Source organism: Sorex araneus, chromosome 4 (genome assembly GCF_027595985.1).
Source record: "Sorex araneus isolate mSorAra2 chromosome 4, mSorAra2.pri, whole genome shotgun sequence".
Classification (NCBI taxonomy): domain Eukaryota; kingdom Metazoa; phylum Chordata; class Mammalia; order Eulipotyphla; family Soricidae; genus Sorex; species Sorex araneus.
In genome coordinates this window covers 69727862-69799950 of record NC_073305.1, presented here as the reverse complement: position 1 = coordinate 69799950, position 72089 = coordinate 69727862, and the positions used below count along the sequence as shown (strand labels likewise).

General features: G+C 42.9%; 2 protein-coding genes across 2 annotated transcripts; one reads left to right on the top strand and one right to left on the bottom strand.

The window, feature by feature from the left end:
• Positions 1-37459: 37459 nt before the first annotated feature.
• On the top strand, positions 37460-51974 carry PROK2 (prokineticin 2). The gene is made up of 3 exons (XM_055136375.1): positions 37460-37603; positions 41166-41291; positions 50369-51974. The coding sequence occupies exons 1-3, from the start codon at positions 37514-37516 to the stop codon at positions 50471-50473; spliced, it is 321 nt and encodes a 106-aa protein (XP_054992350.1). The 5' UTR covers positions 37460-37513; the 3' UTR covers positions 50474-51974.
• Positions 51975-64180: 12206 nt separating this feature from the next.
• GPR27 (G protein-coupled receptor 27) lies at positions 64181-66685 on the bottom strand. The gene has a single exon (XM_055137070.1). It carries the CDS (start codon positions 66650-66652, stop codon positions 65522-65524), a length of 1131 nt encoding a protein of 376 aa, XP_054993045.1. The 5' UTR covers positions 66653-66685; the 3' UTR covers positions 64181-65521.
• Between the last annotated feature and the right edge of the window lie 5404 nt (positions 66686-72089).

The window sequence follows — 72089 nt, the reverse complement described above, 5'->3', positions numbered from 1 at the left end:
GTTCACGCCTGTTTAGTAATCACCACGCTGCCTGACAAAGGGAAAAAAAAAAAAGGAAAAAGATGGTTATTTCCCGTCATCAGCCGGCGTGGGGCTCTGGCTTAGTTGATAGTCTGGTAGAATGTCTGCCAGCAGTTTCTGGAACCAAAAGTAATACGCTGGTATCGGCCCCGGCTTGAGATTCCACCAGCGTCCCGCTGTTCCAAGTACATAATAATTTATTCCCTTGTATCCCATTCCCACGCCACCAGGTCCGTGTCAACTTAATGGACATCATACTATGGTTAACGCCATGCCGCGTTTCTTCCCGAGAAAGAAGGATATTTCTTCTCAGCCGGCGTGGGGATATGGCTTAGTTCAGTCTATAGAGATGGCTACCACTTTGGTAGCCTTCAATATTTCAACAAAAGACTTACTATTCTTGTTAGGATTTCCCACCAAAGTCCGACCAGTTAAAAAGGAACCATTTCATATTGGTTATGATTAAATGACATTAGGTCGCGCGGCCATGGCAGCGGCCTCACAGCTTTGAATTTCTGTATAAAGTCCAGGGAAAGTACAGCCAGAAATTACACGTCACTACAAACTTTAACCCTATTATGGTCCCCCCAAAGTCCAACCCATTACAAAGGAACCATTTCATATTGCTGATGATTAGATGACATTAGGCTGCCGTGGCCGCGCAATTTTGGGTTTCTATATAAAGTCCAGGGAAAATTCTGCCTAAAATTCTATCGCTACAATCTTTTACCCTTCAACAAAAAACTCAGTACTATTGTTTGGAGTTTCCCCCCACGGTAAGCCCTGCTAAAAAAGGAACATTTACACGTTGCTGACAATGAAGAGATATTAGGTCTATCGCAGCCACGCAGTTTTGGATTTCTATATGAAGTCCAGGGAAAATTCTTTTGGTAATTGCATCACTCACTGGCGGCGCCTGGGCCAGTAGCTCCGAGCACACAGTTTGGAGGCATTTTGGGGGCGCCGCTCATATCCAAAGTGGTTCAGTTGCCTCCGGGGTCGATCTCGCGTAGCGGCACAAAGGAGCGTCCCCACATGGCTCTGTGCTTAAATATCATCGGCACAGGGCGGATCCGGAAGTTCCGCCCCATCGGCTTTCCCGGGCTTCCTGCATAGTCTGAAAACCGGCTGTTGCCTCGCTGCGTTCAAAAAGAAAGAGTTGAGAGAGAAAAGACCATACCCCGCTGGCGCCGCCTGGGCCAGTAGCTCCGAGCACACAGTTTGGGGGCATTTTGGGGGCGCCGCTCGTGTCCAAAGTGGTTCAGTTGCCTCCGGGGTCGATCTCGCGTGGCAGCACAAAGGCTGGATCATGGCTATTAATGAGCTTGTATTAGCAGTTTTAGTTTTCATGACAATAAACTTTATATAAATTTAAAAATCATAATAAATCAGTTTGAAACTCTTCGACTTTTTAGATTTTGACTCAGGGAGGGGACAACATTTATGTTGAAGGGAAGTTTTTATTCAGGAGGAGGAAGTGGTGCTTAAAGGTAGTAAAGTGCTATGTCTTTAACCCTACCTTTGATGCATAGTCAATGACTAGAAGGCAGTCTTTTCTTTTTAATTTTTTAATTGAATCACCATGAATTACAGGTTAAAGTTATTCATGGTGGTTTCAGTCATACAGTGTTTCTACACCAGTGTCTTCTCCAGTATAAACGTGCCTCCATCAATATCCCCAGATTCCCTCTTGCAACCCCATCTCCCTGGCATTTCTATTTTTATTTTCCTTCCTCCACCCTTCCGGCACTCTGTGGATTATCCTACTGTTACTGTTAGGGTATTATACATGTGACTTTACCTCTGAGAAAGCAATCGTGTAAAGTTACAATCTAATAAGACCATGAAGGCAGCCCCTTGGCAGCACCAGATCCCCTGGGAAAAAGCCTTAAGAAACAGGTCTTGAAAACACAGATGTTCCAGACAGTCTGATGAGAAAGAATGCCATGGCTGCTGAGTTTTGAGAAGCCATTAAGAGTTCAGTTCTGAGAAAGTCATGCAATTTGTGACCTGGAGACTATCATGCTTAGTGGCTAGTCAGAGGGAGAAAGACCAACATAGAGTGATTTCTCTCATACGTGGGATATAAAGAAACATAGTGGGGGAAATAACGATTGCCCAAAGACAGTGGAAACAAAAATAAAAGAATGAGAACTGGTATTCAGCAGGAGACATGCCCCCTCAGGGGCTTCAGGATAGGACAGGGAGGGGACAATGATGGTACTGAAGGCAAATGTTCAACCAGAAGGAGAAGGTGGTGCTGAAAGGTGGTAAAATATTATGCATGAAACCTTATCAGCATCAGTACAGTAAACAACAGTGCAAAAACATATTTTAAAAAGTGTCCCTCATAGAGGCAGACTTGTGTATGGGAAGCAAATGGTGGGGTGGGGGAATTAATGGGCTGAAGTGAGCGCTGGTGAAGGGATTGGTGTTGAAACAATGTATGCCTGAAACCCAACCATAAATAACTTTGTAATCTCACAGTGACTAAATAAAATTTTTTTCTTTTTTTTTTTTGCAAAAACAAATTCTGTCTGAAATTTTTTTTTAATTATTTGTTTTATTGAATCACCATGTGGAAAGTTACAAAGTTCTCAGGCTTATGTCTCAGTTATACAATACTCAAACACCCGTCCCTTCACCAGTGCACATATTCTACCACCAAAAACCCCAGTATACCTCCCATCCCCCAGTTCCCCACCTGCATAGCTGATAAATTTCACTTCATTTTCTCTTTACCTTGATTACATTCCATATTTCAACACAAAATTCACTATTGTTGTTGGAATTTCCCCCCAAAAAACAAACAGCCCTACTGACAAGAAAGCATTTGATAATTAGTTTTCCATTGCTGAGAATGAAGAGATATGAAGTCGCATAGCCGTGATAGCCGGTTTAGGATTTAGGTTCAGGATTTCTGTATTTTACTATATTAGTAATTAAGTCCAGGGAGATTTATGTTAGAAATTGCATCTTTCCCTTCCTGGGGCAGCATGGGGCAATGGCTTAGTTCACAGTCTAGAGACATGGCTGCAAGCAGTTGCTGGGACCAAAAGTAGTCTAGCTGGCCTCCAGATCGTGGTCGATCTGTCTGAAATTTCTTTAAAAATCTAGTAAAACTACTTAAAAAGAATCCGCATAATTATCTCTGTTCTTGCTATGCTTATGCAAAATTGCTGGCCAAATTTATTTGAACTAAACTTAATTCCCAGACAAATTAATTTTATTGTAATTATTTGATAAAATCATGATGAAAGTGGAGAGAAAAAATGTTTTTGTGGTATATCTTTTTGTGGGGGATCTGAATTTAGCCCTCTTAATCATATTTTTGCTTTTAGCTGTGCACTGGAATAAATGCTTAATTTTTCTAATATCTGGCTCTAACTTAACAAACATCTTTCTTGCTAATTTGCATTGATTGAGAACACAGTCTTATTTTTTCTTTAAAAAATGTACCAGCAGAAGATGGAGAGCTTAATAGAGATTGCAGGATGATCACCATTGTGGTTATGTCTGGACAAAGATTGTGCTGTTTTTCCAAATACTAGGAGACATCAGAGTTCCTATGGCCTGGGAGAAACTGCAATGTAAGAATATTCTAGGGGCTGGAGAAATAGCACAGTGGGTAAGGTGTTTGCCTTGCATGCGGCCGACCCGGGTTCTATTCTCAGCATGCAATATGGTCCCCTGAGCACTGCCAGGAGTAATTCCTGAGTGCAGAGCCAGGAGTAACCCCTGTGCACCGCCAGGTGTGAACCAAAAGGCAAAAAAATATTAAAAAAATATAAAAAATAATATTCTAGAATATTCTCCACTGACAGTTTCCAGAGTTCCCAACTGGATTTTTGGATTTTCAGTTTGCTTAACTTCTCCCCTCCCCCACCCCGCTCCCGCCACTGTGAAACTGTCTCTTATTCTGCACCAGAGATTTAGACATGATTCTTTCCTTATTTGTTTGTTTTGGGGCCACACCCAGTGATGCTCAGGGTTTGCTTCTGGCTCTGCACTCAGGATTTAAACCTGGCAGTGTTTGGGGGAACCATAGAGAATGCCAGGAATGGAATCCAGGTTGGCTGCATACAAGGCATCCTACTACCAGTATTATTGCTCCAGCCCCTAATTCTTTAATTCAACTTATCTATTCAAAAGATTGAAAGATGTGTTCTATGAAAACGATTAGACACAGCAACTTGAATTGTTAAACTTCTCAAGAAATTCCTAAGGCAAACAATTTTCTTCCCTGAAGGCAGAAAGGAGATTATATTTAAAGAAATATTTTTTTATCAACAGGTCAATATGCTATTTCATCACCACCACACCCCACTATAATAACTCTTTTCAGGAGGAAGTAGTCAGCTCTGAGTGAACGCCCTGTTTTCCACAACATTGTAAAAATGAACAACTGACACAGGGGAAACAAGTGAAACCAGCCCAAAAGAACTGAAAGAACTGGACAAAAAAAAAAATCAAAAAACCTGCAAAGTCTCTGGGAAAAGCCTATTGAGAATGAAAGAAGGTTTCCCTTAGCTTCTCTTTCCCCAAAGTTTCCTCTTAAAGGGAACTTATTGATCAGCCTGGCACTCACCACTCTGCAACCTGCCCTGATTCTTCTCCTAAATAAATCCCTTCCGGGGAGTATACAGAGAAGTTCTTCCAATCTGCCTGTTGGTGCCCACAGGATTTCTCCTCCACCCACACCTAACCTCTGGATTGACTGACTCCCTCCAGCGGCAAAGGAGCCATGCTTGAGCGGTACACTGTCAATGTTTCTTTTATCTCAGAGTAGAATTTACATGAGAAGAGGAGCTCTAAATATTTCTGGGTATCTGATATACCTAATCCCTAAAGACATAAGATGTCTACTTGAAAGTAAGTGAATAGAGAGCACCTGATAATGTTTTTTTTTTTTTAAGTTAGACGTCATTTATTGGTAGTGATGTAAATAGTACCACCTCTCTGGAAAGCGATTTTTTTTTGATGTTTTAATGATTTATTTTGAAGGTCATTTTAGAAACAAGGTTAAAGGTAATCAGAGAAAATTGCACAGAATACACTCATTAAATAAGTATGACAAACAAATCAAAATAAGGGAGACAGGTTTTCTTCTGCAATTTCAGATGTAGATTCTCTGGTTGAAAGTTCTTTTTTTTTTAATTAATTTATTTATTTTTAATTCGTGAATCACCATGAGGGCACATATACAGATTTATACACTTTTGTGCTTATGCTTCCCTCATACAAAGTTCGGGAACCCATCCCTTCACCAGTGCCCATTCTCCACCACCAGTAAACCCAGCATCCCTCCCACCCTCCCCGATCCCATCTCCCCCCACCCCACCCTGCCACTGTGGCAGGGCATTCCCTTCTGTTCTCTCTCTCTAATTAGCTGTTGTGGTTTGCAATAAAGGTGTTGAGTGGCCACTGTGCTCAGTCTCTAGCCCTCATTCAGCCCGCAACTCCCTTCCCCCACATGGCCTTCAACTACATTATAGTTGGTGATCCCTTCTCTGAGTTGCCCTTTCCCCAGAATGTGAGGCCAGCCTCCAAGCCATGGAGTCAACCTCCTAGTACTTATTTCTACAATTCTTGGGTGTTAGTCTCCCACTCTGTTATTCTATATACCCTAGATGAGTGCAATCTTTGTATGTCTGTCTCTCTCTTTCTGACTCATTTCACTCAGCATGAAACTTTTCATGCCCATCCACTTAAATACAAAATTCATGACCTCCTTTTTTCTGACAGCTGCATAGTATTCCATTGTATAGATGTACCAAAGTTTCCTCAACCAGTCATCCGTTTTGGGGCATTCGGGTTTTTTCCAGATTCTGGCTATTGTAAATAGTGCTGCGATGAACATACATGTGCAGATGTTGTTTCGATTCTACTTTTTTGCCTCTCTGGGATATATTCCCAGCAGTGGTATTGCTGGGTCAAATGGGAGCTCATCTGGTTGAAAGTTCTTATACTTCCAAAAAGGGGGTGTGTAAGGGAATCACGGCAGGGAATCACAGCAATTAATACTGCCTCTTAATCATGTAAATCTACAGTAGAAACCAAGTATTTCTGTTCTTCCCTGTAAGTCAATTTCGATCTTCAAACTGTGCCTTGTTTTTTAAAAGGTATGATGCTAGAAATGCAATGGGGTTTGGTGGCCTCTCCTTGGCGAGCACAGCAAGGCCCTGTAACAAGATAGGTGCAACAGTCTGGTCCAGGTAGGCACGGGCAGGTAACACTGGAGATTCACCTTCTGTTTGGATGACTTTCCTGCATTAACCTTCTCGTTTTCTACTATCCTCTCGACGTTGTCGGTGAGGCCGTACTCGGAGTGCGGGCTCTCGGCGACCTGCGTCCGCCCCTCCAGCATCTGCTCGGGCTCCACTTTGGGCGCTGCGGTCCCAGTCCTCAGGCACCGGCCCCGCGCCCAGGCCGCGCCGCCTGTGAGCCCCGCAGTGCCGCCGAGTCCCGGCACGATCCGCGGCCTGGATAGCAATTTTATAGCTATTCAAAATGCTGAACATAGAGATACCATATGACTCAGAAATCTATCTCTATATGTAGACCTCAAAGAAATGAAATCTCAAATATACATAGAATCACGTACATACATGTTCATAACAGCACTATTTATGAAGATTAAAAAATGGAAATTGAGATGTCTATGAATTGGGCAGGAGAGAGAGGATAGCAGATAGGGTGCTTGCCTGCTTAGGCCCATCCCGGTTCCATCCTCTGCACCCTGTATGGCCCCTCAGGTCCCTCTAGGAGTGATCCCTGAGCACAGAGCCAGCTGTAAGCCCTGAGAACTTGCAGGTGTTGCACCAAAACAAAAATGTCCCCAAATTGGTGAGTCTGTAACCAAGCATGCCCAAGAGGTATTACTTGTTCACAAAAATGAAGTTTTGACACATACTCTAGCATATAAAAACAAGCTAAGTAAAAGAATGCAGTCACCAAAGACCATTTATACAAAAATCAAATTCATAGATACAGAAAATGTATTAGTAATTTCCATGTGCTGGAAAAAGCAAGGAAGGGAGTGACTGACTGATAATGGGTAAGAGGTGTTGTGGGAGAAAATAAACTGCTGCATCTTTTTTTTTTAATTTCACAAAAGAAGCACCAAAACTGATTTAGGAATGATTAGAGTTTTCTTTATGTGAATTTTTCTCTGTAAGTCTAGGTAATTGAGAGTTTACTGTACTCTAATACTTCCAAAAAATATTAAAGGGGTGGCTTGGAACTGGCTTTTGAAAGGTACATGCTGTGTCTGGCTATAGAAGTATATTCTCTGACTTATAAAAAACAGCCACCATTATAAGAAAGTAATAGTTATGTCAGCACACCCGTCAACTATAAAACTTGCTAGATGGTGTTTAAAACAGCAGGAGAGCCTTTGTCTATACATTTTGTATTAGTGTTTCAAATTGTATGAGATAAGATTATAGGGCATTTTTAAAAAATTATGTTTCAAAGCAAGACAGAAACTCCTAAAATATATGAGGTTCTAAACTTATATTTAGTACTTTACTATATAAAAAGACAAGTTGACAAAATGAAATTAATAGAGAGATGCTTATGCAATTTGGGGAAGTAAGTCAAAGTACAAAGACTATCTGATGTGGAGTTTCCCTCAGTACAAAGACATGAAGAGGGGCCGAAGTGACATGACAGCAGGTAGGGTGCTTACCTTGCATACAGACAACCAGGGTTCAATCCCCAGGATTCCATATGATCCCGCAAGCACCACCAGGAGTAATCCCTGAGTGCAGAGCCAGAAGTAAGTAACCCCTGAGGTGTGGCCCAAAAACAAAAACAAAACAAACAAAAAGACATGAAGATAAATTAGTCACTGAAAGAGGCACACACGTATATATAAAATATACACTGAATTACATTATTTCAGATTCTGTAAAGAAAGGCATGATGCTTTATGGTTTTATTTTTCCCTTCTGCCTTTTGATCCTGTTTCCTCTTTCCTACCTTTTTTTTCTCATTATGTTGTGAAAACTCCTCATTCTTTCATTTTTATTTTATTTAAATATCTCATTTAAATATAATTAATTGATATTTCATGAGGCATAATAATGTAAAGATGTGGAAAGTAAAGATCAGAGCAAATTCAGCAAAGAAAAGCATTTTCTTGAAATTGCCATTTTAGTGTTCACCTCCCTTCCTCAAAAGATTTCATAGAAAATATGTCATTCTTCATACAATATAACCTAAAAGTTCTTTTCTATTTTTTTTTTTTGGCTTTTTGGGGTCACAACTGGTGGTGCTCAGGGTTACTCCTGGCTCTGCACTCAGGAATTACTCCTAAGAGTACTCAGGGGACCATATGGGATGCCAGGGATCGAACCCAGGTTGGCCACATGCAAGGCAAGTGCCCTATCTGCTGTAAAATCACTCCAGCCCACCAAAAAAATTTTAGCACTGGTATTGCATATTGTGCATTACATGGCCTCTAATAAAAATGCAAAACTCTGAGTATGCAAGTTTTGCAAGGTAAATCTCTCTTAGTCATTAAAATTGTATGTATGAGAAATAGTATAGAGAAATAGTACAGCAGATAATGCATTTACCTTGTATGCTGCTGACTTGGGTTTGATTCCCAGCACCCTACACGGTCCTCCAAGCTCTGCCAGGAGTGATCCCTAAGGAAAGAGCCAGGAGTAAGACCTGAGCACTGCCAGGAGTGGCCCTCAAACCAAAAAATAAGTAAAAAAATGGACAATTTTATATGTATGTGTCACACACATCTATATTTTCCCTTAACTGATTGCTTTGCAGTCTAGTTGGGAACAAAACATCTTCTTGAAAATCCATAGGAGAGTTGTAGATTAGAAAACTCTCCTTGACAAGCATCACATTGTTTTACTATTGCCAATTTGCAGGTACATTACAGGCAAAGACTAGGAGTCTGTCCACAAAGGCTGTTGATAGTTTTTTTTCACAACTTACTGGAGCGATAGCACAGCGGGTAGGGCGTTTGCCTTGCACACTGCTGACCCTGGTTCAATTCCTCCGTCCCTCTCGGAGAGCCCGGCAAGCTACCGAGAGTATCCCGGAGAGCCTGGCAAGCTACCCGTGGCATATTCTATATGCCAAAAACAGTAACAACAAGTCTCACAATGGAGACATTACTGGTGCCCGCACGAGCAAATCAATGAACAATAGGATGACAGTGCTACAGTGCTACTGTTCCCCACTTGAATACTCATCTATAATTACTTATAAATAGTCTGGGTGCATTGCATGCACATGTAGTTCAACTTATCATTTCCCTATTTCAGTAACCAGGCATCAGAAATATAATAATGGCCCTCGAAAGACCAAGTTCCTGTAACTTATGCTTCTTATATTCTACAATAAATAGGAAACAGAGATCCAGAGTGCTTGAGTGAGATGCCAGAGACCACAGCGCTTGAATGTAGATAGATGGGATTTAAACTCGGGAAATCCAACTCTGAGGCCAAAAGTGAGCTTTTTTTTTTTTCACTAGACTTTGGGGAATTAGTATAAATGTGAGGAAAGATAAGAACCAACAGTTCTGTGAAACCCAGGCTGACAAGAGGCAGAGCACTGGCCAAGGGAGCCAGAGATATAACAAGCAGACTGTGAGTCTGTGGCCCAGGAGTGCTCTGCACAGGAGAAGGCTATCAGCAGGCGTTCCTCCCCCTCTTTCCAGATCTCTCGCTCTCATCTGAAGCAACTTCAGTTAACATGGCTTGTAGCTTTGTATCTCTGACGCCTCTATGATGCTACTTACCAGATGGGGTTTGGACATTTAGTAAGAAGAAACTTTTAGACTTCTGAACAGAAACCTGAACTGAAGAAGGATACACATCATTATTATTATCATTGTTATCCCTTCTCTTGTTTTCCCTTTGTTGCTGTTGTTGCTGCAATAACCAGGACTAACAACACACCTGGATGTATGCCCATACATCTTTTAGTTGCAGTGCTTGCTAGAAGTCTAACCTAACCAAAGTGCTGAAACAACCTGGCTATGGTACATGTGGGAGATCAAAACGCATCTGTGGAACTGGAATCCTGACCAGCAGAGCACCTCCTAAGGCACTGGAGATCAAACCTGCAGTCTTACACTTGCATGGCTGGTGCTTTCACCACAATGAGAAGTCCTGGGCCCTGAAAGATATTTTTGAAACTTAGTCCCTCTCCTGTTCTGTGAATTTGTGTCCTCGAATGTAGGTGAGGATTTAATATCAAACTTTGACTGGGTTATTCCAAATTTGAGTTCTGCTAGATAGAATCAAAACTATATAGGGATTTATAGTGATTTACTGTTTCTGAATTATGAGTTTTACTGAATTCAAACATGTCTTACCCTAGAACAGATTATTTGTTCAAGCTTAGTTTGTATTTTTGAAATTTTTTATTAGAGAATCACTGTGATGTACAGTTACAAACTTAGGAACTTTTGTGTTTGCATTTCCCTCATTTACCCATCCCTCCACCAGTGCCCATTCACCTCCACCAATGATCCCAGTATCCTTCTCACCACTCCCACCCCACCACCCACCACCCAACCCTGCCTCTGTGGCAGGGCATTTCCTTTTGTTCTCGCTCTTTTTGGGTGTTGTAGTTTGCAATAGAGGTATTGATGTTCAATCTGTAGTCTATTTTCAGCTTGCATCTTTCAACCCAAATAGGTCCTCCCAACATCCTCTACTTGGTGTTCCCTTCTCTATCTGAGCTGCCTTTTCCTCCAGCATGTGAGGCCAGTTTCCAAGCTGTGGGGCAGACTTCCTGGTCCTTATCTCTACTATTTTTGGGTGTTAGTCTCCCACTCTGTTATTTTATATTCCACAGATGAGTGTGATCTTTCTATGTCTGTCTTTCTCTTTCTGACTCATTTCACTTAACATGATACTTTCCATGTTGATCCACTTACATGCACAGTTCATGACTTCATCTTTTCTAACAGCTGCATAGTATTCCATTGTGTATATTTCATCCAGTCTTAAACAGAAATTTGTCAGCATCCAGCATGTATATTCTGCACAGTTCTAGGTGCTGGTGAATCTATAACATCACAGTTTAACTCCAGTAGACTATGAGACAAAGATTCTTGTGAAAATGATTTCTCTAAACAGTATTTATTTCCAGTAAGGAAGTGAGGGGTAAAGGATAGGCTTCCCAGTAAAGGCCCCATACAGGTCTTTCCTAGACATGCCACTTTGGTATACGGATTACTTCAAATGTGGTAAATCAAGGTCCTGTAGCCTCATGAGAAGCTTTTACCATGCCCTTGGCTACCTAGAAAAAATAAAAATTGGAGGATTTCCCCAGCATTAGGATTTTCATCAGACCCAATCTATCAAAGAAACCCATTTATATAGTGAGACAAACATCTGATCTTAGTCCCATGAGTCATCCTCTCCTTCTCAATGAGCTCCCCTCCTCTCTCTATTTTTTGAAGAGTTGGGGGTTCTTGAGTCATGCCCAGCAGTGCTCAGGTGGTATTCAGACTCTGTTCCTGGGAGTCCTTCCTGTGGTGCTGAGGAGGCGACATGCTAAGAGTGGAACTGGAGTTGGGTAAATGCAAGGCGGCTCCTTTTGATCCCAGTCCCTATTTCTCTGCTTAGCTAAAGATATACACCTGTGGGCCAGAGAGCTGTTATGGGCAGAGAGCACTTGTCTTGCACAAAACTGACTTTGGTTTAACCTCTGGTGCCACATATGGTCTCCCAGCACTGCCAGAAGTGATCCCTGAACACAGAGTCAGGAATAAACATGAGCACAGTTCGGTGTGGTCCACAAACAAACAAACAAGCAAAAATGTTATCTTGTTACATAAACATTAGAATTCACTTCCAGGTAGATGCACATGTACATCTCCAACGCATGTAACTAAGTGTTCTTTTCTCCTACTAGTCTGTAGCACTGTCATCCCATTGTTCATTGATTTGCTAGAGCAGGCACCAGTAATGTCTCCATTGTGAGACTTGTTGTTACTGCTTTTGACATATTGAATAGGCCATGGGTAGCTTTGCCAGGCTCTGCCCTGCGGGCGGGATACTCTCAGTAGCTTGCTGGGCTCTCTGAGAGGAATGGAGGAATCAAACCTGGGTCGACTACGTGCAAGGCAAATGCCCTACTTACTGTGCTATCACTCCAGTCCTACCTTAATAAAGGTTAAAGACATTAACCTTTATTAAGATATGTTAAGTATGTTAAGTATTTAAGTATTAAGACATTAAGATATGTTAAGTATTTGGTCAATACTTAATAAAGGTTAAAGACATTAACCTTTATTAAGTATTGACCAAAAAGTAATAACTCCCAAGAAAACTCCCTAGGTTCCAAAAACTCCTTAGCCCTCTCTGCATCCATTTTGTAGCAACAATTAATTTTCCCTTGGTAACTAGGATCAGTCACCTCTCTGAGTGAAGAACAACTCTGTATTGCTGCTGGAGGGAGACTAAGCCTAGTTCACCCAGAAGTCTGACTTGTACCTGGGAAGTTTTCTCTCCTCTATGAAAATGTTTATCTAAATTTAGTAAGCTATTTTGACACTGTAAAGAAGTGGGTATGGGAGGACAAAGCACAGGAAGGAATCTCTCAAAAAGAGGGGTGGATGCAGTAAAAATTTTTTCTGGTCTAAGGAAATCCTGGGGTATGTGGAGGGATGATGCAGTCATTATAAAAATAAGGGGGCTGCTAATTAGGCTAAAGAGACACTAAACTCATCAGTATATAAATCCTAGATAACTCTGCAATATTATGATAGCACTCTGCCCTTGTTCATGGGTCTTCTAGAAATATTTTGTGGGGATGAAAAGTCCCCTGGTGATAGCCACAATTTGGCTGAACTCCATGACTTATAACATCCAACTGGTCTGAATGAAGATGCTCCAATACAGGCAGCATATTCAGGTTTAAAAAATAATTAAGACCAAAGAAGTTGAGGCTAGATATAATACAGTGGATAGGTGCTTGACTTGCATGCAGCCAATACCCAGTATCCTATTTGGTCTCCTGAGTTCAGAGCCCAAGGAGTAACCCCCAACCATCACCAGGTGTAGCCACAAAACAAAATGACAGAAGAAGTCAGAGAGAGAAGTAACAGAGAGGGCAAAGAGCACCCAGAGATGCACTTTGGAGTACAGTTGCATCTTTAAGGGCCCAGCAGGGGAATGGATCCTTAGCTTTGTTTTTGTCGATGAAGAACTTAGGAGAACACTTAACCTGAAATGTGAATGAGATGACAGTCCTAAAACCAAAAACCCGGCCCCGATTTTGCTAAGCAGCTGTGGGTTTTTTTGGACAATAACATGAATAAGCAGCATAGTTTTGTACTTTCCTTCCTCTTCACATTCCTAGAATTGAATAATAAATCTGGTTATACAATCCCTTGTGTGTACCAGTGTGTGTATACTATGGAGGCATGAATTGTTTAGTAGGGCTCATTCAGGAGCACTAAATTCTGGAAATCATTTGGTAATTGTTGACCTCAATGATAGTTTTTTTGGTTTAGTTTTGATGGTGTTGGAGCCTCACACCCTGGTGCCTATGGGTTACTACTGCAGTGCATGGGGGAGGACTGTGTTTGTACCAGATCAAACTCGGGTACGTCATATTCAGGGCAAGCACTGTCACCCTGAAGACTGGCCCCTTAATGAGAGTTTGAAGACAGGAGGTTTTGTGCTTTTCAAGTTTATGTGAAGTCAGGAAATGGAAGTCATTGTTAGACATGTTCAGCAATTGCATCCTAGACTCTTCCCTACATTTGTCTCAGTTATGTAGTTGAAATCGTTCTCATAACTCGGTTCAATTTTAAACTGATATAGTGTAATTCTTCCTCCAGTTCCACAGCATATGAAAAAAGTCTAGAGGATTATTTAGGAAGAAGTAAAGAATAACTCTTTAATTCATAATAAGAACACATCTACTGTGAAAAGTTTTGAGGCTACATCTATGAATGTTGGGGATTGAACTCAGGACTTTGTCTCATGCCAGACATGTGCACTAACATTTGAGCTTTCCTCCCTGATGCTGGAAAGTAAAATTTCAAGCCTAGTCTAAACAGTTGTATCTCTCATACAAAATCTGTGTGGTGAATAATACCTGCTCTGAATATCAACTTTGGAGATGGAAGAATTAAAGCAATTGGTCTTTTATCTTACTGTAAATAGTGTAATACTTTAAAGTTGGGTGAAAAGTGAAAAAAAATGACATAACAGTGAAGTTACGGATTTGGGGAAATAATATATGTAGCTCATCCCATACCCACTCATGATATTCCCTGTCACTGTCACTCCGTTGCTCATCGATTTATTCGAGCGGGCACCAGTAACATATCTCATTGTGAGACTTATTGTTACTGTTTTTGGCATATCCAATATGCCACGGGTATCTTGCCAGGCTCTGCCCTGCGGGTGTGATACTCTCGGTAGCTTGCCAGGCTCTCCGAGAGGGGCAGAGGAATCGAACACAGGTCGGCCGCATGAAAGGTGAATGCCCTACTACTGTGCTATCACTCCAGCCCGATATTTCCTGATTAGAACAAATACTTACTCTCGAAATTCTTTGTGTGTGTGTGTGTGTGTTTTGTTTTTGCTTTTCTTTGGGTCACACCCGGCGATGAACACAGGTCACTCCTGGCTCTGCACTCAGGAATTACCCCTGGTGGTGCTCAGGGGATCATAAGGGATGCTGGGAACAGAACCCAGGTCGGCCACATGCAAGGCAAACACCCTACCCGCTGTGCTATTGCTCCAGCCCCCTCTCGAAATTCTTGTTGAGTGACAGGTTGATAGTCATCTTCAGTGTCTTCAGAGTAATACTTTTTCTCAAGCCTGTCTTCCCACTTTTCCATCCTCTCTGCCCTTTGAATCTCCTGTCAAATGAAAGAAAAAATACAGACCACAACCTTTCAACTTGTCTCTGTTTTAGGCTTTGGCACACAAGCATTCTAGGCCTGAGAATCTCCTACACTGTGCTCTATGCATCCTGCCTTTTTGCCCTATCTCAAATTTCAGTTTGTGTATCAGCAGAGCTACTTCATAGGTCTCCCAGTTAAAACTGCTTAGCAAAATAGGGCCCAGCCCCCAGCTCAGCCTGCTCCTGCAGCAGGGGAGAGTGAAGTCACCAATTCAAAATCGGGGAGCCAGGCTTCCTCTGCTGCTCTGGTGGCTACAGAGCTCTACAAGAGCTCGGGACCCTGCAGGCATGGCTGGGTCTACGCAAGAGCAAGGCACATGTCTTCCAGGGACCTGCAGGCACTTCTGGCAGCGGCTCTGCCTGGAGCAGCCCAGGAACCAGGTAGAGAAGAGAGCGCAGAAATGGTCAGAAGGCTGCAGGGGCCATGGACGGGCAGTGTGCCCACACAGGGCCGTCTACAGAGACAGAAGTCCGCAGGTGGGCTGGGGGTAAAGCTGGCATTACAGAGTCAGTGTTTCAGTCCTAAAGGACAGCTGTGGCTTTGTTTCATGGGGAACAAAATCTCTGGTGGGTGATGCCAGAGGAGGTTGAGAGGCTTTGTTCTGTGCTCTTAGTCCCCAGTAGCTCCCAAGGCTGGGAGGGAGATTGACCTTTGAAAGACCCTTGCTTGTTTCATTTTGTGCTAAGGAAAAGAAAATGTAGGTGGGAAAGCTTACCTAGCTTTTTCATCAGACCCAGGGTGTGAGATGCAGGAGCACTGGCGCATTGGAGAGCTCAGGAGAGGAAAAAGGTGAAGGTTTAATCTCACAGTTGGTCTCCACATGCAGCATATTTACCTCTGGGTTCCGGGGCCTCTGCACTTCCTCTGCTGTTCCAGACCTGGTCATCCTCCTAGTGGGAGTGGTCTAATGTTTGCCATCATGCCTGGCCTCCCCACAAGGGGTTAATAGCATCCCCAAGCTATTGCCAATTGTTCCCTGGGGTGGTAGGAAGTGTAAAAATCACTAATTTGACCTTTTTATTTTGGGAAAACAAAACTATTTAAATCCTGTACATTTTATTCTATCTTCAAGCTTTATAATTAATGACAAAAATGATATCCCAGATATGAGAGCTGTAAAAAAATGATTCTGAGATGGGGGTGCTAATCCTATTCTCTTTTAAAAAGTATAAGCAACTAAACAAAGAATATTTTTTTAAAATCACAGAGGAAATTTACAGTATGTTTACAGTATCTTACAATGTGCTACTCAGATGATCAGAGTTCCACAGATAAGTCATGTCTCCAGCAGGTTTCTCAGAACTCTGGTGCTCAACTTCTGCGTCTATAAACGAGAAACGAGAAAAAGAAGTTTTTTCTCCTGTTAGATTAAAATTATTTCATGATTCATAGAAAAAGTTTGAGTTTGTCTGGACCTTAAGTGATGAGTCAGTTTGCAGAAAGTGTGATTTACACATAAATCTGTGGGAAGCATTCTATAGAGTGAAGCAGCTTTTCTTTCCAAATGTCTTGCTATGAAATACAATTATTTTAATGTCTTGAAAACCATCATCGATATGTATTTTTAAAAATTTTACAAAGCAATTATGCCATTACTGATTTCAGGTCAGGTTTTACATTGTTCTCTTCTGAAAGCATTCATTACTCAGGTTCTTTGCATTCTTCTATCACATGGCATGGCCACCATCAAAGAGAAATTCTCTGCCAAGAAAAGGTCAGTAAATGCCGAGGTGAATCAATTTGCATAGGATAAAAAAGGAGGGGTTGTTTCCATGGCTTCTAATAGAATCAGAGAGATGAAATGTGAAGAGCGAAAACTAGTTTGCAGTAGAAAACAAAATGGTCTATAAATATTTCATAATTTTCGCCTCCTAAAGTCTCATTATTTGGTGGTTATCTTTATTATGAGTAATCATGGGTTGCTTTTTTGTTTGTTTCTGGCTTTTTTGTTGATCCCTATGCCATACGTCTCTAAAATTGCGCCCACTCATTTCTTTTTCATTTACTTCATTGTGGCATATAGAGAATATATGTAGTCATCAAGTAGGGAGTTAGATACATAACTATCCAATTTAAACATATAAAGCACATTTTTAGAGTCAAAGATTGTGGTGTCTAAAAATGAAAACCCAAAATCTTTGGTAATGCTTTCCTCATGAAACAGAACAGTTCATTTTCAAGAGTTCCTACTTCCCAAGAGATTGAGAAGGTCCTTCAGAGAGTAGTAGGGTTGTTCCTCAGTTCTTGAGAGAGTTATGGGCCCTATCAGGCACTAAGAGGTGTGCAGAGAAGCCCCTTATTTATAGAGAGGTTCTTATTGCTTGCTTTTGCCTCAGTCTTCATCTTTTCATCCTCTGTTAACAGAACCTTTATTTTTAGTAGAGTGCCAAAGTGGAACCATATTAGATTAGATCATTATATTCCCATCTGAAGGGCGGAAACAATAGTGCTTTCCATCCAAAGCTACAATGATGGGTCTAGAGATGAGCATTTAACCTCACATAGTTCAGTGAAACTTGATCCTAGGATTTCTGCTGGAATCATTGGGAATAGGGTTGAGAGAGCTCCCTCTCAGTAAATACAGATGTGTACTCCTGGAGTTGCTGGGGTGGCCTCATTCAAAAGAGCCTGACACAGGAAGAAATCAACCCAAACCAAAAAATCATTGAATACCAGCATGGTCCCACCTGCTTCTCTTAGCTTCTAGAATCCATAAACTATATATTTGTATATATGTAAGTCCCAGGGTAGAGTAGGCTATACAGCTAGGTTTTTGTAAGTAAATCTGTGATATTCCACAACCATGAAACTGCCTAATGAACCATTTCTCATAATGTAACCCCATCATTACAAGACTGAATTTGGGAGGGGACTGCAAAAACCACGATGTTCAAGTGATAAAGCTGCCAGTCACACCAGCAGTTATTTTATCATTTTCCACGTACAAATATAGTTTATACTAAAGGTGTCTTGACTAACCCAGCAGCACTCAAGGAATACTCATAATTCTGTGCTCAGGATCACTCCTGGAATGGCTTGAGGGACCATATGCAGAGCCAGGATCAAATGAGGGTTGGTATCCTACAGGGCAAGTGCTTTACTCATTGTACCATCTCTCTGGTAATTAATACTTCATGTATAGAGTTGTTACATAGTTTAATAGTACTGAGGTTAAAGAATTTACAGAAACTCATCAGGCTTATGTCTGGTGAATATTTCACTCACATGTGTGTAAGAAAAAAGGGATGTGAGGCTTTGGCTACCTGACTATCACATGGCAAATGCTCAGTAGGTGTCATGCTGGTCATAATTTATTGGTAATGCTGGGAGGACTATAGAAGAGAATGCTAGGACCAGAGATAATCAATATACTGCAGATAGGACATCTGCCTTGCTTGACATCAACTTGGATTTGATCCACTGTTAGCCATAGGGCCCTTGAGTCCTTTTGGGAGTGATTCCTGAGTGCAGTGCAGAAACATGATGTGGCCCAAAACCAGAGAAGATGATGCTGATGATGACTTCTGGCACCTAATACTTTTTTAAAAAAACTTTTGCTATCATCATTTTTATTTGAACTGGTAAGAACCATTTTCCTGGTCAACATTTTATGGATTGAATATTTGTAGAATCAACTTTTTACTTCCTGCCAATCAGGCTCTCATAAGGTATACTGTCCCCAAAAAGGATATGGGTAGAGATAGTGAGGTATCATTTGTTTTTCTTTCAGCCTTGTTTCTAGCATCTTCACAGTCCTGTAGAAATATTTTAAGTTGTACATGCACTGCATAGAATCCCAGGACATGGCCCAGCAACTAACAGTGCCTGACTTGCAAGACTGAAGCTCTAAGTCCAAACCAAATGCCACCCATGAATTTCGCCTAGACCCTGCGGCTCTGCTGCCTAGGACCCATGGCACCACAACAGTGTGTGATTTCTGGCACACTGCCATCCAGTGTGTCCAGGCACTGGTGATGAAGGGGAGTAAACCTGTGAGCATGTGTGCAAGTGCCACACAAGTGTGTGATTCCTGGTGTGATTTCTGGTGTATACTGGTGTGAGATTCCCAGTGAACACTGCAGCCAAGTATGCAAGTACCACAGCCAAACACATGTGACTATTAGTGCCCCCCCAACAGCAATGAAGGGGAGGAGAAAGAAATATAACTATTAAAATAAAGATTATTGGGGCTGGAGCAATAGTACAGCAGGTACGGCATTTGCCTTGCATGCCGCTTAACTGGGTTCAATCTCAGGCATCCTATACATCCCCTGAGTACTGTCAGGAGTAATTCCTGAGTGCAGAACTGGGAATAACCCCTGAGCATCTCCCAGTGTGACCCTCAAACTAAAACTTAATAAATAAATTAAAAACTCTTGTACTGCATAATACAGTAGTCACACCATATGGTTATTGATATTTTCCTATCTCAGTTACACCCACAGAGCTTTGCAAGGGCTCTGTAAGTGATTAGTCCTATCGTCAGGGATAGCATTCATAAGGGATACTTATATCATTCTGGAAAGTTCCACTGGGCTGCCCAGGGTTATGCAGGTAGTGATAAGCAACCAGACACAGAAAAGCCTGGGTCTCTCCATTCATGGAGCAGAAAAGGGAAGCACCTTCTGGGAACATTTTTCTGATTTTCCCAAAGGTCTCAGTGTGAACTTGGTTTGACATAGGAGCTATATCCAGGATCTCACTGAGCCTTGCTGATACATGTACTACCCGTCTGCATATCTTAGGGCAGTCAACAGTCTCCTAGACTTGGGGCTCAAGATTAGAACACCAATCTGTTACTTTAGGATTAAAATCCCTACTGCCCTCAATGCCCAAGGACCAGTAGGCCCTCTGGCTCTTGGGTCTCTCCCAACTGCAGTTAGCCAAAGTCAAACCACAGGGCGTAGCTTGTGAGATCTGAATGTTTCGTTCCACAGGTTCAAGGGAGACCTGCCTGGTGGTGCAGCAACCCAGGGACCTCCCTGGACTTGATGGTCATTAGTACCCATGGACTTCCTTTCTCTTTCCTTTATTTTTTCCTTGTCTTTGTTTTGAAATTATCTTATATTCACAAGAAATTGCAAAAATAACAGACATTTCCCCAAAAGGTTCACCCATATTTTCTCAACAACACCAACAGACATAACTAAAGTCCAGTTGTGAAGCTCCAGAACACTGACATTAGTACATCCTCTTTTCTTTAATGTTACCCAGTGTTTTATTGGTCCTTGCATGCATAATCATATCGCTATTCTCATAGTAGTCCTATACTGCCAGAGATATTGAGCTGTTTACAATATTATTTTCATTGTTTTCGTGAAAGGACTGAAATTCTGAGAACTTAAAAAGCTTTGCCCAAGGCTGCTCTAGCCATAACTAGCAGAGCTGTGGCTGACTCCAGCACAGCACTTTTAAAACACAAAAATTCACATGAAAAATGTTAACAAGCAGGCCAAGGCCAGACTCTTCCTATTTACTTTCCTACCCTATATTTCTGAGTGGATTCAGTAGCTGCTAAATGTGTCCTTGTCCCAGAAGGGGAAAGGGAAACATTGACTGTAGTCTCATATTCTGTCAACATTGTGAAGCCCCAGATTTTTTCAGATGTTTAATAAATTTCTCATAGTATGCAAGAAAGGTAAACAATAGCATCCAAAACATAAAGTGTTCTGAAGGGTACTCACATGTTTTATATTCTTTTTCTATTCCACAAAATTCACAATGGATCTTTCATTCTTCAGTCATACTTACATGTTAAATTAATATGTAGGAAACTCTTTTATTATAACTTAGCAAATGAAGGCTAACTTATAGAACTTTTAAGTCAAGTTTACTTTTCTTCTTTTTTTCTGAAAATACCTATGGACCCCAGACGATAAAATATTTAAAAATTTGTTCTGTTGTAGTTTAGGTAGGCAGGTAGAGTCTCTTGCCCCCGTGCCTGGCTCTCTTCACCAGGGCCCCTCGGAGGGGGTGAATTGAGTTTCCCTCCCTGCCCCGAGCAGAGCCCTGGCAGCAGAAGACCTCCGGAACCCAGCCACAGCCATGCTCATGATTCCTCCCCACATGTTCAGACGAGCCTCACGCATGAAGGAACCAGCAGAGACCCAGGTGTGTGGGACCTGGGGCTGAGATCGCCAAGCCTGTTTGGACCAGGACTGGGCCTCTTCCACCCAGATTCCCAATTTTCCAGTAGCTAGGCAGTCACACCCAGAGACTGCCCCCAACTCCGTGTAATCCCATCAATGGACAACATCCAGAGACTATAAAACCAAGTTCCCAGAAGACATTTTATAGCCTAGTTCTCCCTTTCAGAGAACCTGGCAAGCTACTGAGAGTTTCCTGCCCGCATGGGAGAGCCTGGCAAGCTCCCTGTGGCGTTTTCATATGCCAAAATCAGCAAAAATAATGGGACTCATTCCCCTGACCCTGAAAGAGCCTCCAATACGGCACCATTGGGAAGGATGAGTAAAGAGAGGATTCTAAAATCTCAGGGCTAGGACAAATGGAGACATTCCTGAGACCGCTGGAGAAAATTGATGATCAACGGGATGATGATGATGGTGATGATGATGATGATGATGATGATAATGAGTTTAGATAGGGTTATTATAATGTGAACATTTATAGTGTTGATGTAGATAGTTACTACACCCTCATCACCACTTAAAACACTCCACACTGTCCCTATGTCACTTCTAGCCCACCTCTCTCCTCCACCCCACTTCAAGCACCTCCTGCTACAACTTGTTAAAAATCAGTTTTCTAATCAAAGGCCAAGGGTGTGTCATTATTTAATACCATTTTTCTCCTTGTTTTGTCTCTCTGTATACCATGGGTGAGGAAGATCATCTAGTATTTGTCCTTCTGCCTCCAATTTACTTTATTCAACATTGGTGCCCTCAAGTTCCATCCACTCAAATGCAGTGAACTTTAAAATTTCATTTTTTCTTACAGTTGCAGAATATTCCACTGTGTGTATGTATACACACATATGTATATGTATATACATAAACTGTGATATATATCTAATATATGATATGTATTTCACACACACTTTATTTAAACATCATAGTTTCCAGTGTTGTTCATGATGCTCTTGCTACAGGCATTCAATATTCCAACTCCAGTCCCACCACCACTGTGACCTTCTCTTCACCATTGTACCAGTTTTCCCAACAACACCTCAAGTCTGCCCCTGTAGCAGGTTCCAAATAATTTATTTTTTATTGCTTGCTACCACTGACTGACTAATAGAATTATCAAAAAGTACTTTAGTAAAAAAAAATTATGAGAATTGTTTTATCTTTCCATGGGGACATTAAGTTCTTGTCTAGAAAGTCTGGCTGAGTCTTCTGTGTTAATGTTTTTGCTGACTGAGGTTAGTTGGCCTCTACATTATATTTCCCATTCATTCTGGTGATATTTCATAATTTCTTAATTCACCCACAGTTTGTTAGGTAGTTGAGTGCTATTGTACTTATACTATAGTATTCAGTGCTTCGATGGACATAGGTGTGCACACTCTGACTTCAAGAACCATATTACAATATGGCTCATTATAACTGGGACAAACAGTAATCAAAAAACATCCACCAGAGGCTTTAATGTTATGGAAAACTGAAAAAAAATGTAGGTATACCTACATTTACAAAATAGTTACACAATAGAAAATATTATGCAGTGATAATAGCAAATAATTTAGGAATATTCTTATATGCTAGACACTCATTTTCTCCATTCTTACTCATGAATTTATCATCATCATCATCACCATCATCATCATAAGAGACTAACAAAAAGCAGGCCTAAGTAATATGGTTTGTCATCAACTAAACACTCTACGTGTAACAACCCTCCCCAATATATGTCACTCTGAAATGCAGGTTATTTTGAGCTGAATTTTACTGAGGACTTTCAGGTTCACTAGAAAATTTTACCACTCCATTAACAACCTAGAAAAATTTAAATTATGGGGCATTACCAAAGAGTATAAAATTTTAATCCAAAGATAACCTTTAAACTTACTATGTTTCCCTGTTTATTTAAGTTACCAGGAATAGAACTCAGGACCTCCCACATGCAAGATATGGTCTATCCCTTAGTCACATCCCTGGGCCCTTATTTCACTTCTTATTGGAGGAACATTGCATTATAGCATTATGTTGGTTTATATAATTATATACTATTACAGACACTTCATTATGTCAACATCTATAAATGCTACATTAAGTCTGCCACCAAAAGTCCAATTTCAACCTTCAGAAAACAACTTTACCCCACAGTCCACTGTTCTTCCCCATCCCTTCTGGTAACCACTAATTTAGTAATATAGTATGAAAGGGCTGGAGCGATAGCACAGCAGGTAGGGCTGCCTTGCATGCAGCTGACCTGGATTTGATTCCTCTGTCCCTCTCAGAGAGCAAGCTACTGAGAGTATGTATCCTGCCTGCATGGCAGAGCCTGGCAAGCTACCCGTGGCGTATTCAATATGCCAAAAACAGTAACAAGAAGTCTCACAATGGAGATGTTGCTGATGCCTGATCGAGCAAATCGATGAACAACAAACCGGACAACAGTGCTACAATATGAAAGTTCATTTTTGTTTTATTTAACTCATTTGTTCATTTTGGTTTGTTTTATTTAACTCATTTGTTCATTTTGCTTCGGTAAATTCTACATACATATGAAATCTTGTTTTACTATGTATGATCTCCTGTAGGCCCATCTATATTCTTGCAAATATCAAGGTTTAATTTTTTCCCCCAACCCACCGCACCCCCACTCCTCAAGGTTTAATTTTTTTATATAGCAGAATAGATGTACATATGCCACATCTTCTTTATCCAATATTTGTGGATAGGTACTTATGTTCCCAACTATAAGCTACTGTAAATAATGCTGCATTGAACATGGAGGTACACATATACCTTCAATCTAGTGCTTTATATTCTTGGGTAAGTATCCAGAAGTGGAATAGCAGGATCATAAAAAATCTTTGAGGGGAGCAACAGAGAGGACTCAGTGGCAACATTGTCTGCCTTGGAGGCCTAGAGAGGGTGAGCGTGCAGTCCCTATCACCTTACATGAGCTGTGATCCCAGTGGCACTGCCATCTGGACAACAGGTTGTGTGATCTTGAGGGAACCACAAACAGTTGTGCTCAACCACAACAACTGAAAGTATGACTTTAGCATCCCAGCCAAAAAGGTGTGTGACCTCCCCACACCACATATTTCCTCATAATGACAACGATTAAAAGGAAAGGAAGGTGAGTTAATATTTTAAAACAGACAACTTATTTTTTTAATTTATTTAATTGAACTGCCGTACTGGAGGGTGTTCCAATGGCATCGTTGGAAGGACGAGTAGAGAGAGGCTTCTAAAATCTCAGGGATTGGAAGAATGGAGATGTTACTGAGACCACTCGAGAAATTCGATGATAAACAGGATGATGATGATGATGATGATGATGATGATGATGATGATGATGATGATGTTGATGATGATGATGATGATGATGATGAATTGAATTGCAGTGAGATACTCAGTTACAAAATTTTTCATGAAGGAATTTCAGTCATATCATGTTCCAACACCTGTCCCCTTACCAGTGTATATTTTTCACCACCAATGTCCCCAGTCATGTCCCCAGTCTCCTTCCCCCCACCCATTCTCTACCTCTATGGCAGGCACTTTTCTTCTCTCCCTCTCTCCCTCTCTTTCCCTCTTCCTCCCTCTCTTCCTCTTTCTATCTCTCTCCCTTCTTCCCTTCTTTCTTTTCTCAATCCCTCTCTTTCTCACTATTTCTCTCAATCTCTCTCACTCTCTTTCTCTTTCCTTTTGGGCATTATGGTTTGCAATACAGATACTGAAAGGTTATCATGTTTATCTCTTTACCTACTTTCAACACTCGGTTCTTGTTCAGAGTGATCACTTCCAACTATCACTGTCATACAGGTCCCTTCTCTATCCAAACTGACCTCAGCCCGCCATCCCACACACACACACCTGTGGAAAACAAACTTATTTTTAAGTTTTGAGAATCTTGCCATAAGGGTGGACCAATTTGCAGCCTCACCAACAGGAAAGAGTCTACACTTTCTGTAACCTTTATTTCCCTTGGTTAATAGTCATCATCACAGGTGAAAAATGACATTTCATTATTGTTTTCATACACAAAGAAATAATCTTCCTATCGGAGAAACTTCTATGTATGACAAAAAAGCCATTTAGTTACTCAGAATCTTGTTTTTAATCATATGAATCATCCTCTCTTCGTCATGCAAGTTTTCTATACTTCAAGCTCCAGGCCCCTACTCATCTCTTATTATCTCTAGATAAATGCCCTCATTTTTGCCCCATTGGCTTTAGAATCCATTTTCATGTGGATTCTGTATATGTATTTGATTAAATTTGTTATTTTCCTCTATCAATGTGACTGATGTTCATTTGATTGCTCAACCAGCTTAAGAAGAACCCAGAAGGGTATGGGGAATTTTCCACTCCACTCCTACAACATGATCTTACTTAATACTTTCTATCCTAATTCTCATGTCCTACCACTGAGAAAAGGATGCAGATACTGAGAGTTTAAATCTGTTGAGCTCTAATAATGATTCAGGTTATAGATATTCATTCATTATTTCATTTTCATGACAACCCTTTGTGCAAGGAGCCATCATTAGCCTCATTTTGCATGTGAGGGAACTCAGACTTGGACATATGAAGGAACAGGTAGTAGGTGGAGGAGCCCTGATTAGAATCCAAATGTGCCTCTCACGTGGTTAAAAGTCGTACCTAAGTGCATTCAAGTCATTGAACGGTAAATGTGATCTGCCTTGACCTTGGAGATCAATAAATAGTGGGCAGTAGAATGACAATCCTTCAGGAGCTAAGGCAGATGCAGGGATGTGGGATGCTCCTGACTATGCGGTGAGGAAGGAGACCTGCCTGCTTTGAAAGGAAGTTGGGGATTCAGAGGTGAGATGGCTCAACAGAAAAACTGGAGGCAGATCAAGAGAACCATGCGTGCTTTTAAGAAGGAGGGCTGCTGACTAAATGAGATGAGCGATTAGTTTAGGAAATCAATTTGGGGCTTTGAACAGGGTTATAAACTCTTGCTTTACAAAAAGGCCATCTGGCAGCAACATGAAGTGTAGACTGAATCTTAGAGCACTTCTCTGGTGGAACCTAAGAGCACGTAGCAGGAGCCCAAATGTCTGATGAGTGGAACTGCCCCTTCATGATCTTCCCCACTGGAGCCTTGCCCCATCTGTACATAAAAGAATTGGAGAAGAAAGAAAATAGGAAGAGTTATGTCTGGCAAGATTCTGATCAAAACTTGAATGTTCCACTAGGAAACAGAATTTCAAATCTGTTAGTTTCTGCAAACTGAATATACAAGAGATCAATTTACAAAGCAGACTGATATTTAAAAAAAATAAATTTCTGGAATTACTTGATTCTGGAATTGCGGCAGGGAGAATGCATCAGCTTACAAGAAGAATATGAGCCCCTAAATCAAGGGAGGTTCTGAATGTTTACCCACTCCGCAAGAAGAATATTTGTACTTGAAGCACCCCTGTACCCCATCTTCTCAACTTCCCTCCCTTGATCTACTCCTCCAACTTCAGTTTTTATATGAGGGGTCTATTAAGCAGACAAACACAAGGGAAAATGGAGGGGCAAATGCTGTAATAAGATCATAAAAGCACAATTACTATGGATCGTTGGCGAGGGCTTGGAAATACTTTCATTATGGTGAATTGCATCTATCAACTCGAGAACATTTTAGAAGTGAACAAATGAAGGCTTCGCAATTTACCACTTAGGATTCTGAGAGTAAGAGTTCATTCCACCAAAAGTAATTTTCCATCCTCTTCCCCTCAAGCCTAAGCTATTCTTTTTGCTATTCAGGGACCAAATATGTGCATTGGTAATATGTACGCATTCAGTGGATCCAAACTGCCAAATTGGTTCTGACAACTGACAACTAACACCAGTGGATAGAGACCCCAGGCATTTAAACATGCCACAGAGCTACATCTGACTCTCACTGTCGCTCTAGGTACAGTGTAAATTGTGCCTGCAATGACACCAGAGAGGGAAGGAATCTCCATAAAGTCATCTCCCATATATTTTTTTAAAAAGTGTTTCATCTTTTTGTGGGTAAGGTACCCCTCCCTTAAAGAGGTACAAGGAAAATAAATGAAATTAAATGTGAATCTGGAGAGAAGAGAACCATGACCTACTCCCAACTCTTGTCTCCTAGTAACTATGAGACAAGATCTTTTGGCTTCTCAATTTTCCTATATGTAAAGTGAATCTGATGAATTAGAGTGATGATATCTGATAGATGAACTCACCTAAAGCAGCCACTAGTCAATGCAGTTAGTCTAAACTTAGTGGGTTTTTCATTAAGGCTTGCATATGGTCAAGAAAGAAGACTTCAATTTCCCCCAAAATATATCCTGACACATGCAAAATGTGAGAAGGTAGTCCAGAATTGCTGGCTTGTACCACATTGGGCTGTTTTTTTTTGTGTGTGTGTGGGACTTCCCTGGGTCTTTAATGGACTAGTAGAAATTGTGACTCTATAAGAGGTCTCCAAAATTACTTAACCATAAAACTCATTATTTATGTAAAGAGACATTCTCAAGGGTATATTCTGAGTTAAGAGTCCAGGTTCCAGGTATTAGACCCTGTCCCCTAAGACTTCATAGTGAGAAAATAATTCTGTGTATAGAATTGTATCTGTTCTTCACCATTTTAGGTCTTGAAGTCTGAATAGGAAGGAAGTGAAGAGGAAAGAGACGTTTTTAAATGAATTTGAGGGGGCTGGAGTGATAGTACAGCTGGTAGGGCATTTGCCTTGCACTTGGTCAACCCGGGTTTGATCCCTAGCATCCTATGTGGTCCTCCAAGCACTGCCAGCAGGGATCCATTGAGCACACAGCCAGGAGTAAGCTCTGAACACTGCCACATGTGGCCCAATAACAAGTAAAATTTTAAATAAAATAAATTTGAGTAAAATCTATACTATAGCTATTGCTTCTGGTTATTGGCTCCTTATGTTTTTATCTAAAACTTAGGTAGAACAAATAAATGGGAGGGGTGAGCTTTAATTATGAACTATTTGACTTTGGACTCACCTTGGGGAGAACTGTTACTATGAACTATTGTGATTCTATGTAACAGTTGATCTCTCTAAATCTCACTTTCCTTATTGTGGAATGGAAAAAAATTGATAGCAGTTGTCACCAGGGTATGGGGGAGGGAAAGTCTATAAAGTGCTTTGAGGCTTAATGAGCACCTACTATGTGCAAAGCACAGCAAGAGCCAGACTTTACAACTAAAAATAGAGAACCACTGAGGGCTGGAGCAATAGTACAACAGGTAGGGCATTCACCTTGTACATGACCAACCTGGTTTCAATTCCCTGCATCCCATATGGTCCCCAAATACCTCCAGGGGTAATTCCTGAGTGCAGAACCAGAAACCACTAGGTGTGCCCCTCCTCTCTCTCTCTCTCTCTCTCTCTCTCTCTCTCTCTCACTCTCTCTCTCTCTCTCTCTCTCTCTCACACACACACACACACACACACACACCACAAATGAAAATGGAATCTTTTGTTTCTGGATTTTTCCTATAAATATTTATACCCAGATGCCCTATTATTCTACCTTTTTTCCCTTGTCAGGAAAAGAAATACACATTCAGACTTAGGTGAGAAAAATCAAATTGCTACATGAACTTTATTTGTAAAAGATAACTTTAAATTGTTGGTCTAAGACAATAAAGAAGTCATTCTTGAACCCCTGTTTTCAACTGAAAAATTCTGTACTATGGGCCAAGGGAAATAGTTGAGAGGTTTAGCATGACAGCCTTACCGGAATAAGATCAAGAGTTGAATCCACTGGCGTGTCATGTGTGCCGAGTGCAAATCTGATGGTTCTGCTGTCTCCAACTCTCTGAGCCACAAATGAGTTCAAGTCTTACAGCAACCCAGTATATGAAGCACCACAAGTAAATGGTGAGACCCCTGGTGAGCTTCTATGCAAACACAATGAAAAGGAAAGCAATCCTTTGCAAGCACTTTATCTGAGTGTGTGAGTACCACCACCTTCTATATCATCCCCATTTGGTACCACAGCGAGGTGGATGTGTGTGAGATTCCTGGTCACTGAAACAAAATTAACAAAGGGAATGGGGGAGACATTCTGTACTATATGACACTTTCTTTCTTTCTGGAAAGTTTCCAAATGTGCCACAGATTTGCATAACAATCTCTTCATTCTAATGAAGTACATGATATATAAGCCTTAGCTTCCAGGCCCATCCTCAGTGCTAAAAATGAATTTTAAATTCATCCAGCATTGTAATTAAGAGAATTTGAATCCTTAGAAGGAAATGTTCATCCTGACCCCTTATATTATTTCAAATACATTTTATACTAATTGTTTTAAGAAAACTCTTTCCTCTGGATTGATATTTCAACTATTTTAAAATAAGTAAACTTTATTATTGTACATTATCACTTGAATAGACCTTTATAATTTTAGTGCCATTATAGACAATTGGCTTTCAAATTGAAGCATGGTGATTTATTTTTAAAATAAAGGGAAATCATCAGCATTGAAATAGATTAAAATAGATGTCTTATTTAAAATTATAAAAGCAACTCCATTTTTCATGTGTCACATTTAAAACTGGGTTATTATTTCAAAAAGATATTTTAGACTGATATTATGTTAACAAGAAAGCCACCATGTCATAGTATATTGATAAAGGGTAAAGTGAAAAAACAAGCAGAATATCTATTTTATTTTTTGAACTCATCTAAATGATAATTATTTGCACAAAGACTAATGGGACACAGCTTTGAAAGTCTTAGCCAGCCTATTATGCTATAATAATTAGAATCATCTGATGAAGATACACACAAAAAAGTAAGTCCACAGCAAGATGGAATCACTTTTAAAACTAGAGCTTCAAATGAAACAAGCGTCCCCTTTATTTATATAGCTGAGAAAATATTTCAGCCTGCCAGTTCAAGATGGTGGACCAAACACACATGTACTTTCATTTCAATGTAGGTGCTCAATAACTATTTGTTGATGAAATTTGAGGAGAAAAGGTCCTCAGATACCCAAAGTACATGGAGCAAAGAGAACGTTCAAAGAATCCATCATGACACAGAATTTGGAGCAAAATCCCAAAACTCATGAAAAAGATAAATTCCACTCATAAACCAGAGAGAACCTTGAGAATACAGCTACAACAGGCCCAAGAAGATTTGGTGGAGACAAATTTGCCCTGAGGGGCAGTCAACAAACTCTAGGCTCCTTTTATTTATTATCTATCTACACAGGAGTCAGTGAATTCTCTATAAAGGATCATTTAATAAATGCCTCGCAGGCTGCATACCCTACCTTTGGTGTGTGTACTCCACTCTACCTTTGTAGTATGAAAGCAGATGATACATGAACAAGTGACTGTGGTGTTTTTTGTTTTTTATTGATTCACCGTGAGATACAGTTACAAAGCTTTCATGTTTGAGTTTCGGTCATACAATGATCAATCACCCATCCCTTCACCAGTGCACATTTTCCACCACCCAAATCCCAAGTATCCCCCACATTCCAACCCTTCCCCTGCCAGTGTGGCAGACAATGTCCACAATCCTCTCTCTACTATGACTGCATTCAATATTTCAACACTAGTCCCACCACCATTCAAACCTGCCGAAATGGCAATGCTAGACAATTTGTTTTGTATTGCTTGTTATGGATAGCATATAATCTCGTGGCTGCATGATCTAGGAATTTTAAAATTTTAATAATTAGGGTCTGGAGAGATCTCTGCAGCAAGCTGCTCAGTTCTGAGATTTGTGTGTGTGTCCATGGCTGTGTTTTAATATCGATTTATTTCATTTCAGTCACTTGACATGATCAAATTGAAAGAAATGAAGGGGAAGCTCTATGACCAGAACGTAAGCTTCTTCTTTGCACCCCTTACTGCCTATTTTCCACATCCAGGTAATTTCCAGTAGCACCAGCTTTGCTTTTATAGATAAATTATCAGTTATACAAGGTGAATCCTGGCGATGAATCATGACCTGTCCTTGTTCATGCTGTTGGAGAAGTGCTCACCCAACTGTGAACACTCCTTGCTCTACTTGGTGTATCAGTTCACTTCTCTCCTTTGCTGCTATTTTCCTTAGCAGAAGTTGCTGGGTGCTCACCTACTCACCCCAACTCCACTCTCTCAGTAATTTGACCAATAAACAGTGAGTATCCCATAACAAATACATTTTTTAAGGCAAAGTCATGGGGATTTCCAGATAGATTAGGCCTGAGGAAGGAAAATCAAGGGTCAAGGTGATGCCAAAGGTCAAGGGGACTGAGAAGGAAAGTATTTGCCTTCCAGAAAAGCAGATTGGGAAGGGGGCCACAAAGTGTTTCATTTAGAACATATTGTATTTTGTTGTAGTGAGGATTCTAATTTTACTGATTTGCATATTTGATTTTGAGGTCACACCTAGGGATGCTTGGGGTCCTCCTGGGTCTTTTCTCACCCCCTAAAGTGCTCTTTGAGCACTACGAACCATAAATTGCTAGGGCTTGAACCAGGGTAGGCTATATACAAAGCCAGCACCTTCGCCCCCATCCCATATCTTCAGCCCCAGGATCCTTATTTTTAAATCTATTTCTGTTGCACCTGGCCCATTCCTTTTCCTTTAAACATGATTAAATCCCTAAACAAGATTAAATCCTGGGCCAGGGAGATGTAGCCTACCTTAGTGTGTTGCCCTGAATCCTGGATATCACTGACTGGCCCTGAAGGGCTTTTAGCTCTACTTGGTTGTCCCTGGTGGTTTATGACACCACAGGGTACAAGCAGCATCACATCCTCAGGCCCTAACATTCAGCCATCTGAACCAATTAGCTAAGAATTGCTGGGATCCATGAACACCACTTGGGAGGCCCCCCAGACACAAACAGAAAGGAGGTGAGGCGCTCTGTGCAGCCCTTGTGAAGACTTGCATGCGATCCCTGTCATTTCCCTGACTTGGTGGGTTTCAGACCATCCCAGTAAAGTGGATATCCTTTTTTAAATGGTTATCTTAATAAAGCGAATCAGACTGAATTCTTTGGCACCCCAGTTATAGTGTCTTTACAATAGTGTATAAAATGTACAATGTAGGGGCTAGAGAGATAGTACAGTGGGTAAGGCACTTACTTTGCTCAAAGTCTACCTGGATTTGATATGGTTCCCTAAGCATCACCAGGAGTGATCCCCAAGTGCAGAGCCAGGAGTAAGCCCTGACCACTGCCAGATATGCAGATATGTGCCCTCACAGCAAAAATAATGCAAAATGCAATATAGCTCAGCCTATACATACATTAACTTAAAAACTACTTTACTACTAAAAATGCTAACCATCTTCTGAACTTTTAGCAAGCCATAACTTTTCTTACACCAGTGGAAGATCATAATAGCAACAGTCAAAGATCACTAAGCACACATCATCATAGAAGATATAATAAGTAACAATAATAAATTTAAATACTGGTGGAATTACTAAAATGTGAGAAAGAGAATGAGCACAGGCTGTTGGGGAAATGGTGCTCATAGACATGCCTATACGGGGTCATCACCATGATTCATTTATAAAAATTGCAATACCTGGAGCTGGGGAGATGACTCAAAAAGCTGGAGTACATTCTTGGTATGTGGAGGCCCCAGGTTTGATCCACTATGCCACATGGTCCCCTGAGCACTACCAGGCCCATGCCGCACCACATCACAGGACCAAAGATTGGCTCTTCAAGCCCACATGGCTGGGCTGATAATTTCCATGAGTGATCCCAGGACTCTTTAACACCCTTGAGCTTCTCACCACCACACCCCAGTTGCAGTGTCTTTAAGGTCATATTTAGAACCACATAGGCTCCTTCATTCCACTGCAATGTATCTTTTCATTTCCCAGAGCAAGCCCATGCCTTTACCTGGAGCAGAGCCAGCCTCAATCCCATGGCCCTCATGAATCATAATACTTCAAACCTGCCTGAGATTCAGATATCAGCATTCCACTTCTTTATGCGAGCCTTCAGGTCTCCTCACATGCATTTTCTAGCATCTTATGTTTGGTTTTAGTAAGTCTATATGAATGTACATGTTAGGTACTGTCATCCCGTTGCTCATTGATTTGTTCGAGCAGGCACCAGTAACATCTCTCATTGAGAGACTTATTGTTACTGTTTTTGGCATATCCAATACGCACGGGTACCTTGCCAGGCTCTGCCGTGCAGGCTCAATACTCTCGGTAGCTTGCTGGGAACTCCGAGGGGGGCGGAGGAATCGAACACGGGTTGGCCGCGTGAAAGGCGAAAGCCCAGCACATGTATATAGTATAAATGTTTGCTTCATGCCCTTCTTCTAACTAGACTATACACTCGGAGGAAGGAGTTTGAACATCTGGTTTCACATCTAGTTTGTTCACCATTGCAGCCCCAGTAGCTCCTACAGCATCTGGTCATAGAGTCAATACTTAGTCATATCTGCTGAATGAACTGACGAATTAGGTATGGCTTACTGCCGACCGAAAGAAAATATTAGCTTATACATTTACTCTCCTTCAGAGCCATTGCACAATTCTAGTTTAAGGAACACTGAGCTTGAAAAAAAACACAAAGGAAATAATCCAACATTATCATTTGTAATAATTATGCAAGTCATTCAAAGTTCACTGTGCTCATTAAGGAGTCTCGGTCTTAATGGTTCCTTGCCTATAATGGATGGTGCTATTCTCCAGATTACTGGTTCTCCTGAAGCAGAGTATATGGCAGACTTGCACTGCTCATCCCCTTGAAGAGATGAAATCATGTATTATGGCATGGACCACTAAATCATATGCAGAACTGATTTGTGCAGATTCCTGGCAGAGGCATTTGAAAGCTGGTAACCTTCTAGCTCTACCTACCAGTACTAGTTTCATCATAAGGAATCCCTAGACTGGGTGGTTCAAATCAACAGAAGTTTGTTCTTTTATGATACTGGAGGCTCTGAGTCTGAAATTCAAGTGTTAAAATGGCCATCCTCCCTCTGGAGGCTCTAGGAAAGAATCTTTCCTGACCTCTTCCAGCTTTTGGTGGTTCCATTCCCTGGCTTGGAAATGTATCATTCCCATCTCTGCTTCCATGTGTCCAAGGCATTATCCCCATGTGCTGTATCTCTGTGTTTAACCCTTCCTCTCCTTTCTTTTATAAAGACACCACTCACTGGATCAAGACTTCACCCAACTACAGCATGAATTTAGTTGATTACATCAGCAAAGACCATATATCCTAAGCCCTCTTCACCTTCACAGAAACTGAGTGTTAGATATTGAAAATAGCTTTATAGGGACACCATTTAAACCTACCACCTTTGACTGACAATCCAAAGCACATATTCAAGTGGAACCTTCATCAGTCTAGGTCATGGAGAGGCTCCAGTGAGACAAGGGGACAAGCTTTTGTCTTTCAGGCCACTTCATTTTAGTCGCATGCCCACTGAATGAGTAGAGTGGCAGGTTGAATCATCTGTACCACATACAGCATCTACCCCTCTTGATTCAGGCTGACAACATTTAATTGACTAGTGCAAATTAAATGTGTCTATAGTGTAGGTGCTTTAAAAATATCTTGTCTCCAGAGTCTGCTTCATCTATGCCAATCATTATACCAGAAAGAAAACGTGGGAAATTAAGACTAGAATTCTAATCCTGTGAATACATCATCTAATTCTATAAACAAGATTTTAAAAATAAATAAATAAATAAAAACCTCTCAGTGACAACTAAGATTGCTATAGAGAACTATTTAGAAAAAAACTTAGTAAGGGATCATTCTAACAGAGCCCAAATCCATTCCGGAACTGCATAGTTGTCACAAAAGCTAAATACTTTATAGGTATCATAGTCATTAAGTCTAATGGTGGTCGTACCATTAGGGACGAAGACAGTTTTTTATATCCAATTTGCAATTGAGGAAACAGAAGTTTAGGAAGGTATTATGTAAACTGCCCAGTGACCGCTCAAGATTCTAGTGAAGGTCAGGGGCTGGGAGATAATACAGTGGGTAAGATGCTCCCCTTGCGTGTTTGATTACCAGATTTCATTACTGGTATCCCATATGGTCCCTGAACCCAGCATCAGTGAGTCCTGAGTGCAAAGCCAGCAGTAACCTCTGAGCACTGTTGGGTGTGGCCCAAAAAGCAAAACAGACAAAAAACAACCCCCCCCAAAAAAAGCCAGTAAAAGTCAACTCTATTTACAAATGTGTGGTCCAGTGAGCTTTCCTGTACTTGTCTCTTCCATGAAACCAAGTCTTGGTGACCTGCTAGAATTTAGCAGTCTACCCACAGAAGAGGTCAACATTTGGGTCCCTTCCTCCCGGTGGCCCTGGGCTAGCAGACAGCCTAACTCTATTAGCCAGTTACAAAAATAAACAGAACAGATCAGTTCCTCTCCCTACTCCTTTCTACTTTCATAGATGAATCCAAATTCAAGCTCTCATATTTTCTAAGATGGAACTAACTTTCAGATTTCATTCTTCTGAACTTGGCCCTATATAGATGCAAAGAGTCCTGACATGAGGACCCTTCTTTTCTGAAGCACTAAAACAATTAAAAGAACCAACATGATCAAAAGAAACAACATGAAACCAAACCAACCCCATTTTTAAGTGTTTCCAACCTTGTTTCAAAACAGCTTCATGAGGATTGTTTTCCAAACAGCTGCGCCCAAAGCCCTCTCCTTCAGCAACCGGCTTAGTAGGTAGTCAGATCCTGTGTGTGCTCAGAGAGGCAGGGAATACCCAATCTGGCTCTCAATAGCAGCAAATATGAAATAAACCATTTTTTTAAAAGCCATAGGAATGTCCAAGCCCGTGTTGACTGGTTTTCACATTTATCTGGCTGCATTCTCATACTAGCCTTGGCACAGAGACTGGAAAAGGAAAGTTTCCACCAATCTGTCACTTGCTACTGTTTCCACTTATTTCACTGAGTCCGATTTTAATGATTTTTAAAAAGTTAAGAAAAAGTTTGATTCTTCGCTGTTTTCGGCTTCAGGACGCTTCTCAAACACGACAACGCGAGTAAAAGAGGGTTTTTTTAAAACCCAAAGATTTGTCTTTAAATATTCAGCTGTTTAACATTCACATAATTGTCTACTCTCCCCCAGCCCTCCCCTCCCCACCATTTTCGTCTGAATGCTTTGGCATGGGGAGCCCCACAGTCTGAAAGTAACTTTGCTCGACTCCTCTCACTGCAAGGATTAAGGCGGCTGAAAGAAAGACGCATCTGCTTTTCAACAGTCTGTGGTCCAAGGAAACCCGAAGGGTTGACGAGAAGAAGAAAACTGGGGTTGGGCAACCTCCAACTTCGGTGCAAGCAACTTCAGCGTAGTCCTGCCTAGGTAGATTTGATATCGCTTTCCCTGAGCGGGGGGCGGGGGGGTGGAAATCAGGCTGAGATCTTAGAAGTTGGGCTAGAGGGCAAATTTCTCGCGCGTCCCCTCGTGGGTGACCTGTAACCAGCAGGCGCTCGGATCTCGGTCCCCAAAACGGAACGGATGGCAGAAACTTCTCAGAGCCATGAAGACCGAAGCAGGAGCTTCCCGGGGCTGGGAAGCGCAGAAGCCACGTACCTAGGGCTTGTGGGGCCTGGGGCTGGCACTGCCGCCAGCCTCTCATTTCCCTTTGGCATCAGCCCGAACTGCTCTGCCCGCCCGAAGCTGGCGCGGGGCTAAAGGAGGGAGGAAATGCATGCGAGGAAAGCCAGCGAGGAGACGGCCGGGAACAGATGTGAGCATAAAGGGGGAGCACTGGAAATGAAAGAAGCAAATTGGACTCCCACAGCTGGAAGGACCAACCCCTCCATGTCGTCAGGGACGTGGGATTAGGGGTGATTTCGTTCTCCCTTTGTTCTCCCCGCCCCCACCCCCCATTCTTCCCCGTCTCGTCTGTATTTGTTTGATGCCTGTCCTTTCTGTTCGGTTATTGGACCATGAGGACAGAGCGGGTGGCAGTACCTGGCGCGCCGCGGGCGCTCGGCAAAGACGGGCTGAACAAACGAACAGATCCGGGGGGGCCCGCGCCCGCTCCTCCGGGCGCCCCCCGCTCCCGGCACGTAGTAGGCGCTCGCACATCTGTCACGCAAACGAGCAGCAAGTTTTCGGGCGCCGCGCACGTGGAGCGTCGGAACCCGGGCCGGCCCGGGAGCATGGGCCGGGCCGCAGACGCCACCGGGCGCGGGCCGCGGGGGCCGGAGCGGGGCGCTGGCACGTGCGCCGCTCGGAAGCGGCCGGGCCGCGGCGGGGCGCGTGTGCGCGTGGGGGCGTGGGGTGTGTGCCCGCGCCTCGCCCCCCGCGCGTGCCGCCGGGCGGGCGCCCGCGTGAGTCACGGCCCGGCTCGCTTTATAACGGCCGCAGGCGCGCGGGAGCCGCCCGCCGCCCGCCCGCCGCAGCCGCCGCCCGCGCGCCCGGGCCCCGCGCCCCGCAACGGCCCCGCAACCGCCGCGCAGTCCCGAGGGCGCCATGCCGCGCCCGCCGCTGCCGCCGCCGCTGCTGCTGCTGCTGCTGCTGCTGCTCACGCCCCCCGCCGGGGACGCCGCCGTCATCACCGGGGTAAGCGGCCCGCGCACCTGCCCGTGCGCCCCGCCGAGCCCCGCCGCCCGGGGAGGGGACGCCCGGGCGCCGCACCTGCCCGGTCGCGCGTCGGCGCCCGAGGAAGTGCCCGGAGCGCCCGCGGGCCGCGCAAGTGACTCGAGTGTCCCGCCGGCACCCGGATCCCCACTTTGTCCCGCCGGCCGCCTCGGGAACCCCGCGCGGCCGCTCTGCGGGACCGGATCGGTCGCTCGGTTCAGCCGAGTTTTCAGGGGCGCTTCCCTGCAGCCCACCCCACCCTGGCACCTTTGAAACTCGAGGCCCCCCTTCCGGGAAGGCGACGGGGGGTGAGGGGGGCTCTAGGCGAATACCCTCTAGTTCCCCGCCCCCCCTCCCCCCGAGCCTTAATCCTGCACTCAGGGGCTCCTGCTCCCGGACTCTCGCTCCGCAGAAACCCTTTGAAATCGCTTGGTCCCGGGCCAGCGGGGCTTGTGCTTTGGAAAGCCAAGTGTGGGAGCGTCCTTCTGGACTCCGGGGCCTTTCCGCGGCGTCTTGGGCTCTCCCTGGAAAAGTTTGCTAATTTCTAATGATTGGTGAAGCGCTTCCAGGACTAGGGCATCCTCTGCAAGGCGACCTGTTCATCCTTGCTGGAAGTTAGTGGCTCGATCCGTGCTCTGAAACGCCCAACAATTCCCCTTCTGTGGACCTGAAGGATGAGCTTACAGTATAAAAATGTTTTCAAGTGTAGTCTAGTTTTACATTAGCAGTACAAAACCGCCAGCATTTCCTGGTGGTTTTAATTGCTTCACCTCTTTTTTTTTTTTTTTTAAGCGTGAAATTATTTTTACACTGTAGTTACATTGAAATATCGAAGTGCACATTATGGGATTTAAATGCAACTTCCGTGTTTGAAATGGTCATCCATAAATGTCATTGTCTTGAGAAAATAAGGCTCTATTGTCTCCATGTTAGTTAATTGAGTTATAACATGCTTGAAATCCCTTGCACTATAGCAGCATTTACTTACACTCAACAGATATTAATTATAAACATTGTGGTATTTGTTGCAATAGTTTAGAGTTGTTTTTTTTTTCAAATGTATTTGAATAAGCTTTGTCAGTAGCCAGTCTTGAGTAGTTGGGGAAGGAAAAAATAAATAAAAATTTTACAGGTCCTTCTAATACAAGAGAATTGGAACACGATTGGCTTTTTCTCCAGTTCCCCTGCTGGCTCATTTAAAATTTCTCCTAATCCTCTGAGTCCAAAATTCCTTTGAATATAAGTATCTTTTTGTTCTATTCACAGGATAACACTATTTGAATAGATTTTCAATGGGTTGAGAATGAAGGGTATTAGGAAATAGCTCTCTAATTAAAGATATATAAAGGTTTGCAGTTCATTGTAAATATTTCCAAGAACTGAAGCTTTTTGTTACAAAATGAAATTTTGTCACAGTGGATGTTATTCTGCTAGAGAGGTTTTGACTGGGCTTATGTAGTCATTTGTGCAGTTTTTGTTGTCATTATTACTTGGTGTCACAAAGAAAACTTCTTAAAAATTCTCTAGAGTGACATGGCAATAAAGAAGTTGAGTTATGTCTCTATGACAGGAACCATCTGGAGTCAAATAAAAAACTTTGTAGCATTCTTAGATCTTCTGTCCATAGCATGTTAAACATCTAAGTAATTGATTGAATTTTAAAAGATACTGGCTAGATTTGAATTGTATAAAAACAGAGCTAGTGAAACTTGAAGATTTGGAACCTTGAATATCTGTTGAAACAAAAGACTTCCTGAACACCCCCCACACACACCTTAAATATTTTCTTTGGAGGGTTATTTTAAAATTGATTTATATGTTTATATAGATTTGTTTTTTAAAAAAATATTGTGATATCTCATTTATGGAAAGCAATGGCTACATAATTGATTTTTTTGGCAAACATAAACATTAGAAAATGGAAATGTTTGAATATCTTCTATAAATGTTCAAACAACTTCAAGGTGAAAATTGTGGCTCTTGTTCAGATACTGGTTTTAAAAACCCTAAAAAAAATTTTTTTAATGAAGCAAGACAGTATGTATTGAATAAAACTTACTTAGAAAGATGCAAGGGGATAGAGAGAGTATCATGTATTCTGAGAGAGAACATGAGCTTCTGCAAAGTCAAGAAAAGCTAACAAACAGACTGAGATAAGCAAACTACGTGCTCAAGGAAAAACCTGGGCTTGAAGAGCAAGCTGAAGAATTTTTCAGTAAAGATCAACTCAAGCAAGATAGTTAATTGGTCACCTTTAATGAAAAATAGTGAGAGTACCCAGAATACTATTTTGAGAAGCTATAGTTGTCTCCCAAAATAAAATTTACAAGAAGTGTTTTCAGTTGTTTCCAATAAATAGAAATTGAAAATTGTTCTGAATTATATATTTTCTAGTTTTTTCAAAATATGATAAGCATACCACCTTATCCTGTCAAAGCATATATCTTTCAAACAAAGCATCCCAATTTCTTTATAAGAATAATGCTTTTTCAGACTTATTTTCATACAAATAAGTGTAAACCTTGTTATTTATCTCTAATCAGGTATGGAAATTCCTCCATAGTCAATTCTTTGATTATATGTATTTTAGTTATTCTATTGGAAGCAGATGCCTTGAGTCATCACTGTTGATAATTTCACTTGTGTTTTGTAATCTGATGGACTTGATTATCTCAACCTTTATATTGCCTAGATAAATTTCCTAAACCCATAATTTTCTTTGTGGGTTGGACCGAGACTACAGTGAGTGAAGAGCTTGTGTTGCATGAGGGAGCTGGATTTGATCCGTGGCACATATGATCCCCCAAACACCACCAAGAGTAATTCCAGACTTCAGAGTCAGGCCCAATCCCTGAGCATCACTGGGTGTGGCCCCAATTTTTTTTTAAAGGCAAAATAAAATGCAAGTCCTAGTTTGTCCATTTTCAACCTACCAGGTTTTTTTCTTAAGAAAAGGTAGAAAATCAGTCAGTGGTGTAAGAACCATCAAGTCTCATGAATCAAAAGCAAACTATTAGAAAGAGAAAATGTGCACATCTCAAACCTAGAGAAGTACCTTTCTGATCTGGACCATTTTATTCCAGATTTAGAGACCTTTTAAACTTCTCTTTTTAAATTATGCTCAATGGATTTTGCAGTTAAAGTTCCCCAAGTCTTGTGATTCATTTTGTGTAATTCCCAGTGCCCATGGTTTAAGACTAAAATAGACATGTTTCTCATGTTCACAGTAAGTTCACCATCAAAGGAGAGCTTTGTTTTTTCCCAAAATCTTGTGTTTTAAATTTTCCTAATGTGTGCATCATTATTTATGTCTCTTTCTAAATATTGGGAAAATCTGATGAGATTTTTATTGTGTGTGTGTCTATGTGTATGTGCATATATGCAAATAAGTGTGTGTATGCAAACATATATTAGTTTTAAATATATGTTGACTAAAATTTCAGCACTTGGATACTTAGTATTTTTGTTTTAACTGCCAATTTTAGATTTCCCTAGTCCGGGTCTTTCTGTCTCTCTACTTATCTGTTTGTTCATTGCATTTCAGGCCTGCCAGGAGGACCCCCAGTGTGGTGGAGGCATGTGCTGTGCTGTTAGTATCTGGGTTAAGAGCATAAGGATTTGTACACCGATGGGCAAACTGGGAGATTCCTGTCATCCGCTGACCCGCAAAGTTAGTATATAACGTTTGTATTCTCAGTGCTTCATAAGGACCTTAACTCCACACAGGGCCTCTGTGACATAAAACCCAAAGTCACTCGGTGGGTTAGAAGTGTCAATGGAGAAACTTACCTTTCCCCCCCTTTCCCCCCATTTCAAAGAATCCCACCTCCACCATCATTCTACAGATGATATGAGCCTTTTCAGATCACTGCTGTCACAGCCTTAGGTAAACATCAAAAAAATCATCCCAGACAGCGAATCTGCTAAGAAGTTATTCAGGACACAAATAATAGTCTACTGAGTATATTGCTTCACAAAGCTTAAAGTATGGATGTTTGCAAGAAGGCTTAAGGCTTAATGAGGCAGAAGGAAATGCATTCGTGGGGTGGTAGTTGTTCGCGTTGCTTGCTTTTTTTTTTTTTTAACAGAAAATCAGTAACAGAACTGCTCTTATTTATACTCTTTGGAAAGTTACTGACAATAAGTGACCTGGCCTCTGAAGGGAGAATTGGTCAGAGGCTTCTGTCCCAGGGTGGGTTTGCATGGCTCCGGAAGCAGGTGAGTGGGAGGCAGGAGGGAGTGTGTTGGTAGAGATCCTGCGGAGTTCTTACTTTTCTGGTTCAAAAATGTGGCACAAAGAAAACACAATTTGAGCCAAGTCCATCCCTCCCAGCCAAGTTCCCAAGGCTCGCTCTGTTCTCCTGTTGCCTCCTCCATAAACAGGTGAGTGAGCCTGGGCCCTGAACAGTCAGACTGGGCCTGGTGGCTCGTAGGAGACAGAACTGTTCTCTCTAGACATTGTGGACGACCGTGTGTGTTCTAAGACCGTTTTCAAAGCTAAGCAACCCCACCTCTCTGCCCTCTCTCCGTCGCTCCCCCTATGTTTTGGGGTCAGGCATCTTTCTCGTAATCCACAGTAGCAGATAAGCACTTTGTGTTCTGACTTTCTCTTATTGTGTATTGTGAAATAACGTGGCCCCCTAGCTTAGGTTCTGTGGGCTGCAGTTGTCTGGGCCTGGCTGCAGGCTGACGCTGGCTTTTCTGTGGTTTCCTGGAGAAATGGCTCCTGCTAACATTTAGATGGTCCCATCCCTCCCCATCCTCCACCCTGCCCCCCATGGTTGCCTTTACCACTGGAGACTATACTATATTTTTTTCTTTTTTCACCTACCAAACAAGGTGGGGGCTGGGGGCAGGCAGGGAGCACTTCTTCTGATTCTCTTCCTACCAGGCTCTGTTGTTGAGTGTTGGGGCTCAGGGATGCAGTGCCTCTTGGGCCCTGCCATTCGGGGGACCACCAGGATCACCAAGGTAGTGCTGGGTCAGAAATAGGTTGCAGGGTGGGGGATGGGGGTGGGGCAGGCTGTAATGCCTAGGGTTGAACTGGGCTTCTCTTCCTGGGCCCTGGCCTGGGTGTTCTGAAACATAGCATGCACCTTTCACTCTGGGTCATTTTCAAACAGGAAAGGCGAGAAGCAGCCAGTCCTCTGTCTGTCTCAGCCCCTGCAGAGAGGTGGCACTGACCCAGGTGCCTACGGTGCTGGCCTTGGTTTTCTTGTCACCTCTCTCAAGTGTGCGGCACTTTTTCTATGTTGGAGCTAAGTTGCTGATCAGTGTTCTCCGTTAGAAATAGGCCGTTTGTATAGCAGCCAGCCAAACATCACACACCCTGATCACTACAATCAAATGTATTTGCTGAAAGAAGTGAAGAGTGACACAGGAGCTGAAACAGTATATTTATAGCAGTTAAAACTGTCCTCGTTGGGTGCCGACTAACACCATACAGGCTATGCTAACTACTGTCTGCTTTTCTTTAATACTCACAATAGGCCTGTGAAGTAGGTTTACTTATATCCTGTTCTTCATTCACCAGCCTGGGAGGGTCCAGGAAGTAGTTGGGGGCAAAGGTGAGAGGTCAGAGGGCAGACGCTGGACTTCTTTCTCACTCGCCATCTGTGTGACTTTGTCACTACCCTCTTGTACCTTCACAAAAGCTGTCACTGTTTAATTCCAACATTCTTTAGTTCAATTAGTCAAGCATGGTTTGTGTGGGTAAGATGTCCACTGGAATGAAGGATAATGGTCCAAAGCAGGAATTTGTTGCCACTTACAGTATTTTAAAATGTTTTTGAAATGTGGGTCTTTTGATTTCCAGTGGGGTAGGCATCCAGTGTTATTGTACCACCCTTACCCCCAAGATTGCTGATTTCCCTCCCCACTGTCTCTGCATACCTTCTTCTACCCGCCACCAACACCCTATAATTCTGATGAGTTTTACAAATCAGTGATATTTTAAAGAAGAACTAAGTCATTTTGTTTTTGTCTGTTGGAGGATTCATGCCTGGTGGTGTTCAGGGTTGATGCCTGCTCTGTGCTCATGAGTGACCCCTAGTGGTACTTGGGGGAACCATACATATGCCTTCCTGGGTACCCCTGTAACATCTCTTGGGCACCAGGGAGAACCACATTGCTTCCCTGCCCCTTAGTAGAGAGAGCAGAGGGATGAGGTGCCTGCCTTGCATGCAGCCCACCCTAGTTCATTAGCCAGCATTGCATATGGTCCTATCAGTAGGAGAGATCATTACCTACACATTTGAATTCTGTTTCAGTTCGGTTCTGAAGGTCAATGGCTCATCCGTAGAAAGTGGAAATGCAGAAACTAAACAAAAAGTTCTATTTAATGTGATGTGTTTATCAATTACATTTTCGTTTAGGAGCAATGAGTAGTCACAGGGATTGTCTAAAGAGAAGGCTGTGAATAAGACTACAGCTGTAATGACCAAACCATGTGGGAAGTTTTAAACTTCCCACATGGTTTGGTCATTAGCCACCCATCAACAATGTTTATTTTGATAAACACTATGAAGATAGTTTGATAAATATTTGATAAAAATGTGAACAATACTCGATGGATGAAATTTGTAAGCCTTATAGGTAAGAATCGCTAGCTACTTAGTTCAATTTACCATTTTATGTCAGATATACCAATTAATTTCTAGAATTAATTAATTTCTAGAATTTATAATTGTTAGGCTATACAATTGTATCATTATAAATTTTTTTTACTTATATATTTTTGCTTTGGGGGCCATAGCTGGCAGTACTCAGAGCTTAATCCTGGCTCTGGACTCAGGGATCACCCCTGGCAGGGCTTGGGGGCCTATATGTGGTGTCAGGAATTAAACCTGGGCCAGCTGCTTGCAAGGCAAATGCCCTATCCACTGTACTATCACTATGACACTATAGTTATAAAATGTAAACCTTATGTTTGATAATTCAAAAACAGAAGAGAAGAGAAATTCACCTGGCAAGAACAAGGTGAATTTTTGTAAGCACACCCTTAAGCAAATAATAACTTTCACATGTATTCATTTTTAATAATTAAGTATGAATTACTAAATTATATATTTACAGTAATACTTCACTTTTTAAAAAAATACATACTTCAATTTCTATTAATATATTTTTCAGTGTTTGCATCCCATCCTAATTATTAGTTGTCTTTGAAAGTTTGTGATTAATACCTTAATTTTAATTGCCTTTATTTTATGAAACTTTAACTTTTTTTTCTTTTGGGGTCACACCCAGCGATACTCAGGGGTTGCTCCTGGCTCTGTACTCAGGAATTACTCCTGGCGGTGCTTGGGGAACAACATGGGATTCTGGGATTGAACCCAGGTCAGCCACGTGCAAGGCAAACGCCTTACCCGCTGTACTATCGCTCTGGCCCCCAAACTTTAAATTTTTTACCTCTTTTCCTCAAAGCCTTGTTTTTTAAGCTTTGCTTTATTTTTCATGTATGCCAATGTGTTTAGCATTCATTTTTGGGTTTCATTTTTATTTTTTAGTTGCATTTTAAAGCTTCACTAATGTTATTTTTAGAAAGAAATTTTCAAATTGAAATTTGGGTTTTGTTTGGAAAAGTAGAAGGTTTTACTACTTTATTTCTATTTGAAGGGTGCTTGGGCCCACACTCAGTTGGGCTCAGGATTACTCCTATCTTGTTGCTTGGGGAGGCATGTGGTTCCAGGAATCAAAACCAGTGCCTCACACATGCAAAGCCAGACTCAAGCTCTCTACCACTAAACCACATTCCCTGCCCCAAGTAGAAGAATTTTAAGTACTAGTTGTTTCTCTTTTAGAATCATCTATGATAGACACAGTAATAAAATTCTAACTTTAGAATAGATTTTTTTAAATTACTGAAATATAAGTATGATATTTATTGGAATGGAGAGTGGAAGGAAGGATGATACACTCATTTCTTCCTCCTTATTGTGACGGATGTTGAAAGACACTGTCGATAATTTGATTTCTCCTTACAATATGAAAGCCGAACTAAGAGGTCATAGATACTGTTTCTCAGCCTGGACACTGCTGGCACATGGGCCCCATGGCTACGGGAGTGTCCTGTGCGTGGATTGTTCTGGATTGTTAAACAGCATCCCCAAACTGCTCACTCAGTGCCTGCAGTTCTTCCTGGAGGGAAAAATACGCTGAAGACAATGGAAGTTGTCTTCGGACATTGACAGATGTTTCCTTCTTGGGGGGTGGAGAGGGGGTGGCTCAGAGAGACAGGAATCACCAGTGGACCTCACACTGCATTACACAGCCTGGGAGACATGATGTGAATACCAGTTCTTCATCTCTCAACACACAGCTAAGCATCCTCTTGTTCACACAGGGAAGCTTGTGGATTAGTAAAGGGAAGTCCTTGAGGAGTCTCGTGTTTTGTTTTGCTTTGTTTTGTTCTGGGGCCACATCTGAAATTCAGGAGTGCTCATGGCTTGCTTCTCGTTCTGTACTCAGGGAAGAAACAGTTTTAAGCTTTACCAAATTACAAGGATATCACGGCAAGCTTCATCACCACTAAAGCCAGAAACTGTAGGCGTGTGGCTGTTTTATTTTTATTTTATGCAGTTTTGTACTCTACTGTTTGAATTTTTTTTAACTTTGAACTTTCATTGAAAAGAGTTTTAACAAAAAATGGTTTTATTAAAAATAATGTAACAGTAACAGCACTTTTTGTGTCACATGACTAGGCTTTTCTTCCTGTGTCCCTATACAGTCCTTCCTTTAACATAACTGAATGCTGTGAGGGAAACCACAGAAAATATTTTTTCCACATATCCTTAAAATTGCTGTTGGAACCAGGGCAAAAAATACAATGGGTAGGGCACTTGCCTTGCATGTGACTGACCAGGGTTTGACTCCTGGCACCTCATATGGTCCCCCGAGCCCCACCAGGAGTGATTCCTGAGCACAGAGGCAGGAGTAAACCCTAAGCACTATCAGGTGTGACCCCAAAACAAAACAAAACAAAAATTCACTGCAAATGGGTATTTTTCAATAAGAGAATTCCTGCTTGGAAGAGCTGATTCTTCAGCCTCGGGAATTTGCCATTTGGAATTATGGCTATTGGAAATTTTGGACTGAGTAATGTAATTCTAGGCAAACCATCGAATTTGGATGGAATGGTTAGTCTTTGGCTGTACTTGTGCATCTGGAAATACTACTATAAACACGTTCTTCCTTCATCCAAGATGATTAGACACCTGAACATTTTTTTTATTAAGGCACTATGATTTACAAAGTTATTCACAGATGAGTTTCAGGAACACAGTGCTTGTACACCAATCCCACAATTGGTGTGAACTTCCCTTGACCAATTTTCCCAGATTCCCTCCCACCCCCACCAGCCTTATCTTTATAAGCAGGTTTCATTCAATAAAAACTATCTTGCTTCACTAAAAATATATAAAAATAAATATAAGGAAGGCCAGAGAGATAGTTGAAAGGAACTAAGACCATGCCTTGCATTCAGGAGTCCTGAGTTCTAGTACCCACACCACTGTGTATGCCTCTCCACACACACACACACACACACACACACACACACACACTCTACTCCCACCCCCCCAAAAAAAGAGACACCTGTAATGCAGCCTCACTGTCATGTTCAATAAACGGAGACAGATGGGTTTGGGCATTGTCCATCAGGTGAGAGCAATACAAAGACAAGTGGGATGGGTTCGCAAAGGGGCCCAACTGGGGCTGGCATAGCACAGCGGGTAGGGCATTTGCCTTGCATTCGGCTGACTCGGGTTCGATTCCCAGCATCCCATATGGTCCTCCAAGCACTGCCAGGAGTAATCCCTGAGCAACGCTGAGTGTGACCCCCCCAAAAGGGGGGGAGACCGTGTAACCCTCACAGCCAGAGGGTTGCAAAGTTTCAGGGCCGTGAGGACCTGGGCTGCTTTGGCTTCACAGTGAGTCCAACTTGGAGTCCAGCAGCAGGAGGCACATTGTACCCTCACTCGTGAAGTTCCTGGTCCACAGCAGGAGCCAGGTGCAGGATGAGCATTGAAGTTCCTTTCTTTTAGTGCTTCTTCTGTTCCAGGTTATGTGCTGTGTGCTCAGCAAGAAAACAAACTTGTCCTTCTTCTACGGGTCTGGAATCTGGGCAGAAGGGTATTTAGGAGAAATGGCCACTGGGTTTGTCCAGGACAGAAGGCCCCTCTCAGGTGGGTTGATCCCAGCACATTACTTTAGCCCCAAGAGGAAGCAAAGGCACTGAATCCTGTCCAAATGAGGTTATCAATCTGATACCAGGGTTACGTAGGACCCTGACACATGGGGCTCTTCACAGGGCCAGGCTGCACAGAGAGCAGGACTTTCTTCATTAAGTGAAAACTGTCATATAGCTTCTGTGTCTCTCATCACAGTTATGTACAGGGGCCCAGAAGATACCACAAGGACTTAAAGCACTGGTCCAGCAAGCACAAGGCTGCAAGTTCAAGCTCTGGCACCACCCACAAGATGCCAGTAGCACTGCCCATCCCCACAGCATTGGTGACAGCCCTGTTGGTAGGAATCCACAGCACAAAAGAGCTGGAAGTGGCTCGGTGGCTTGGGGTGCCCAGGGGAGGCCCTGACACCAGCCGGAAGCCCAATCCCTGCACCTCATAGGAACCAGGGTGATCCCAAACACCTCTCAATCTGGGTGCAATTGCTCTGGCCCCTGCCTCATGTACTATTGATTGTGATCATCTCCTTGGCCCTTCCAGAACCAAATTGCAAATGGAAGGGTGGAGAGTGGAAAATGGAACAATAAGAAAAAGAGCAAGAAGATGCGTCAGAGCAGTTGTACAGTAGGTAGGCAGTTGATCCCTACCAGCATCCCATATGGTCTCTTGAGCACTGCCAAGAGTAATTTTTGAGCTCAGAGTCAGAAGTACCCCCTGAGCACAGCTGGATGTGCTTCCCCCCCCCCCAAAAAAGAAAAAACAACCTGTAAAAAGCAAAAGGTTAGAAGAACATAAACATGAGACCATCTGGAGAAATAGCTAACATAGTGAATAGTGAATAGTCGGCCTTTCACACGATCGACCCGAGTTCGATTCCTCTGCCCCCATCGGAGAGCCTGGCAAGCTACCCGTGTGTATTGGATATGACAAAAACAGTAACAATTAAGTATCTAAATGAGAGATGTTACTGATGCCCGCTCGAACAAATTGATGAGCAACGGGATGACAGTGAATAAAATAGCTAACAATTTAACATTGTTGAATTGCCCAGCAGAGTTGGGTTAACACATATTGCCCCCCCCCCCCAATGGTTAGAACGGTTCTACCTCTGTCTGCAGATGGCCCCTCACAGGAGAGACATCATTTCTTTTTAATGTAGAAAGGAATCACTTAGATGGGGCATCTGGAAGATTTTCTTGTAAAGACAGATGTTTGGGTAGCCAGGAGGGAAATTCTTGGAGATGCATACTTGAAAATTCATGAAACTAAGGAGCAAAGGCAACTGGGCCAGAAAATAGGGAGAATGCTATCGTCAACCACCTTATACTAAACGGGTTTGCCTGTCCTTTGGGTTAACTACAAACTGTGCCAGGCCCGAGTTAAACTCTTTAAAACCTTGACAAAGCCTCAGCTTCTCTAGAGGGACCATCCACGAGAGAGGAAGAATGAGAATTGCCCTTTGCCTCCAGGAAGCAAACCTGGGATGAGTGTTCTCCCTTTGGCTCTGCTCAGGCAACTGCTGCTCTGTTGTTGGTTGACGATCCTCAACTCCACTTCCTGGGGCCTGGGCAAGGCTGTTAGAAATAGGAGGTGAGGACCAGAGAGCACAGGAGTTGATACTTGTCTTACACACACCAACCATGATTTGATCCCCAGCACCACAAATGATCCCCTGAGTGCCACCGTGAGTGATCCCTGACACAGAGTCAGAACTAAGCCCTGAGTTACACCAGGTGTGGTCCCCAAACAGAAAAACAACAACAACAGAACTTAGAGAAAGAAGAAATAGCAGGGGAGGGATTCTCCAGATGAAGCCGACCTTTCAGTGCTGGCTGTCTCTGGCCCAGCGTTCAGTTTGCTCCATTTTGCCAACTGAGCTATTTCCTTCCCTAGATTCCTGTTTGTTCTTTCCTCCCTTCTCAGGACCATGAACTGCCTCGGATGTGTGTGCACACAGGTGTGCCTTTCTACATTGCTCATGGTCTGCGAGTTTCTCTTGGTCGTCATGCCAGTGTGGTCACCTTTCCCTAAAGACCTCAATAGTGGGACTGGATAAAAATACTCAAGTGACTAATACCCTGGCTACAGTCTTCATCACTCTTTGGGCTGGAAAGATAGTACAGTGGGCGGCGGGCACTTGCCTTGCATGTGGCTGACCTAGGGTCCATCTCAGGCATCCCATATGGCCTCTTGGGCACAGCCAGGAGTAATTCCTTGAGTGCAGAGACAAGAGTAGTCCCTGAATATCACAGGATGTGCTGTCACACACACGCAAAATTTTAAAAATTAAATATTGGTTTCTGGGCTCTGAATAGCAGCAAAGCTTCAAGTTGTCAGGTGTATAATTTCATAAGGGTTCCTAATCACTCAGTGTGTCTTCAGTGAAATGGGTACAAGGAAAATGCATGCTTGTCTCCATGGGGTATGGTAAAACTAATGTGTCTGAAAGCTCCCAGGCTGGTGTCTGACACATAGTTAACTCTTAAAGCCTAAAGACATTGCTCAAACATTGTTTGTGCCAAGGGTTCCTGCTCTGACCTGGCTTTCCTTTTCTCCCTAGGTTCCGTTTTTCGGGAGGAGAATGCATCACACTTGTCCATGTATGCCTGGCCTGTCGTGCTTACGAACCTCATTTAACCGATTTAGTTGTTTAGACCGAAAATAGTCACTTTGGAGTAGAAACTTTCGATGTGAACAGCCACACAATGTCTGTAAAATCCATTTCCTTGTGATTGTGGTCAACACATAAGATGCCAGAAAGACATGTTGTTGCTTTCTCGTGTGCCAAGGAGCATGTCTTTGATTTTTTTTAAATGTTTTTTTTTTAATTGAGAGGATTATAATTTTGGATCAAAAAAAAAAGATAAAGTGTAAGTCATTTTGGAAGTGGTTCTCATTTTCTCTTGTTTCAGTTTGGTTTGGCTTTATGCCACTAACATCCACTTTAAGAAAAATTAGGAAAGAATTTGATACTTTGTTACTGAAGATTTCTTCTTTAATCTCGATATATTTTACACTCTCCCTCTCTACTCCCCCCTCTCTTACACACACACACATACACACACACACACACACACACACACACACACACCAACTACACATATTCCTTTGGTCACATGTTTCTCCTAGAACACTTTAAGGTCCTCACTTTATTCTCTCTTTCCCTTTCTGCCCCTCTAACATCTTAAAGGGCCCGACCCCCTTTGCTGGCAGAATCACTGAAGACAGTCAGGCTCTTTGTCTGATACTTAATCATCAAACAGTATGTAGATAAACACTCCAAACTTCTGTTGGGTAGGGTTCTAGTGTGCCTCCTAAGATTTCACTGAACCTCTGTCTTCAAGTCTGTTGTTCGGCCACTGTAAGGGCAAAAGGAATGGAAAGTTAACTTCCGCTAGATTTTAAAACTGGTGTTCTTTTTGTTTTTAGAAAAAGATTTGTTTTCCAGTGTAATTTTGTATTTCTGTTTATAAAGTTAATTTTTTTAAGCCTCATAGAGATATTCCAGAAAATGTACTTGAAGAAGAAGTATTGACTTTAATCTGGCATTATTCACTATACCATTTTTAATTCCATGTTAAGTTGTAATTTAAACTTTTCTTTGTAACCATAAGTTTATGTATTGGATTGCCAGACATCCTGCCCTTTGTACCTGTACCAATATTTCTGTGTAAAAATTCTGTATCAGAATAATGACACTATTGTATATCATTTGATTTATTTTAATATTATATATATATCTTTATTTTTGTCACAGTTGTCATCAGTTTTTATTACCAGCACATTTCTACATAGCCCACAGCCTACAATGGGTGAAGACTCCTACATTGGTAAAATAGCACTAACAGTATGTGCATTTTCATTTTACATACAGAAAACTTCAGTTTGCATGTATTTTAAGGTAGTATCAAAAGTAAACTGTTGTGAATCAGTGAGGTTTTATGAGCATGAAGGAGAACCTAATGAGCAAAAGGAATTGTAATCAGAAATGGACTCCTGGGACTTCACTGTATTGATTCAGCAATTAGAGAGTGGAGTGTTTGCCAGGGGGGTAGGCAAGGTTCTTAGGTGCTAAGACAAGTGATTCCAATGTAGCTGGAGCTCGGGGAAAGGCACCAAGAATTGTAAATGGATTCAATGTTGCAAATAAACAACTTATGAAATGTGTTTAACTGACTAAATTTGACCATTACAACTCACTGTTTCCCAAAACATCTTCATTTTGTAGGTGTTTACTCTGTTGGGTCTTACAGTTGAACACTGTGTGCAATTTTACCACTTGGATTAACATATTCCATAAATATATGGGATTCGCTGTACTAATCAACATATTTGGTCATGATAGTATTTTAGGATTCAGTTTATTTTATGTTCAAACACATTCCTTACTGAGTTTGTTGAAAAAGACTAGAATTTGGTAAGTAGAATAATGGATAAAAACCAGATACTTCAACTTGGCTAGATGTTATTTCTATATAATGTTTAATATATCATTTTACACTTGTGAAATTTGATTTCGTGAATCATCTATTTTCACTGATGTTAGAGAACAGAACTGACTTATGAAATTTTATTTTTACATTATTTGTACAAATTCAGTTTTGAATAAATTATCCCAAATGAGGGTTGGGGGCTAAACTATGGAACAAATTGAATTTTGTGTGGAAAATAGGAGAGGAATCCTGACTCCAAATAGAAATAAAAAAATGTAATAGAACTTCGGGGGCCAGGGTGATAATACAGCAGGTAGGGCATTTGCCTTTCATGCAGCCAACCCAGGTTCCTGGAACCCCATATGGTCTCCTGAGCCCTGCTAGGAGTGATTCCTGAGTACAGAGTCATGTGTAAGCCCTGAGCACTGCTGGATGTGGTCCCCCGACGTCCCCCCCACACACACACACACAAAACTTTGTCACTTATTACCCTTAAACCTAATTTTTAAATTTTTTTTAATTTTTTCACTTTTTTATTGAATCACCGAAACCTGATTTTTATTGAGGAAGAATGCTTTCCTTGTTTTGTGTACAGGTTTATATGATAATTATTTTGTTTTGGTTTGGGGGCCATAACTGGTGTTGCTCAGGGATCACTCTGTGTTTGTGCACCAGGCACTATATGAAGTGGTGCTGGGGATAGAACCTGGGTTGGCTTCATTCATTAATGCAAGCAAGTGCCCTACCCACTGTACTATATCTCTAGCCCAATAGTTGTTATTTTCTTATTTGTTTCCAAAGTCAGCACCTTTCAAACAGTTGTTCCCTAAAACCTGTAAGCCTTGTGGAGTCTTTAAATGGAAAATATACAGAGTCTTGCACTATGAAACTTGTGGTCCTGTTCCTCCCGGTTCTTAGGATAGTCTCTCACTACCCTCAGTACTTTATAGATCAAAATTTCAATAGCAGGGCAAAGCAAGAGTTTACCCAAGAAAAACTTTAAGTCAGCTGTCTATTTTGACGTAAATATTGTGAATGGATCCCGCTCATTCTGAGATAATAATTAACCTTAGACCAGTGGCTATGGCTTAACACACCAGTGAGTCTTTGGATTTTTGACATGCATTGACTTTTATGAAACCTGCCTTATCTTACTCCACTCTTTTTAAAAAAAATACATTATTTTTTAGTGACAGGAAGGCTCATGTCAAAAGTATTTCTTTACAAACCTCCTGTCTGACTGGAGACCTTTCTTCCTCGCCAGTGTTTCAGTGTCATCCTTTTGTTGAAGCTTGACCATCTATTCACGGATAGATCCAAACACATAAACCAACATTTCCCCCTCATTGGTTTTAGTAATGGAAATTTCGTTCTACTCTTTACTGGCTTCACTCTTTAGAAGATCCAAGATGGCCGTCATTTTAATTTTAAATGCAGGTTATTTTTTGGCATCTAGTGATGTTCACTGTGAACCAGCAACCTTCTGTTTGTTCTATTTTCGGCATACTACCATGTGTTTCAGTAGCCTCGGAATTCATATTCTATTTTCTGGTATCTTCCCTGACTTATTCATTATCTATACTCTCTTCTTATCAATAGTTATCTCAATCCTAGCCTTGTTCAACTCTTCCCACTACACCAACAATCTCTTCTGTATTGTCATGAAGCAAATCCACTTGGTCACCTCTTTACAGGGCCCACTAATTATTCTATTTGGCAAACAGCGCCCACTGTTTTGTGCATTATCAGCAACATCAATCCTTTTCTTTGTGTGTTCATAGTATCACCCCTTTTCCTTTTAACAATACCTTCTGCTTAGATGCTACCAAGGTCCTTCAGCAATCAGATGGTACTACTAAGTAGTCTTGAACTCTGTTTTCAAATTCCCAAGCTATAATTTGAAGTAATGATGCAGAATATTTCAGTCACAGGATGTGTATCACTGTATGAATCTTTATGCCTGTGTACAATTTTGAAAGAATATATTTACACCTCAAAGTAAGTAAGGCTTGTAGAAGAGCACTGTGGTGGAGTTAAGATTGGTTTCTTGAGCACTGAATGTGGTCTAATATCCTTAACTCTTTGGATACCAACTATTAATTAATATTTTCTGAGTGGAAGATATCATTGATAGACTAAAGTTGTCTTCTATGAGTTATTCACTCATTCTAATATTCTCTCTCTCTCTCTGAGTAATGTTTCATATGGATGAATGGAACCCATCTAGAATCCAGAACTGGCATTTTACAGCTGTCCTAGGTTAGGTGTAGTCAAATGACTAAGCTCTTAGTGATGGTTGTTAACAGAAGTGATCTGCCTCATTTACTTAAAGGAAAACTGCCCTAGGCTGGTTCTCCGCTGCAAAACTGCATCCAGGATTCAGCTCTGCTTATTGTAGTCCCTGAGAATGAAAACACTTGGGGAAGATGGTAGAGCCGATCCACCAGCCGGTTCCTGGTTGATTTCCTGAAGTAGTTTCCAAACACCAGACAAACAAACCACTTTTTTTTTTTAAGTAAGAATAGGGGCGGGGGAGGCTGGAGCCATAGCACAGCTGGTAGGGTGTTTGCCTTGCACTCGGGTGACCCAGGTTCGATTCCCAGCATCCCATATGGTCCCCTGAGCACCACCAGGAGTAATTCCTGAGTGCATGAGCCAGGAGTAACCGTTGGGTGTGACCCAAAAAAAGCAAAAAAAAAAAAAAAAAAGAGAAAAAGAACTGGGGGTAGAGTGGGCTACACTCATCAGTGGTCAGAGGTGTTGCTCAGGGAACCCATATGTGGGACAAGATGGGCCACGTGGAAGGCAAGTGCCTTAATCACTGTCCTGTACTCTCCTATATTAAACTTAGTGGCTTCATTTTTCTCCTTTACTCCCCATCATTGGGTGGGTGGGTGGGTTTGGGCTACACCTAACAGTGTTCACAGATTAGTGATAACTGCGTGAGGGTTACTCCAAACTCTGTGCTTGGGAACCACTCCCTGCAATGCTCAGGGAACCATGAGGAGCATGAGCAATGTTGACCACATGCAAGGCAAGAGGCTTGGACTCTCCACTCTTGCTCTGGTCCTGACAGCTTTTATTTGAGGTTTCTCTAAACCCAGCTTTCTCAACTGAGGGTCGCTGCTCCACACAAACCCCACAGGGTAGCTTAACAGAAGGTGGAAGTTGCAAAACAAATTGGCAATAGTAAAAGATTTCTGAACGCAAGATGACCAAAAATTAATTCAAAATCAAGCTTGTAATCCAAAGTGTAGTCCTACCAGCACTAGCCCATGTTACCTTTTTTGGGTGAAAAGAGGTTGACAGTAGAAAACTCTGAAGACTCTTTGTTCTAAACTACCCTAACCAATACAAAGGATAATTTTTTGTTCAACAATACATTACTTTGTCATGCCTTATATTTTACTTTGTTTCTTTTAAAAATTTTGTTGCTGTTTTTGGTTTTGGGGCAATACCCTGCTGCTAAGGAATCACTCCTGGTGGGACTTGGAGGATATAGGATTCCAGGGATCAAACCCAGGTCAGCTGCATGCAAGCAAGTGCCCTCCCCACTATACTATTCCTCCAACCCCTGTTCTTATGTTTAACAATTGCCTCAGATGAGGTGGGACCTCGCCCCATCCGAACTGATGGCATCACATCAAGATAATATGACAAGTTGTATTCCATCAGGAGGGTTTCTGGTCAGGACAGAATAGGCTCAAGTCAGCTCAATTGGTAACATCAAGGCGATTTTCTTGGCTTTAGCTTTTATTGTGGCCAGGACAAAGGGCTGAGAGACTTGCCTTCTGGGACTGGCTAGTCAAGGTAGGAGCACAAAGGAAAGGGAGGAAGTGTGCTAGAGCTGTCAGTGGTCAAATAACTAAAATGGAAGCTTTCTCTTTATCACAGTACTGAAATGAGAGCTGAGTTGTTAGCTCAGCAGAGGAATGATCTTCAAGTAAGAGATGATTAAACTTCTGTACTTTGGTACGAAAGCACCCATATTCTGAACAATAAGAAAAGGTAAAAATCAATTTCTTGTTGCCACTGTTCCAAACTCAGAGATCTAGGCACAAATTAAGCCATACTGACCCTAAGAAAGTTTCTGTAGCCCATAACAACTGTAAATTCTTGTAGGAGGCTTAAATGAATTTTAGTGTTGCCCAAGATCTTCTTATAGAAAAAGATATACATTCTATATAGAAAAAGATATACATTAAAACATGTTTTAAATGGCAAACTTCCAATGTTTTCCAACTAGCAAAAAGTAATATGTTATTAGCAAAAGACCAGTCACACTTTTGTTTAACTATGCTTTCAATGGAGGTATATTGAATATTAATATATGTCTTATTAAAATATATCTAAAGATGTTTTGTTCTGTTCTTTTTATGAAACTTTTAAGATAATCTATAAATTAAAAAGAAAACTTTTGTCAGACCACATGTCACCATACTCACAAAGGATTAAAACAATTATGCAAATCAACTTCTAGAAATAGCTCAGTGTATCCCATAATTCCTCAAGATAGATATGTAAATTAAACCGATCGTGACTATGGATTAAAAGGCTTACACACTTATAGCTATTCTCTTTATATCACTGCAGAATTGAATGCCTTCAAAAAGGTGTTTCTTTCCCATCTTCCTCTGCTACTGAGCACATTGTCATAAACCTTAGTCAATACTGAGAAAATTTATGAGAGAACATATGGAGGGAAAAGTAAAGGGGGAAATTATATGCTGCCACACGGAGAAGATGAGGGAAAGTTTTATCTTGTGCATTTTCAATTTGGTGGCCTCTAGAGAATATTTTAATAAGGCATGTGTTAAGTCAGCATTAAAGTTTTAATAATTTTTAAAAGCCCTTAAAATTACAGAATATCTGTATCTTTGGGCAAATGAACCAATATATTGCATATTTGGGGTATAAACAAGAAACAACATGTGTTTATTGGTTTTCCTGACAGAAGATAAGATTCCCATCCTAGGAAACTACTCAGACTGGCACAATTCAGGTGATATAAATGTCTTTTGGAATTTTTTTAATGTACATTTCCAACATCTTACATGTTCTCTTAAGTAGACTGATCACTTAAAACTTCATTTATACAGGACTAAATTATTTCTCCTATAAAACAATAAGGATAGCTTTAATATCCTTAATGTTACTGAGAAATAAAAAATTTGGATTTATGCCTTGACATTGCAATTCAAAACATTTTTTTGCATGTGTTATTTGGAGTATCTTCAAGATTTCAGCTATAAAATTCAAGCTATTTATCTAAATACCTGTAATCAAGATTTAGGATGGATTGAATACCTACTAAACCATGCCCAATTCATTTTGCTTGACCAAATGCATGAAACACCTTTCTTTCTAGTATAGACCCGATGCTTGTCCCTTCCTTTTGGAGAAGAATGGGGCAGTATTTTTTATTTATTCTTGCTTTATTTTGAGGCTGCACCTGGCAGTGCTCAGGGATGATGATTTCTAGAGAGGATGGGGGGACCATGTGGTGGTCAGGAGCTGAAACAGGTCAATCACATGAGAGGCAAGTGCCTCAACTGATTATCTATGTGTTCAGTCCTTGGCTGTGTAAATATTATTTGGAGTCAATTAACTCTCATGTTACAAAAGCATAGTATCAACTGTCTGTCTGTGTCTATACAAAAAGGACACTGCTAAACCAGGCAAATGACATAAAGGAAAGAGAAAGCAACATAGGATTATTAGTGCTTGATGGAATTGGGTGTGCCTCAGGAGCACTGTTGTGGGAGCAACTCAATAAACCTAAGCTCCCTGTGGGAGGAGCAAGGACAACCCCATGTAATCCAACAGTCTGCTGTTTCTTGATAACACTGGCTTTTCTCTCAGATAGATTTTCTGGAACAAACTCGCTGTTTGAAAATGTTGGCCTTTCTTGTTGGTGCCTGAACATTTGCTAGAACCATAACAGAAAACTTGAAAGAGAGTTTTATGGCTTTAGACATTTATTCTGAATGTGGGCTCTTGAGTGAGGAGCACATGGGAGAAGAAAGACATGTAAGGAAGGACCTAGGAGGAGGGGACAGATGGAGCTGCACCGTTTGCTTCCACTTTCACATTTCTCCTTTTTTCCTAGGATGGGTAACCAGAGATGACAGAACACTAAGGCCCCACTCCAGAGCCCTGTTTATAATGTTTACATGTCTCTCAACAACATGCTCTTTATCAGGATCTCTCCTTCAGCATTTATCCTGTGTGTGTGTGTGTGTGTGTGTGTGTGTGTGTGTGTGTGTGTGTGTGTGTGTGTGTGTTGGTGTTGGTGTTGCTCTTACACAGAAGTATATTTGCTCAGTTTCTCAATTAGTGGCTGACTCTTTAGCAGAGGGACTTGGACTTTGTCTCTTTGGACCCTGCACTGGCCAACAGAGCCCTGATCCTTGTCAGTTTATCTAAGTACCTGTTGATTAGAGGAATTCATTGTAGTTTCTCAGATTCTTGAAATTAGATTTATACTATTAAAAGTCAGAGAGATATTACAAGGGTTAAGTTATTGCCTTTCATTCAGCAGACTCCAGTTTGATCCCTGTCACCACATGTGGTCCCTGAGCACCACCAGCTGTGGCTCTCTCAACATTTTTTTAATGTTAATATAAACTGATAATAATGTTCCTTAAAAAACAATTATAAATAATTAGCCTTATTATTATAAGGCAATAGGCAGAGATACGTCATTGGTGGTTTTGTTCCTTTATCAGCCAGAGGCAAAGCAGATGGTCCTTTGCTCATCGTAGCCTGGTGGTCAGAGCTGTTTCATACTTGGGGCACATAAAGAAAAATGAACAAGTGGTACATTTTAATATTTGAGATTTATTTAGGTCTAAGGAATCGAATTTAGGGCTCAAGAGATAGTACAGTGTGTAGGACACTTACTTGCCTTGCATGCAATTAATGCTGGGCTCAATCCCTGGAACTTTATATGGTACCTCAATCCTTCCGGGGGTTATCCCTGAGCACAGAGCCAGAGGTGGCCCCAAAACAAAACAAAACAATCAAATTTATATTGCTATGTTCAAGATCCAGGTTGACTTATCAGTTAATAGCAGGCTAAATGATAGTTGAACAAAGTGAAAGAAAAAAAGAGTCTTAATTTTTCTTTTTTCAAATTTGTGTATATGCTTCTAGGAAATCAATAATACCTATCAAAGCTATGGAAGGAGTGAAGAAATGTTAAGTATTGTTTCAGTTAATTGTACATCAAATTGCAGGTTTCTAAATGTTAGTGCCTACACATCCGAAAGAACAAAAGCAAGCGGTGGATGTGGGGAGAAAGGGACTCTCCTTCATTGCTGGTGGGAATGCTGACTGGTTCAGCATTTTTTGAAAAACAATATGAATGTTTCTCAAAAAACTAAAAATTGAGCTCCCATTTGACCCAGCAATACCACTTCTTGGAATATATCCCAGAGATGTAAAAAAGTATAGTAGAAATGACATCTGCACTTGTATATTTATTGCAACACTATTTACAATAGCCAGAATCTAGAAATAGACCTGAGTGCCTGAGAACAGATGACTGGTTAAAGAAACTTTGTATACCTACACAATGGAATACTATGTGGCTGTTAGAAAAGATGAAATCGTGAAATTTGCATATAAGTAGATGGACATGGAGAGTATCATGCTGAGTGAAATGAGTCAGAAAGAGAGGGACAGACATAGAATGACTGTACTCATTTGTGGAATATAAAGTAACATAATAGGAGACTAACACCTAAGGATAGTAGATATAGGGGCCAGGAGGACCACTCCATGGCTTGAAAGTCAGTCTCATGTGATGGGGGAAACGGCAGCTGGGATAGAGAAGGGATCACTAAGTAAATGATGGTTGGAGGGCTCGCTCAGGATGGTAGATGCATGCTGAAAGTAGACTATAGACCAAACACAATGGCTGTTTAATACCTGTATTACAAACCGTAACACCCAAAAGGAGAGAGTAAGAGGGAATGTGCCTGCCACAGAGGCAGAAGTGGAAAGGGGTGGGGGTGGAGGGAGGGATACTAGGAAAGTTGGTGGTGGAGAATGGGCACTGGTGGAGGGATGGGTACTCAACATTGTATGACTGAAACGTAGTCATGAAAGTTTGTAACTGCCTTTCACTGTGATTCATTAAAAAATAAAAATAAGTGTTAGTGCCTGAAACAATGATGGTTTCTACCTTGAAACCAGAAATTTAGAGATAGGAAGTTTTTTTTCTTATGAGCTGAAAAATATAGAAATAGATGCCTGCTGTTTAAAAAAATAATTTTTCTGGGCTGTTATCTTTATTATCTTGAGAGCATCTTTTTCTCATGGTTGCAGTATGGCTGCTGTATATCCAACTATCAAGTATCAGATTCTATGATCACATTCCCATCAAAAACACCTGAAAAGGAGAAGGAGGGACGAGAGTATTTTTTATTAACCTGATTAGATTCCTCCAGAGTCTTGTCAAAATAGGAGAAAAGGCACAAAGAATTCCTTAGAATTTTTGCTTTACTGCTATTTACTCCAGTTTCTAAATGGTACAGAGAATACTGACACAACAGTAGGATATGGGTGGGCTTCCTATGATTCATGCCACCCTTCGAAAGATGAGGTCTGGAATTTCAGTGGTCTCAGAAGGTCACGCTGAATGATTGATCTGCCAAGGGAATGAATAGTAATCCTTTGGGTCAACTGAATTTTATAAACCCAGCTCCTCTTGATACAAACTTAAAATGCTAGTGAAATGGGAGTCTGTTCTGTCTACACCTAGATGCAATAACATGAGTTTGAAATAGAGATGCCCAAAGTGATGATTTAACAAAACTGAGAAGTGAATACACACACTCAATATTAATTTAATGATTTGTTCTCTGTCCATACTTGAGATATTTCTATGGTCAAGGACCATAGAAATAGTATAGTAAGGCCCCAGTATCACATATAGTCTCCCGAACCCCACTAGAAGTGAACCTGAGCACTGCCGTGTGTGGCCCCCAAACAAAAACATGACGTGGAAAACTATATTTCCATGTAGTTTTAAAAATAGTTTTTAAAGTTTTATAGTTTTTAAAAGTTTTCTAGTTTTTAGAAAATGATATTTTCTATAATTATTTTATATCTATTCCATAAAGTATCAAAAGACCTAAGAAATGCTCTTTTTAAGAAACCTATTCCAGTATATGTAGGTAAATATATTTTTATTAATAGAAAATAAGCAATATTTTCTATTGCTTCAAAGTGGGCCAAGTACAGTGACAACTCATCTCACTGGTTGTGTGTGTGTGTGTGTGTGGTGGTATAGTATGTGCTAAATTTAGTAACAAATAAAATACTAATTTTTTGTTTGTGTTTGTGTTGTTATGGGGCCACACCCAGTTGTGCTCAAGGATTACCCCTCACTTTGCACTCAGGGATGTCTCCCAGCTGACGAGGTGACCACAAGGGGCATGAGGGATGGAACCCAGGTAAGTCATATGCAAGTCAAGTGCCTTAATGGCTCTACTATCTCTCCTGCCTAGAATGAAAGTAGCTCTTGTTGTTATTAGTTTTGGGGCCGCACTAAGCTGTGCTCAGGGCTCACTCTTGGCTCTGCATTAAGGGATCACTCCTCGTGGGCTCTAGGGGACCATATGGGATGCTCAGGATTGGATCCAGGTTGACTCTGGGCAAGGCTAGCACCCTACTCTGCTGTACTATCTCTCTGATCCCCAAACGGAATATTTTAATGGACTTCTTCCCAAGTACATTATCCTTAGATTGGCAAGATAAATATTCTGGGGTCGGAGTGATAGACCAGTGGGTAGGGCTTTTGCCTTGTAAGAGGCCCACCTGAGTTCAATCTCTGGCATCCCATATGGTCCCCTGAGCACTGCCAGGAGTAATTCCTGAGTGCAGAGCAAGGAGTTACCCCTGAGCATCACCGGGTGTGACCCCCAAAGGACAATAAATATTCTGAAACAATGTTTTTCTTAATGGTTTTAAGAAAGTTTGCGTTCCCAAACTCATTGATTTCCCCAAATATTAGGAATATGAGGGCTTTTGCCTCAAAATGCTCTTCCCTCCACTTATTTCTCTGCATCTCTTACTCCTTTTCTCTTACACTTGGCTATTGTTTCTCATTAAGTTCAACTTAACTCACTTCGGGAGTTGCCTCATCTAACTGGAATCAAATCAAATCGAACCAAACCACATTTGTATACATGATGTCTAAAGGAAAGCATGTCTCCACAGTGCCTTCGAGCAGTTTGGAAACCTGCTCAATATTGCTCCTTCTGGGGTCCTGCCTACACTTAAGACAATTCTTATTTCATTTGAGTGTTGAAAGTTCAAGAATCTCTGACTTCACAGGTTCTCCTTTGAAAAAATATTCCAGAAGTCAGGGCCACGCGTGCCTACATGCTGGCCCTGGCAGATGGCAGGGTCCTGAGCTAGTAGACTCAGTGCTCCCACGAGCAGTGAGCTTGGGAGCCTCTAATCTTTGAACCTGGGTGATTTGAGTGGGCCAGAGGAGAGAGAACTGTCTGCCCTGCCCTGATGCTTGGTTAGCTGAGGTTGCTGAGGTCGCTCATGGCCCATGGGAAATGAACACTCTTCAGTTCTTATGACTGAGGGAAAAGTTTTCAAAGATGAAGCTGTCTACACAATCTGATGGACTTTTCCTGACAAAACAAAATAATGCTGGACACTTACTAAGCTGGTCACTTACTAAACTGGTCACTGGCTCTTCTTACGACTTCTCCCTCTTGAACACGTAGTAGTTATATTGTGTTCCACCGAAATAAATTTCAATATATTTACTGCATTCATTAAAAAAGCTTATCTAAAGGGTTCACTTGCTCACACTTTCCTTTTGCATTTATTTTAAAGTTTTATTATTTTAGGGGGTACACTGGGCAGTGTTTAGGGGTCACTGCTGACTGTGCTCAGGGGCCACACCGGGAGGTACTCAGGGATCATATGTGGTACCAGGATTCAAACCAGTGTCATGGCTATGGCCTCCTTGGACTCTCTCTTCAGGCCCTGTGCATTTTTTAAAAAGCAGTAGATTTTCACTGCTTCTTTTAAAAGATAAGACGTACAGGGGAGAGATAGCATAGCAGTCAGGGCATTTGCCTTGCCTGCAGCTGATCTGGGTTCAATCCCCAGCTTTCAGGAGACATGGTCTCCTGAGCACCTCCAGGAGTGATCCTTGAGTGCAGAGCCAGGAGTAAACCCTGGACACCACTCCTGTGGCTTCATAATTTTTTTTTAGATCTGGGAAGGGGGCTCCTTATCAGTATGGGGAGATCCCAGCGGCTATTCCTGACAGTATTCAACCCAGTTATGCAATACCTGATGTTTTGGTGCTGCTCAAAACTGGGGAGTCCCCTGGCCTATATCCAGCTACACTGCAGGGAAGAAGTACTGAGTGTAGGGAACCAGCTCAAAGAACATGCTCCTGCCCTTTGGCCTATTTCCAAGTCCAAGAGTCAGGTAGGTTTTTTTCAATCTTGCATTGGTGGGGTAGTGAGGTGGGTTGAGTGGAAGGGGGATCCTAAGCTATCTGGGGACCCCCATAGGTGATTCTTGGCCAACCAGCAATTTAGTGCAGCAGACCCAGAGTGCAGCTCTAGCCCTGTGGTGCTGGGGATATCCAGGCCACCCTTTGTGTGGGGGCTTCCAGGTCTGCCCCTGGCAATGCTTAGGAGACCATGCTCAGTGATGCTGGCAATCAAACCCAGGTTAGGCACATGCCAGGCATGTGCTGTGACTGCTGTACTCTCCTGGGCTCTTTGTCTTGCATTTTAACAAGGCTGCAAATATCTTGGCTATGCTGATGGTCAAATGACAAAATCTGAAACTAAACAGCTTGCACTAAGAGTCTAATAGAACACAAGTGACATGCTCAGATGCATATTAGTGCCATGGAGAACCTAAAATAAAAACAGCAACAAGAAAGTCACTCCAGAGTGAAAATACTGGTATATTTGTATAATGCAAAGAGAGATACAGATATAAATCCTCAAAACGGAAGGTACATTAATAAAAATGTAGCATTATAAGCAAAAAACATTATACAGTACTTGCAGAATTTAGTCTTCAGTTTAACATTGCAATGTCTAACAAAGAAATATTTAAAATTATAGTTCTCGTGATTAATTTAAAACAACCATCAGTAGAACAGCACAGCTTAACCTAGCAAACATTTTAAGGAAATGCTTTGTCTCATAGAAGAAGAGTATCATATTTATTCAATTCATTTATACCATGAATAAAAGAACAACTTTCAAAGTGGAAATTGGTTAAGACAGAATAAACCAGGCTTCTCAAAGCACAAGCTGTCCCCAAAATCATTTAAAGTTTTATTGGCAAAAAAAGACACACAAAACCTTAAACAACTGTCATTTAGTACTTCGCTTCTCAGTGCCCTCCCAATCCATGAACCATAACCAGCACAGACAAAATCATGCAATACTTAGGAGTTTCTCCACACCATTACTAACCCAAACACTTTTTAACTCTTTAAAAGTTACAATTTTACAGAAATGTTTCCACTCAGTATTGGTATGATACAGAGAGCAGTTGTGCATACAGTAATGTGCATACAGTAGGAAACAAATCCTGTTAACTGCTTTAAAGGAAAAACAAAACAAAACACGCGCCTTGCCACTGATGCTCTTTAAATTCACTGTCAACACTGAACAAAGTGCTCCCTACTTCCAAAGCACTCCAAGGCTCAAGGCCGACAACTCAGAGGGCATTTTAGACACTCTGCCTCCTCCCTTCTGCCCGCCCACCCCCCTCCCGCCTTTCTCCTGCCTCCAACAGAAGACCCTCAATAAATGGAACTTGCGAAGTCCCCAAGGTTCCTCTTCTGCACCGCAAAATGTAATGCCACTTGAGGTTGTCAAAAATAGCTTCTGTAGAAAACTGGCCATGGTCTTTAGGAAACGTTGCATGAAGAAAATTAGTTCAGCCTTTATTTTAGAAAAGGAAAAGTAATAGCACGGGGAAGAAAAGACGTCAGTACCGGTACAAAGGGCTCCAGGGCCTATTGTCAGGATGAAAACATATTCAGGAGGACAAAGGCGCGGAACTGGGTTGGGCTGGACCTGGAACACCCACCCCCCCTTCCCTCCTCCGGAGGAGTCTGTACAATCCACGCGCTGCACCCACTGAGTCATTTCGAAGGCAGTTTAGGAAATGGAGAGGGAAGAGGGGGTCGGGATGGGGTGGGGTGGGGCTGGGGGTGAAGAGAGAATTCCGGAGACAGGACGGGTGCGGGGAGAGGTGGTCCGGGCCCCTCATAAGCCGATGCCTTTCAGGTCGCAGGGGAGCGTGGCCTGGGCGGCCTGCGGGCTCTGGCAGCAGGGGAACTGGGCCCGGAAGCAGTCCCGCAGCTCGCGGTTGAAGAGGAAGCACACGACGGGGTTGATGCCGGCCTGCGCGAAGGTGAGCCACACGGAGGCCGTCAGGTAGGCCTGCGGGACGGCGCCCGGCCGCACCAGCACCCGCAGGTAGCTGGCCACGACGTAGGGCCCCCAGAGCAGCAGGAAGAGCAGCGTGACGGCGTAGAACATCTTGCACAGCCGCTTCTCGGTCTTGAACTCCTCGAGCACGAGGAGGCGGCGCGCGCCGCGGCCGGGCCCCGCGGGCCGGATGCCCACGAGCGCGGGCGGCGTGGGCCCGCGGCCGAAGCCCGCCGTCCAGTTGGCGGCCGCCTGGCCGGTGGCGCCGGGCCCGTGGAAGGTCCAGTCGTGGCTGACGGCGGGCACGAGGCGCGCGGGCCGCATCTTGCGGCGGTCGTGGATGAAGAAGAGCAGGCGGAGGTAGACGAGGTGCGTGGCGCCCACCACCACGGCCAGCAGCAGCAGGAAGCCGAGCGCGCCGGGGGCGCCGTCGGGCCGCTGCTCCAGGGCGCAGGGCGCGTCCTCGTCGTCGCCGCCGCCGCCGTCCAGCACGGGCGGGAAGGCCGCGGCCAGCGCCAGCGCCCAGGCGGCGCACACCAGCATGGCGGCGCACGGCCAGCCGGCCAGGCGCTCGGCGTAGAAGCGGTGGTGCGCGATGGCCAGGTAGCGCGTGACGCCCACGCCCAGCAGCAGGAAGGCGGCGTGGAAGCAGAAGAGCGCGGCCAGGAAGGCGAGCAGCTTGCAGCCCAGCGCGCCCGGCGGCGCCCCCGCCGCGGCCGCCGCCCGCCGCGCCGCCAGCATGACGGCCGGGAGGCAGGCGAGCGCGCGCAGCCCGTCGGCCAGGCACAGGTCGAGCAGCAGGTAGTACGGGGCGCGGTGCAGGCTCCGCTCCCGCACGATGAGCAGCGCGAACAGCACGTTGCCCGCCAGGCTCACGCACAGCAGCAGGCTGAGCGTGGCCAGCTTGAGGCCCAGCGCGGCCGCCTCGCCGCCGCCGCCGCCGCCCGGCTCGCTGGCGTTCGCCATCGCGGCCTCCCCGGGCCGCGCGCCCGCGCCCCCCGCGCCCCCCGCGCCGGCTCCGCCGGCCCCGGCCGCGCCGCTCGGCTCCGCGGGGCCGCCCCGGGCCCGGCTCCCGCGCCGCGCCCGCCCTGCGGGGGCTCAGCCCGCTCCCGGCCGGCCCCGCCGCAGCCCCCCGAGCCGCCGCCGCGCCGCCGCCATCTCAGCCCTGGTGCGCGCAGGAGGCGACGGCCACTCCCTGCGCCGCGGGCTCCACTGCGGACACGGCCCCGCCGCCGCCGCCCGCAGCGCCCCGCATCCTCCGCCTTCGCCGCCGCCTTCGCCGCCGCTGCCGCGCCTCTAGGCTCTGCCCCCCGCCGGGCCCGCCGCCGCCGCCGCCGCCGAGCCCCCTCCCCTCCGCCGGAGCGCGCCGCGCGGCCGCCGCCAGCCCCGCCGAGGCTGCCCGGGCCGGGAAGGCGGCGGGGCGGGAGGCAGGGCCCAGGACGCGAGGTGGCGACAGGTCACCCCCAGGTAACGGGGGTCCGGCGGCGGCGGCCGGCGCCTGCGCTGGGTCACGGCGGCGGCGGGGCGCCGGGGGGAGGCGGCCCGGAGTGGCCGGGTCGGGAGGCCTGGGAGGGGGGCGCTGGGCCCCCGGGCAGAGCCGGGCTGAGCCTGCCTCCCCCGCACTCCGCACCCCGCCGGCCCGGCGGGAGGAAAGCTAGCCTCCGCCGGCGGCACCCGGGGCGCCCCGGGCGTGGGTGGCGGCGTTCTGGGGAGCTTGGCGAGCGTCCGCTTCCCCTCCAGCTGTGCACAGTCGCCACAAAGTTGGCCCTGCCCGGACCCCCCACTCCGTTCTCGAGGAAGCAGAACCCGCAGGTCCACGGGCTGGTCGCCCAGTCCGTGGCGGGGCCCCGATTCGAATTTTCCCAAGTCTGGCTCTCCAGCAGCTCTGCCCGCCCTGGGGGTCCAGGGAAGGACCCCCTTCCCCGGCGTCTTCTATGAGATGGCCCGGCAGCAGAGCTCTGCCACCGCGCGCCCGGGACATCTCTCAGGGGAGGGGCAGTCGCAGAGGGCCATCCAGATGCTGAACCTCACACGGGCCAGGTTCCCCCCAGGAGCACGCGCGGCGCCACCGAAGGGTCCAGCCCCAGCCCTCAGGCCCCTGGGCACACCCCACTGCCCACTGGTGCCCTCCTTACTGCGCCTCGTTTCTCATTGCGGGTTTAGCTGTCTTGAAAAGTTCCAACTTTCCTGCTAGTTTCTCTGTCTCTAAGCTCCATCAAGGCAAGAGACCCAGTCTGTCTCAAGGGGCCTCTATCCCCAACTCCTAAAGTGCCAAAGGCAGAATTAAGGAGCTCATGTTTCTTGAGTACCTTTTATTATTATTATTATTATTATTATTATTATTTTAAAGCTGAATATTATTATGGCATACCTACTGTGCAGGGCAGGCACTGCAGTGGGGGCGTTTCCAGGATAACGGAAGTAGAGCTGGCCGAGGGGACCAGGCAGGGAGTGTGGTCGCAGGTGGAGGCCGAACCCTCCGGGGGAGAGAGACTACAGCTTTGCTTCCAGGTGTCTAAGGGGAGTGACAGAGCAGGGTGTGGAGGTCTAGTCTAGAGACTCAGGCTTGACTGTGCATACAAATCCCATTGGAGTCTCTTAAAATGCAAATTCTAGTTCAGTTGGTTTGAGGGTGGGTGAGAAAAATGCTCTGTTCTTCATAGGCTCTTAGGTCAAATCAGTCAGATCAGTCCTCCGACCATACTTAGAATAGCAGCCACCAGGAAGAGAGCATGGACATCTTACAAATATCTATGTAACAGTGAGGGCCTGACTTGGATTCCCAACTGGCCAGAGGCTAGTGGCTCGCCCAGCAGATCTGCAATTTTTTTGTTGACAGGACAGGGATCAGTTTTTCATGGGGGGCAGAGAGGGCAGGGTGTATTTTGGTTAGGCATTACAGTTTTTAAATAGTAGCTTTAAAATGCATGTGAGTTCATTTTCTTCATGAAACAAGAGCTCATGCCATCAGCAGATGCTGGCATCGATTGATGGACTCAAGGACTGAATCTCTGCAAGTCTTATCCCTTCCCTCCTGATCACAATAAGTGACTGACCCCTTCGCCCTTGCTTCTGTATCCCAAGGAGAAATATGAGGAAAAGAACAAAAGTGTTCCTGGCATCTAAGTTGGCCCTCTGAACTGCTTTTAGAAATCCTGTGTTCTTGGTCATATACAGCCGTAGAGAATGATGCGCAAGAGAGAAAAAGGCCAGAGAGATTGTTTAGCTGGTGAGGCACTTATCTTGCATATGGCCGTGCATATGGCTGACCCCTGTTCAGTGCCCAGCACATCTGGTACCTTTAGCACCACCAGGAATAATGACTGAACAGAGAGCCAGGAGTAAACCCTGAGGACTGCCAAGTGTGAACCCCCAAACAAAAGAAAGAATTAGAGAGAGGGGTGGGGAGAGAGACAGAGAGGCAGAGAGAGAGAGAGAGAGAGACAGAGAGACAGAGAGAGAGAGACAGAGAGAGAGAGAGAGAGAGAGACTTTAACGCTTGAACTGCATCTGCCCAGAGGAAGGAAGGAAGCCTTTTCTATTCACACAGACACACCAGTTCTGGTTCCTGTGTCATAAAAATGGCAGTCTTTGTTCTTGGAGCACTTGCTGTGTGCCAACACTGTGGTAACATTCTAGTTCAGGTGATCATTGTCCAGGGACCACATGGAGCAGGTAATGTTAGAATCTCCATTTTATGCATGAGACTGAGAGGGGAATATAGTTTGTTCAGATTTCTGCCAAAAGTACATAAATGTAAGAACTGGGGTTACAAGGCAGGCAGCATGACTTCAAAACCCATGCTCAGAGTTGCTGTGGTGTATGTTTTTGCACACACATATGTGTCTGCTGCAACCGCAAAGAATGTTTCCAAATTTCTAACAAGCCAATACTTTCTGATATTCATATTCCTAGAATTAGAGTTCCTTCCTTTTAGGAGGGGAAAGATGTTTTCAAAAACTATATAGTTGAAAATGTTCACATTCATTTTATAAATAGAAATTCTTTTTTGTTTGGGACTCCCAAGTGGTGCTCAGGGGGCCCCGGGGCCCCAACCACCAACTATTGGTAAACAGTCCTGCTCGGGCTCTGCAGTGTTGAGGATCACCTGGGCCACCCTGAGCCTCCCGGACTGTACCTGGCAACACTCAGGAAAACGTGGTTCCATGATCTGAATTAACTTGACTGCATGCAACACATACACGGTAGCCCCAACAGAGAAATGTATTAATGGCTCAGTAGGCAGTAGTATCTAGGACTTCTAATCAGAACCCTTCTCACTTAGTTGAATAATATTGTTCTACTGAACTTAGATATCAATGAGTTACGGCCTCTTGGAATCTCAAACTTTCCTGTTTACGAAATGAACATTGAGCTAAATGATTTCTGAGCTTCCTTTACTCTGAATTTTCATTTGTGTATGAGAAAATTAAAGTTAGTTGGCTATAAAAATCCTTAGTGAGGAGAGAGTTGTTTTTCAGTAAAGGACTCAGAAGAACAAATATTAGTCCCTTTGTAATTTAGATTTCTCTCTCTTTTCTGCTTTTCTTTATGGCTCAGTATGCTTCTCTTTGGGATTTGAGATTTGTTTTAGTCATTTGGCCAGGATCAAGGAGCAGAAGCAGTGATAGAAATATATATAAATCATGCTCTTCCAGCATTTCTGTGCCTGCTTCTTTCACTTCCAACATTTGTTTAGCAGGTTAATGCTTAAGGAAAAACTATTAACATTTCATTGCCAGCATCAACTTATTTTTCTTTTATTGCTTCTAGGAAGCTCCAGTCAATAACTTAAAATAGTTTCTTCAGCACTTATTTGAGTTCCTGCCTCTGAAAGCAAAATAACCCCATGCTTTTTTTCCTATAAGAAAAATTTCCATTTGCCTATAGCCAAATTCTTCCCTTTGCACATGGATAAAAAAGTTAGAGTTCCTTCTTGCTGAAAATTTAGCTATGCGATTTCTCTGTGGCACCTATAAGTGGTACGAAAGGCAATGGAAATCCAGACCGTCCAAAGAAACTAGTTGGCACATCTCTGCAGATTCGGTAGAGGTCAAAGGTGCAATGATCATGGTAACCAGTTAGGATTCTGTCTCCTGTTCATTCTTAGACTCCTGATCAGTCATCTGTCATTGGGTATATGTGTTCCATGAGATGAAATTTATTTACAGAGAGTTTAGAGCAAGATATGCACACAGATGACATGTCATAAATGGTAACTAAGAGCTCTTTAGTTACCATTTAGCCTTATAAATACTTTTATTAAGCATGCTGGGTTGACTTCTTAATTCCCCACCCTAATTTAACATAGCAGGGTCCTCTCTATGTATCTTGGGTTCTTATTACTTATACAGGAAGCATGAATGCCAGTCCATAATGTGAATGCCAGGGTACAGGAAATGTAACTGCTTCTGGAAAAAAACTTTTAAACTCAACTTCCCAATTTGCCTGACTTACGGAGATGTGAGATGTAATATTAGTGCTCCTTGGTTTTATCAAGACTTGCTTCCTTAAAATGTGCTGTAACTACCAGGACGGCCCCATCCGGACAGCACAGTGCCTTTTGGGACAGTGTGTACAGTGTGTATGAGGACTGTCCTGTCTAAGGCTGGACTACCAGTAGCTGCTGCATTCTTCAAGTTCTTTTCAAAGTTTTTTTCATTCTTATCAAAGCCTTTTGTGATTTGGCGTCTTCTCGATGCCTCATGGAGTCTGGAGTCTGGGCTGAGGAAGTGTTCACATTTCTATCCCACTTCTTTTTTTTTTTTTTTTTTGCTTTTTGGGTCACACCCAGCGATGCTCAGGGGTTACTCCTGGCTTTGCACTCAGGAATTACTCCTGGCGATGCTTGGGGGACCATATGGGATGCCGGGGATCGAACCCGGGTCGGCCGCATGCAAGGCAAACGCCCTACCCGCTGTGCTATCGCTCCGGCCCCTCTATCCCACTCCTTACTAGTCTTGTGTCTGAAAAGCAGGTATAAGTCCTGCCTGTCTGAATTCCTTCTTCTTTCTTCTTTGTTAGCTCTGAAGAACCCCTAGATTCTCTGGCAGATAGAAAAGTTGTGCTTGGACTACAAAATTGGTCAATTCTCCTATAATTTACGTGGTTGGGGAGGCAAAATCCAGGAAGTGTCTGTGTAATCACTTGCTCCTAGGCAAAGAAGTCTGGAGCTTGTTTAATGCTGGTTGAAGCAAAAGGGAAAATTTAGAAAGAGAAATCATCAGCTCATATATCAAAATATTGCTTTTATTCCAAAAGCTTGTTGAAGGAATGACTGGGTATCTTTATGTGTATACCATGGCATACTATACCACTTCATATAATTATTCTTTTAAACATTATTTTTTCGTGCATGCAAAAGAATAAAGTTTTGCTGTTCATACCATATACAAAAAGCAAC

Coding starts and splice junctions, on each gene's coding strand:
- PROK2 (XM_055136375.1), top strand. CDS start 37,514: ATGCCGCGCCCGCCGCTGCCGCCGCCGCTGCTGCTGCTGCTGCTGCTG. Junction 37,604..41,165: donor ACGCCGCCGTCATCACCGGG/GTAAGCGGCCCG, acceptor ATTGCATTTCAG/GCCTGCCAGGAGGACCCCCA. Junction 41,292..50,368: donor GTCATCCGCTGACCCGCAAA/GTTAGTATATAA, acceptor TTTTCTCCCTAG/GTTCCGTTTTTCGGGAGGAG.
- GPR27 (XM_055137070.1), bottom strand. CDS start 66,652: ATGGCGAACGCCAGCGAGCCGGGCGGCGGCGGCGGCGGCGAGGCGGCC.